The sequence below is a fragment of the Cajanus cajan genome, chromosome 1, assembly GCF_000230855.2.
Source record: "Cajanus cajan strain Asha chromosome 1, NIPB_CcT2T_4, whole genome shotgun sequence".
NCBI classification, from domain to species: Eukaryota; Viridiplantae; Streptophyta; class Magnoliopsida; order Fabales; family Fabaceae; genus Cajanus; species Cajanus cajan.
This window is the reverse complement of record NC_138517.1, coordinates 13,901,491-13,965,997: the sequence shown is the minus strand read 5'-3', so window position 1 is coordinate 13,965,997 and position 64,507 is coordinate 13,901,491. Positions and strand designations below refer to the sequence as shown.

The window sequence follows — 64,507 nt, the reverse complement described above, 5'->3', positions numbered from 1 at the left end:
GAGAAACTAACCATTTTCGAAATGGTCAGTGAATTGCAAGCTCATAAGCAAAGATTCTACATGAGAATGGATGATGTAACTAAAGGTTCATTTCAAGCAAGATATAGGGGGAAGCAACCTAGTTAGAAAAATCAAAAGAAGCGTAACAATAAAGCAAGTGGTGACCAAAAAGGGAAAACTAAGATAGATGGGAGTAGTGAATATATATGTACCAAGCAACCATTTCCTCCTTGTTCTACATGCAAAAGAACAAAGCATTTGTCAAAAGACTATTGGTACAATGGGAAGCCTCAAATCCAATGTAAAATTTACTAGAAGTTGGTACATAGAAAGAGATATTACAAATTCAAGCAAAACTAATCTCAACCACAACATGCACATCAAGTTAACTTCATTGATGAGCAACTCTAAGATGAAGAACAATTATTTATGCCTACTCAAACAAGCAGTTTAGGTTCAAAGGATGTATGGTACATCAATAGTGGGTGCACAAACCACATGGAAAAGGACACAAGTCTCCTTACTTCTTTAGATATGGATATCCAAACCAAAGTTAAGCTTGGAAGTGGAGATATTGTACAAGCTGAAGGGAAAGATATAGCTTAGTTCACACTAGTAAAGGACCTAAATTTATTCGTGATGTTTTATTTATTCCTAATTTGGATCAAAATTTGCTAAGTGTTGCTCAACTAATGAAGAGATGATATTCACTTTCATTTAAAAAGAATGGTTATATCATATTAAAATGTTTAAAGCCATAGTGAAGTCTCAAAGTAACTACAAAATTAAAGTGTTGAGATAGATATGACAATGGGAAGAAGTATACATCTAATGAGTTTAATGTATATTGTGAGGATGTGAGAAATATCCATTAATTGATTGTTAGTTATACTTCTGAACAAAATGGAGTTTTTAAGAGGAAAAATTTAACAGTAATGGAGATGGAAAAATATATAATTATTGAAAAGAAATTTCCTAAATATTTTGGGTTGAAGTTTTTTATATAGTTATGTATCTCTTGAATAGACTCCCAACAAGGGCTATTCAAGAGAAAACATCAATTAAAGCAGGGAATAGAGTGAAGCCCACGTACTGCCAAACACTTCAAGATTTTTGGATCTATTTGTCATACTTATGTTGTAGCAGGATAAAGATCCCAATTAGATGATAAAGCTAAAATGGGGATTTTTTCAAGCTATGTTGCGAACTCCAAAGGTTACATGGTGTGTACAATATGAGGTCAAAACAGATTATGATTAGTAAGGATATTCAAATTGATGACAATGCATATTGGAATTGAAAAAATAATGAAGTTCAATGAACCACAAAGATAGAATAATTGACAATCATTTTTGATACATCAGATGATTGAAAGCAAGTTATTGATGAGAATAAAAATTAGATTGCTAAATTTGATTCTCCAATGCTCAAATCCATGTTTTTCGCTAAAATTTATGAAAAATATAATTTTATTATAAGTACGCCTTCTTGTTTTGAAGAGGTTTCAATGCACAAAGAATGGAAATATGCAATGAAGGAGGAGTTGGCTATGATTTACAAAAAAGGTACTTGGAAACTTACTTCAAGGCTTGTTATGAAGGGGTATTCTCAAATGACTAGAGTTGATCAAAGTGATACATTTGTGTCAGTTGTTAGTTATGAAACAATTAGATTAATTGTTGCATTAGCGACTCAATATGGATGAAATTTTTTCACTTGGATGTTAAATCTACCTTTTCAAATGGAGTATTGCAAGCAAAAATTTATGTTGGACAACCTATTGGGTTTATTGTTGCAGGTCATGAAGAAAAGGTTTATAGGCTTCATAAAGCCTTGTATGGGCTGAAATAGGCTTCGAAAGCTTGGTACATTAGAATTGATTCTCATTTTTTACAAAATGATTTCAAGAGGAGCCAAAATGAACCTACTCTTTATGTGAAAGATTGTAGCAATGGAAATAAAATTGTGGTTTCACTATATATTGATAATTTGTTGGTTATAGGTGATGATGAAATTGATGAATTAAAAAAATAAGGCATGTTACAAGTCTTTGAAATGATAGATCTTGGAATAGTGAGGTATTTTTCGAAAATGGAACTCCATTAAATTGATGATGAAATTTTACTCTCACAAAAAAAGTATGCAAATGACTTGTTAAAAAAAATTAAACTAAAGAGTTGTACTCTTGTTTCAACACCACTTGTTGTTAATGAAAAGCTCTTCAATTTATCAGTCGCTATTTAGCGACTGATTTAGCTACCGATTCTGAATAATCAAATAGTGACTAATTTAGCGACCAAAATAAGTTGTCGCTAGAAAATTGGTCGTTATTTCATGAACTCAAAGGTTGCGACGGAAACAGCGACCAACTAGCTACTAAATTGTAAAAAACGTTGCGATCGAATTAAATTCGGTTGCTAAATAAGAAATTTTGATTTTTTTAGCAATGGAATTGAATTTGATAGCTAAATATTAGTTAAAATTAGCGACGAAATTTAATTCGGTCACTAAATATTAGTTAAAATTAGCAACGAAATTGAATTCGATCGCTAAATATTAGTTAAAATTAGCGAATGAATTGTATTCGGTCGCTAAATATTAGTTAAAATTAGCTACGAAATTGAATTCAGTCGCTAAATAAAACTTAAAATAATATATAAATTGCTTAAAAGCGATGATGATATTGTTGTTGAGTATCAATCCCATTTTCTTTTTTTGTAAGAGCAAGACATTATTTTATAATAAAAAAAGTATTTATATGCACCCCTACATAATTAATGCCAATAGTTATTTATGTGAAAAAATATTTAGAGGTTTTTACGATTGGATTTTTAGGCATTTTTTTTATTAGAGTTATGAATTTTTTAAATTTTCTTATTTATTTTGATCCATATTTATAATATATATTTCTAACTTATGATAAATTTATTTTTAAATAAATTTTTATATTTAAATTTTATTGATAGAAGAGGTGTGATATCTTGAGGAAAAAAAGAATTATAACATCTTCTTTCTTTCTAATAGGAAGAGTACAAATGTATTTTCTTAACTATTGATTATTTTAAATTATTTTAAATTATTTAACTAGAATCTTATTAATAATTTACTATATGAATTTGATATTTTTGTATAACTAATATCTAGTTTAAACTTGATATGAAAATATTATAATATAACTAGATAAGATTTTAAATTAGTATTTTATTAATGGTTGATAATTAGAAAATAAAATAAGGATAAATATATTTTTTAAATTTTATATCTTAGATTTAAGATGAATAAATATATTAAGTTAATTAATAATTTATTTAAAATATTAAAATTTAATTTATAAAAGTAATATTTTAAAAGATAAGGGTTATAATAACATCGGTGTAACTTTTAATAAGTATTACATCACTCAATAACTTTATATTAAATGTGAATTTTATAAATTCGACCGTTAGATTGAAAGTTTTTTACTCTTAGATCATATATACAAAATTTTATATGAATTCAAGATGATTTGATACTTCATTCTTGTAAAAACAAAATTGACGTAATATATACATTTCAAATAAAATATGAACACTTTGATTACTTTCAAGTTGTTGTTCAATTTTAACAAAACTTGATATAAACATATAAAGTGATATGGACTTTCAATCTAATGGTTGGATTTACAAAATTCACATTTAATATAAAGTTATTGAGCGGTGTAATACTTAGTAAATGTTATACTAATATTATTATAACCCTTCTCATTTTAAAATATATAAATTATTACTTAAACTTTTAAATTTATAATAAATAATTTAAATTGTATCATAATATTAATTTTAAATATAAATAAGTTGGTTGTTAATTATAAAATTAAGTATAAATAAATAAAGATTAATTAAATATAATATAATTATTATTATTAGTAATATAATTATTATATATATTATTATATATTTATAACGGTCCAGATACACCAAAATGAGAAGAATCCAAAAATAATATAAGTATGAGATTGGATAGTTGAGGATGACTTAAATGAATTAATTTGTACTACTTATACTAACAACATGCATCTTTTTTTCAGTAGCTTATCTCATCATAACTTCACAATTAAACTTGTTTGACTTGGAGTAATATAGGGACGGGTGTAGGGATGGCAATGGGGCCCCATGGGGGCGGGTAATACTAAATCTGCCCCCGCCCGCTAAATGAAAATTGACCCCATACCCACCCCATATCTGTGTGGGTATCCATTAAGCGGGTATCCATGAATTTCTTGAATACCCACGGATATCCAGGATATACATGGATATTTATAAAATTTTTAAGAAATTAAAAAAGTTATATTACAAATAATTTTAAGTTTATATTTTAGTGTCATTGAAATATTAAAAATAAAAATTTAATATTAATTTTGAACTTTTATTTAATGTTAATTTTGTTGAAATAATAATAAAAATTCAAGATAATCAATAACTTAAAATACATCAATGTCACAAGTAAGTTAAAGTTTCATCACAAAGTTACAATAATTCAATCTCATAATTTCAAATGAAAGTAAACAACTTAAAATACATAAATCTTATTGGTCCAATCAAAGCTAGAAAATTAATCAAATTACATCCAACGTAATTTTATAACATGCTTAACACATGTCGGTAACTTCATCAACCTCACTTTTGTAAGAAATTAAGATGAGAGAGTGTAGTTTTAGGATTATGTGGTACAAGGATAATTAAGATATTTAAGAAATAATATTAAACGGGTACTCGCGGGTATGGACATCATCATACCCGCCCCCGCCCCATTTATAAGCGGGTAAAAAATTATCCGTCCCCATTATCCGTGGGTACCCAATTAGTCTATCCATTTATTATCCGTAACGGATTTTATCCACAGATACCCGCGGGTGGGGGTATTTTTTCCATCCCTAGATGGGTGACCTTCTGTGTAGTCCGACGTAAATTCTTCCATTTTTTTTATTTTTATTGTTTTTGATACACCCAAAACCTGCATACAGTCCAAAATACAAAACCTAACCCAGGCAGTCCAGAATACAAATTCAAATATAATTTATATTTCAAAATTGAATGACAAAAGGAAAATAATATATAAATCTTAAAAAGCATAAATTATGACAATGTAAATCCTATTATCCTAAAAAAGCTATAAAACATATGTTTGTCAATGGTATCAAACTAGAAACATAATATCCTACTAACTAAACTTAGAAATCTAATTATTATATACTTTGAAGAAAAAAAGTTGTCCATTGTTCTCTTATCTTGATGATTTCATCTTCGGGCAATGGAGATGGATCTTGAAAGACCTGAAACATTAATTTAAGTGTCATTAATATGCAATGTTAATTATCGTAAAAGTAAATATACTTAAATAAATTTTGATATGAATTACCTACCCCCAAGAATCAGTAATACCCACAGAAACTATGGCTCTCATCCAATACATGATGTAATAGCCACATTCAAACGAGTCTTGTTGCTTATTACACTAAAATGAGAAAAAAATAATTATTATTTCTAAAGTCGATAAATTTAAATATTATTGCCTCTATTAATTAATTTGCTAACCTTAGGGTATATGAATTGCAATGTCTTTGATCTGGCTCTTCTACTTAAAATATTAGCTCCAGACACGATTCTAATTAATTGAAATAAAAATAGATGTTAGCCAATATATATAATTACAGTTTTAAAACATAATGAAAAATTTTAGTTACCCTTGTAATTGGCATTTAATTTCGTGGCTTAGTTTTCGATGTAGTGAACAAAAACACACCACGGTGTATTCCTTAGGAATGATTACCATTAACTGCTAATGGGACCTATAGTATGGATGACTACGAACTAGAAACTTGCGATGCCTAGTGTACGCAGTCTTTTGCCCATATTTCAATTGGGTATAACTTGTGTTTTCTTCACATATAGAACATGCATAATGACCCTTCACACTATACCCACTCAAGTTACCATATGCTGGAAAATCATTTATTGTGCAAAATAACATTACACGCAAAGTAAATTTTTCTTCACGATATGCATCAAAGACCTCCACTCCTGTCTCCCACAACATTTTCAAGTCATCAATCAAGGGACTAAGATACACATCTATGTCATTTCCTAGTTTTCGAGGTCTTGATATCATCATAGACAACATAATATATTTTCTCTTCATGCATAGCCAAGGAGGCAAATTGTAAATGACTAACAAAACTAGCCATAAACTGTGTGTACTACTTAAGTTCCCATAAGGATTCATGTCATCTGTAGCTAGACCAATTCTCAAGTTTCTTGACTTTGCACCAAATTCTGAAAATGTTTCATCAATCCTCTTCCATTGTGGAGAATCAGCTGGATGTCGAAGAAATTTGTCACATTTTCTACCATTTTCATGCCATGTGAGGTTTTTTGCATCCTCTTTAATGGAAAACAATCTTTTAAACCTAGGTATTATTGGCAAATACCATAAGACCTTAGTAGGGGGAGCCTCTATTTCTTCCTCACCACTACTTCCATCAGTTTTCTTTTTGAACCGCGACAATCCACATGTGGGACACACTTTCAATGTAGCAAAATCATTTGTATACAATACGCAATCATTAGGTCACGCGTGTATCTTCTTATACTCCAAACCCATTGGACATAGTATCTTTTTTGTCTCATAGTTGCGATTAGGTAACGTGTTATCTTCTAGAAGCATCTCCTTCAACAACTCCAACAATTATGTGAAACTTTTATCAGTCCAACCATTTCTTGCTTTTAAACTAAACAATTTTAAAGTTGCTGATAATCTTGTAAACATATTGCATCCTGGGTACAATGGTTGCTCAAAATCAGACTTTAAGGTATCATATACATGTGCTCTTTCAAAATTTTCTTCACCAACATCACGTATCATCTCTTCTAAATTATCGTCCATCCCTTCAAAATTTTCAGTTGCTGACACTGTTGGAATGTCTAATATTTCTTCGTGTCATGTCCAGCTACATTAGTTTTGTATTAATTGTTTATCTAGAGCGACTCGTTCTGATTTCGAAACAGCCTGTTCCAGTTAACAATTAACAAACAATAAATTCAAGTAGAACGGGTCGTTCTAGATGAACAATTAACAGAAAATTATGCAGAGAAGAGAACTTAGAAAGGTGCATTGTGCAGAGACTAACCTCAAACGTGCAGGCCCAACGCAAAACAGCTTAGAAAGGTTCAGAGACTTAGAGAACAGAAGGTGCAGTGGCTTAGAAAGGTGCAGAGACTTAGAAACTTCTGTAAATGTACTGAAGAGGGCGCGGGAAGAGAACGAAAGGGTTGGCATATATTGACTATTTTACGTCGGACTGGGAGGGGTCCGACGTAAATTATACAATCTACGTCGGAGGTGTATTGTAGTTGACGTAGATTGTATAATTTACGTTGGACCCCCCAGTCCGACGTAAAATAGTCAACTTTTAATTACAAAAATGTCACTGCTTATTTTTAACGTCGTGTTTTTGAATTGCTGACGTAAAATAGGTGACGTAGTAACCTAATTTTGCACTAGTTATTTTAAATTTTCAATTATTCATCCTTTCCTTACACTTTCACATCTTGTCTTGCCTCACCTCTATTCTCTAAAAATAAGTTTTTGAAAACTGTTTTATAAAAACTAATAAACAAAAACACATCAAACACACTGTATGCCAATTTTAGTTTGTTTCTGAAAGTTAAAAAATTAAAAGCATTTGAGGTTATATTCTATTTGAAGAAACTACTGTGTGATTTTTGAAATGCTTTGAGCAGCAGTTCTGCACTTGGATCCTAAATCACCTGAAGCTCAAGCTTTTAATAAATTGGGTCAGAACACCAATGGTGGCTCTATCAGTCCTTATCCCACTCCTGGTAGCGATCCTTATTAGAAAATATTAAGTTTTGGATTTTATTTGAGTTTCAATGGTGTAGTATTAAAATTAAAATTTGCGTTTATTTATAATGTGTTATTTGTGTATTTAGCTGAAGGAAGTTCCCAGAATGGTAGAAACCTGGAGACAGATGAAACGGCCACAACGAAGAAAGGTGCATCTTATATGGAAAATAGATTGTTAGAAAGTTTGGTTGCAGTTTCATCAGGTCTTCTAATTTGGCTTTCTTCAGCATAGTTCAAACACTAACAATATATTACCATTTTCATATCACATTGAAATGTAAACCGTTGATGAGTTGATGGTGTAACAAATGTTTACACTCTTAAGTGCATTTCAATTAAATTTTGCATATTCACAATACCTAATAATCTCTGACAAACCCGCAATAGATGCTACTGGGTTGCAAAACCTTGAACCGTTGGTACAAAAATTAACAAACAATTTTTTTTCCGCAAAATCTAAAACTCAATTCGTACAAGAGGAGGATAAGGGCTTATTTAGCCAAGTACAAGGTAATCTAGATTCTATTTGTATCCCCCTAATTAGAGAACCCTATATGTATGTGGAAGAGGGACAATATTCTAAGAATGCATATGGTCATTTGAACATGGGAAAAATATACATTAAGATTTCCTATTTTGCTTTTCCCAGTAACTTTTTTCCCATGATTCAACTTGTTGAATTGAATCTTCCTTCCTCTTTAAGTGCGCTTGCAAAGATGGAGGGTCGTAAGGGGGAGGCATGGTGCAAGGGCTGGTGTTTGAAGGACCCTTCACCAATGATTCCATCATAAATTTCTTTACTGTTCCCTCTGCTCCACAAACCATAGACTCCACACATAGTTCAGTAGCATTAACACCTATAGAGGGTTTGTATTTGAACAGTTTAGCATATGAATTTAAGAGATGAAACATGTAGTCGTACACGTAATCCATCTTTAGCTCTTCTTGAACGAAATCACTTGCTGCCTTGCCAATATTTTGTGCCTGATGAATTAAACACAAACAGCAACGAAATGAAAAAAAGATAAGATAAAGATTGTGCAAGATATTTAATTTATTTCATATCTCTTTCTTCCCAAATGGTTGACATTAATTATTGTTTATTATTTGTCTAAGCACATATGGATTGTGTAATGCTGTATGGGGTGAAACATGCATGCTAAGCTTGTTGACTAAGGATATCATCTAAATCTTAAAATTAAGGTGTTTGAAATTGAATTGATTTTAACTATTTAGTCAGGTTTGACCTCATTATATTTAGTGATTTTCTTTTAACTCTTTTTAAGAAAATTTTTTTCTTTTAATCAAATAAACAATTTTATACATTTTGGATGTGTTTGTCTAATATACTTATTTTAAAAAATATTTCTATTTGGTTCTTAAAAATACTTTTTAAAAAAGCGTACTTTTTATAATTTTATTTTTTGGTAAGTTTAAATAATCTTGAAAATCACATTTTCATAAGTGAGATTTGTATTAAGATTAAAATGGGTAAGGATTATATTATAGAAAATGTGAATTAGTAAAACATCAAGATTACCTCTTGCTTGTGATTGTTACCCCAATCCACAGCAAACTTAATGGACCTGCACTTGTCATCTTCCTTTATGGGCCAATAGTGGTGGGTCGGAATCAGCCCTCTTGTGAAAAAATCATAGTAATGGGGTTTTACAAGTAAAGTGACAGAGTCACATGACAGAATGTATTTTTCACTCACTGACCAAGCAGAACCTTCAATGTACACTTTATATCTGCACAAGTCGTGATTGAATTGAAACATTTAGTTGTTGATAAACTACACATATTCAATAACCAAAATCATATTAATTACTACAGAAAATTTTAACTCAAGCAAGAATTCCAACTTGTCCCTTTCATGTTTCATAAAATGAGTGCAAAGTTTGAATGTTATACCTGTGAGTGCATTGGCTTGCCAAGTCTGATTTCTTGTACCCTTCTTGTGATTCTCGTCCCCAATCCTGGAACGAAATTTTCATTTGTCAATAGGCTTCCTGTAATTTTCATCGTTGTATGAATATTTTATAACTTTTTAACAAGCCATCATATTATATTTGTAAAGAATTTAATGGTCATACACCGTATCAACCAATAAAAATTACTATTGTATGACTTTTAAATTGTAGTCATTCTAAAAGCTAATAAACTTATCATATATATATATATATATATATATAGTAGTTTCGGATTAGATGACACAATATAATTGTTTTACACAGACAGTGCATAATTATTTTTCTCATTGTATTAATGTATTTAGTGATTCTAGAGCAATTATAGGAATCTCTATATATAATTGCTCCTATGTTATGAGAAAAGGGAAAAGAGAGAAAATTCATTTCACAATTGTAGATTATTATGGTAACAAGATCCATATGGCTTTAAAATCCTACCCTGAGTCTATATTTGATGACAGCCATGGAATGATGACAAGAGATGAAGAACCAATAAAACACGGCGGACCAAAACATAACTGTCAGGAAAAAAAAAAAAAAAAAGACACCATCATTTTATTACCTAAATTATGAATAGGCTCGCGCATTATAGATCTTGCTGGAGGCCTGAAGAAAGTGGGGTATTATCGATAGAAAGGTCTTTTAAGTTGGAAAATTAGTGAACTATTCATGTTAATATCTTGAATTCTAAAACACTATTTGACCAAGTCTGCTTTCAACCATGTCATGTATGGAAAATGCAAGAGTTGTGCAAGAACATTAAGAATTTGGTTTTTTAATTGCGAAAGGACCTCAGATTGATTCAACAAGGATATTATGGAGAATGCAAAAGAGCTGTGGAAGGAATTCAAGGAAAAAATATGAAGGGAATCAAGACAACATTGTCCCCCAATCTGTCCCTATAAGGTCCAAAACCGACAAGCAAAAGTAAATAAATAATACATGTGCACTAAAAGTCTATTAACTTTCAATATTTTGGTACAAATCACATTAACATTCCACCAAAAGAAAACTCTTTTAAATCATTTTTTTAATCATGTTATTGGTAGAGGTTATCTATCAACTTCACCAATAACTAATTTTTGTTGAAAAATTTAACTGGTTACCTTTAGTAGAATTTCATTTTAAATTATATAAAACTATTATATGTGACAAAATTTTTCTTTTAAGTATTGAATGCAGTATATTCATAACTCATTCAAATTCGCTAGTCAGGTAAGTCAAACATTCAATATGGGAATTTTCAAATTGGAAAACTTCCATAAATTTGAAAATGGAACAATAAAAAGTTGTTTCTTTTAATATTAAATGTACTTTAAGAAACTTGTATTTGAAAAAAAAAAACTAAAAATAAAAATAATATATGCATATATGATTATGTACAGTATTAAAATTTTGATATTCAAATAATAGAACTATATATTTTCAAATTCGCGATAGAACAAAGCTAAGAAGAGTGATACCTGAGCATACAAACGAGCATTCCATTCTTGTTTGTCAGAAACATTGCATTTCATGAGATCCTGCCTTGTTTCAGCAACTGTTGGATTACCTTTCCAGTAAGCATACGGCTCTCTGTTCAGCCATGGTATCCTCTTGGTGCCTTCTTTCAACTCTCCCAACAAAATCTCCCATGGCTTTATGTTAACCTCAGGCCTACGCAGCATAGATGTACAAATAATTAAACAACAAAATTTAAGTACACTTCCTTATGCATTGTTGATATTGAATTAGAGTTTAGGGTTTAGAATTTAGGATTTAAGTACATTAATGAAACCTACATTAAATATAATAAAGTAAAATTTCAATTCTTACTGGACAAAGTATCCAATGCAAACAAGGAAGTGTACGGATAAGTTTAGTGGAGGACAGAAAAAAGGGTAAAATAATTAACCAACAAAATCTCCCATGGCTTTGTGTTAACCTCAGGCCTATGCAGCTGAGATATACAAATAACCAACAAAAGCTCCCATGGCTTTATGTTAACCTCAGGCCTATGCAGCATAGATATACAAATAATTAAACAATAAAACTTTAGTACACTTCTTTACATGCGGTTGATATTATTTTTTAGTCAAAATTAAAATTTTATCTCAATAATATACACAAAATTAATGAAACTCGCATTAAATATAAATACATAATATATAGTAAAACTTAAATTGATATCAAAGAACAGTACCAATAAACTGTATTAAATATAAATACATAATATTAAAGTAAAATTTGAATTTTGATCAAACAACTGCACGATAAGTATTAGTTTAGGAATTATCAAATAGTAAAAACTTTTTTGATTGGTAGAAAGAATGGAAAGGCAAATTTATATTGATAAACTTAGTTGAAAGGAAAACTAGTTTAGAGAAGTAGAATAGATTTAAGTAAAAATAACTTACTAGTTGCTTGGTTACAAATATGTCAAAATTACCATTTAATTTTATATAAAAGATTCTAGAGATATTTATCTAAGATAAATTTTTATCTATATGTAATTATCTACGTAATTCTAGAATTTGTATCATCCAGTAATTACTAGAATATATTTACTTATTTTTCAAGAATAATCTAACTTATTCAAAGAATTTGTATCACATTTTAACAATAAGTTTAGTGGAGAAGAGAAAAAAGGGTAAAACTTGGGAAGTTACCATCCCCAGTAAGACCAATCAGGGAAGACAATGTCCAATGTGTCATCATTCCCACAGTAGCGGAAGAGAGGGGGCGGGGGCCCGGCATTGGGGCCGGCGTAGCGATCGGCGGAGACGACGGGCCAATCGACGCAATCAAACATGAGCTCGAAATCGGGAAGCATCCCAGGGTACCTTCTGAGCATCTGCAGAATCCCCCAGAGCGTGAAAACGTCCCTCGTCTGAAACGCCTTCTCGTAGGTCTCCAAATACGCCCTCCCGTTCAGGATCACCACCCTGAAGTTCGCCGTCGCCCTCGCCCGCTCCACCATCTCCCGCGTTATTCCGGTACGCGCCCACGCCCGCAGGTCCTCGTCGATCCACCGGAAGTACTCCGGACACGTGGCGCTCGCTCCGACCCTCTCCTCGCTCCCCTTTTCGTGCCCGCCGTTTCTGGGGCATGTTCGGGTGTGGTTGTACGCGCTGCAGTTCACTGGGGTTTCTATTTGCGCGCGGAACACTTGGTATGTGGATGTGCCCAGTGCTGATTTCGTCGATGAACCTCCCGAAATTATGGGCTGCACATCAGTATCATGCATTGTGTTAGAACTTAGAACTCAGAAGGAAGGGTGACACAGTAACACTGCAAGAAAAAAAAAATCTAGATTCCAACACTTTTCTTTTACCATGCATCTTTCGCGTAATTATTAAAATCACTGCATGATATATATTTAATTTAAATCTTGTAAAAGAAAATAAGTACTTAAAACCAGCTAATAATTTTTTAAAAATCAAAGACTAATGTCATTTCTGCTGCTACAACTAATCAATGAATTTGACACACAACATTAATCGAGCGGTTTTCCTAAAGTTAATGCAAATTTAATTTTAAATATTAATTTATTTTACAGTAAAATAAAGCAATGATTAGATTCAAGCGGTTTTCCTAAAAATCCTTGACGACAAAAATCCTCGGGTTAACTAATGCATTGGACAGCAGTAATTACATGCATTAGTTTAATATTGTTTTTCAATATTTGTTTTAATTATAAGCCATAAGTTGGATTTTTTTATCTTAATTTAAAATTTTATTGACTTTCAAAATTACTTAGGAGTAGTTTATTTTATACCCTAGTTAATTGTATAACTCTATTTTTTAATGTATTTACTTATAAATAGTATTGAATGTAACAACCACTTAAAATAAAGAGTAATTTTGGAATAAAATTGAAATTTATGATAAAATTAATAATAAAAAATAACTAAATTAATTTCTTTTTATCTTAATTATTTGTCCATTACTTATAATTAGGACTGGATATAGTAATTAATATTTCCTTTAGTCTTTTATATAAGAAACAGATAGGTACAGTTTTTACCCTAATTATAAGAAACAAGTGACTACTTTAAGATATTTAATTACTAATTTTCTTTTATACCCTCATGTAAGTGGATGTATTTATTAATGCATTAACAATACAAGTTAGATTCATCATTGAAAAAATTTATCTCTTGAATTAAGTGTAGTGTCATTTAATATTATCACTATTTAAACCAATCAATTCAAAGTATCTTTTAGAATAAAATTTAATTCTACGACATTATTAATGAAAAACTAACTATCTTAATTACTTTTGTTGATTTTGATAAATTAGTTACTAGATTCATTCTTATTTATAAGACCCAACTTAGAATGATTATTTATTTTATATATATATATAAGATCCAATTCATAATATTTGGTGTATTAATTATTTTTAGACATAAATAACCATAATTAAAACAAAGATCTCTTAATTTGATAATACATTAATTAGAGATTCTTTAAAAGACATACATTCTAATTGGTTAGAAAAGTGAACAATATTAATTATGAGAAAAAAGAAATATAAAACTTTAATTGGTTAAGAGAGAGGTGAGATTTAATTGAGAGATAAAAGTAGTATAAGGATAATTTTGGAAAAAAAAAAACATTTTGATAAATGTCCCTTCTTTATCAAGAGTTCAATTTTTTTTTATAAGAACAAAACATTTTTTCATGTTGTTACCAAATGTCTTATGAAACTCACACCACTCTAACTTCTCTGACCCTATCTATATATTATTAGTTGTGGTAAAAAAAAAAGTAAATAGGTTAGCATTTTTTATTCCCTAAGAATATGTCACTTAGGAACATTCAAAGAGATTCAATGTTTTGTCTGCATTTCATCCTTACCACATCCATCCCTTCTTTGTGTTCCATACTCTATTTTCATATCTCCCTTATCTCATCTTAGAGCATAGTTGTCTCGCCTTTTGGTCAAGATTAGACTTGCGAATTAGATGGTCTTGACTTGTTATCCCCTTCATCACAAGACCTAAACACTTCTCCTCCTCACCACTTTTACTAACATCCTTTTCTAATTCGATGTAGCACAAGGCATACAACCTGACCTCGACCATGGTTTAAGGTCTTATCCTTCTAGTGATTCCTAAAAATCGCCTGACAATATCCCCTTTTGGAAGGTAGTAGTCGACATCATCTCGTCTGTAGTTGTTATTCTCACACCATCTCATTAAATCTCAAGAGGGATTCCTTCAAGGATTTGCTAGATTACTACTTCAAATCGAAGAGGTCAATAGTCGTTAAAGGCTTGAGCTTATTTGCAGTGAACTAGGCTACAAACAAATGGGAAAGCTCATTAAAGTTGGTGATCGATCAATATGACAAACTACTAAACCAATATAGTGTCCCTTTCTTCAAGGTTCTCGTAAGCATCTTCCACCTAACTCGACTACCATTACTGATCACCATCTTAGCATAAAAGTTTATCAAGTGTTGACTTGGATTATTTGTCCCTTTGAATGGGGTCCACCTTGGGCACCATATAATTCTGCAAGATAATACCCCCCTAGAAAATGGCTAGAAATTTTTGGCAACTTCGTCGTCATCTCCTTGTCTATCCTCCTTATGTTTGCTTACATCGTCGTCTACATTTCCTCCACCTTCTAATGAGATTTCTTCATTCTTTTTCCTTATCTCCTCTTCCCTCTTTTTGGCCTGAACATTCTCCTCCCTCAAGCCATTAACCATGGCCACGAGTTCTTCCATCATTGGATTATATTGTGATTCCTAGTTCACCTTCACCATCTCCTCCAAAACCTCCCAACTCTTGTTAAAAAGATCATTTTGGGGCATAGGAAAGGTTTTACCATAGTCTCATAGTAAGCGTCAAAATGTTCCAATCTAAAAAATATACTAGAGATAACCTAGTAGTTATCTATGACTAGAGCATTCAAAAGTGTGTCATGTTTATCCTTTGCCTTATAGTGGGGGTTTTATACTCACTTATTATGCCTTCATGGTCCCTAAGATTTATGGGATTTTGTGTGGATTTGGGAACCATATTTTGGTGCCCAGTCATAGCTATTAATGGTTGGATTTTGTGCCAAATATTGCCAAGCCATTAGGTTAAAATCAAGGCCCTACATGGTGTAATGGTTAGTTGCTCGACCACGTATAAGTGGTGAAGAAAGAGAAAGGGCTTAAGTGATACTATCTACAAAATATTGAGAGGGTCAGAACACACTATCCATGAAATATTGAGAGGGTCAGAACATATTCTCAACAAAATATTGAAAGGATCGGAACACACTCTCATCTTAATGTTGAGATGGTACATTTGTCCACCAGCCTCGAGTGTGGAAGGTGTAGAGGCTAAGTTAGGACATCCTCTCGATGAGATGTCTAGAGGGTACACTTGCTAACCAACTTTGAGTGTGAAAAAGAGCATAGGCTTGGTCATAACACTTTCTAAACAGGATGCTGGGAAGGTATACTTACGCACTAGTCTCGAATGTGAAAGGCATGGAGACTTAGTAGGAACATTATCTCGACTAGATGTTGAGAGGGTACAAGTAAGGATGGGAATGAAGCCTTAAATTGTAGTCTATGGTATAACTTATTTAAAGTCTAACCTGACCTATTTAATAAAAAAGTTAAGCTTAGACTTTTACAAAAGTCTATTTATTTAAAAATATTGAGCTTAAGCTTATAAAAAAATCTTGTTAGACTTAATAGATTAACCTATTTAACTGCATAATATAATTAAAAAAATAATAATTTACATTTATAATACAAAAATCAAATTGTCTATATTGTTTGCCTTTCTACTACACTTAAACATTTTAAATTTTCTATTTATACAAAATCAAGAAATAGAAAATAGAAACTCAAACAATAGCATCTTTGCTTGTGTTTTCTTTCCTTTATTTTCATAGCTTATTATTTAGAATATTTCAAATGAGATGTAAAAAAATATTAAGAACGCTTATTTTATATATGAAATCAACTTCTTTCATCACAACTTATTCGTGAGTATAATTAATATACATAAGTATAAATGAGTTATCCCTTTTATGTTAGTTTTTTTTTTTTTTTTTGTTCTTTTAAAATCTAAATTTTTAAAACAAATATAAATTTATTAATAATAGAATAAACTATTTTTTTCTTGCAAATTAAAAAAAGACTCGCACACATGTTTAAAAATATATTTTTTAACTTATTTAAAATTAAATTTATTTATTTGTTAATGTAAAATAAATTTTTAAATAAATTAATAAATTACATCATACTTTTAAAAAAAATCTATAATAGATAATAAGTGAAATTTTAAATTTTAATTTTATCACACATATTCATCTTATGTATTAAAGGACTAACCTAACTTGTCATATTCTCATTTGTAAGGAAGTATAAATTAAGAGTCCTAGTTATATGACAATTACAAATAGTCAAACAAACTTCCAAAATAAAACAACTACGTATAACCCACGTAGCTTTGAGCGTGCTGAACTAGAAAAACGTAAATAAACTACAGTAAGTTGCATGAGAATGAAATCGTAAGACTTACTTCAAAGATTTGAATCCTTTAGAAAAGATAGATAATGAGAATGAAACACGCGTCCTAGTTTGGTGCAGTGCGATTCTAGTCCTAGCCTTCTAGGTCTTTAAACTATCCTTTAAATTGCATAATTTAGTAATGCAAGTGTACAACAACGTCAAAGTTATGGGTCTAAACTAAACAAATTTACGTGCAAGAATCGGGTGGCGCAAAATTACAAGGCTCGTGATCCCTAAGTCAATAGTTGGTCCCTCTTTTTCGGTGTGTCGGAAAATTTTAAGAACACGTGTGACCTACACAGCCTTCATTACAACTCAATCTTTGAATTTCTCCATGTCTGGTTAACCGACACTCGCGGCGCATGTTAGGCCAGGGAATTTTTTAGCAAAAATTAATTAAATAAAAGTTATTATATGTTTAAATTTTAAAGAATTATTATAGGTTTAATATTTTTAATTATAAAGTATTCATGATTGATTGAATAATAATGTAACAATGTACTGTACTGTTAATATATATTTTTTGAATTCTATATTATAATTTATATATATTATTTTAATCGCTTTCTATGCTCTCCAACTTCACCACGTTGTGTTCCCTTCAACAACAGTGTGTCTGTTTTGTTTTTTATACTTCAGTTTTTCGATAGTACTTATCTTTCAATTGATGATCATATATTCTGCACAATGTTCAAGGCTTTTTTTTTTATAATTATTTTAAAGTTAATTACTTTAATACTCAAATGCTAAATTAACCTAAGACTTTTTGATATATGTATTTCAAAATAAATTATATTAACCCAAAAATATTATTACTTTATAAAAATATTAACTAAAATAAAAAGTCTTATAATTGAATACTAATTTTCAAATATATAAAAAAAAAATTTAAAATGTAACATTGAATTTGTGTAAGTGGTCTGCCAAACCAAAATGTGGCACAAGTTTAATGCATATTAGGTTTCATTTTCAAAACTTGAACACCTGTTCAATTGTCTTCCTCGAGTTAGTCAAATTGTTTGGTCAAGTAAGATATTGAGCTCCCCTAACTATAAGCTACCCCGAGTGTTTTCACCTTTGTTTTTATGTTTCCCACTTAATTTTTGACTTTGGTAGAAAGGGTTAAACCTACCACATTTATATCTGACTTTCCAATGAGTTACACCTAAATAGCTAACATATTCCTCTTCCTCTCATCCACACACACTATCTTTCATACAACTTTTATGTCATCTTTATACTACTATTAAACTAGTTTAATCAATAGACAAGTATCTAAAATATTTAAACAAGTTATGTATAGTCTAGTCTAGTGTTTCTAAATGGAATGAGCTTAAACCAACTTCTAAAAAAAGGTTAGAAATACTTTTTGCACAATAACACATGATGGTTAAATAATTGGACCTCTAGTGCCATACTATATTACATTCTTTGTGCATTTAATATATTTATAAGTAGCAAATTACCACATTAACATGCAAATATGTAATTAATGGGTAGAAGATTAAGTGAGACATGTTTCACCCACACCGATATAACGGGGTAACTGAAGAAACGACAATGTCATTTCTTCAGCCATGCATAAGGAATTCCCATGCGTGTCTCTGTTTCATACAACCGCAACTCACGAAACAAACATGTAATCAACTAACGTTAAAAATTGCACACACATTGAGCCAATCAACGTTGGATGCAAAAAAGGTTAATAAGAATAGTAATGATATACTCACATGCGTGTCGAGCGTGCGCGTGTAAACCAACGCGCCGACGATGAGCACGACGGAGAAGGCGATAACCGCGGTGGATCTCGACAGCGATTTCATGAACGGCCACCAGATTGCGTCCTTGTAATGACGAGAATGCCCCGATCCGTAATTCTCTTGCCTCGTGATCACAACGTTGTTCTCTCTCATGCTCTGTTTTTTTTCGACCGTTTTAATGCTTTTTGTGCCCTTTTGAGGTTTTGAGCTTCTTGTTAATGTTGATGCTCAAAGAAGCAAACTTTGGAATGGGTCTTCAATTGGGTCGGTGAGTTTCGCCCAATTGGATGTATTGCAAAAATTGAAGACCAAGGCCTTTTCTTTTAAATGGTGGCTGAGGAAGAAGAAAGAAGAAGAACAGAGAAAATTGGGTGAGTACATGATGCATAAATATATTATTATAAATATAATGGGTGTTTGGAAATTGATTCAAAAGCCAGAAATTACGTCAATTGTGCTTTAAAACGTGAATTGAAATCTATAACTACTAGCTTTGGAATAAACTATAAGAATCACATACAGAGTATGCTGCAAAATGTGTGAAACTATAACTTATGAATAAATGTAAAAAATTACATCTGGGATGAACATATGTAGAACCAAACGCGGTTACATAAGATCTAAGAACCGAAACAAAGTTAAAAAATTAAAAAAAAATTAACAAAAAAAAAAAGAAAGAGATAACGAACCTGTGGATTTTTCTTGGGTTGTATGGTGGATTGGAGTTGAGAAGAACGCGAATGAGTCTAAGAATCTAAAAAAGATTTCTAACCTTGTTGCACACATGTAGATAGATCACAGATTTAAATGTACGGAAAACAAAAAAGGATAATTAAAAATGCGAGAAAGGTGAGAGTCAATTCAAAACGGAGACAAGGAAAAGTTTTGAGGTTGAATCTCGTGAGTGATAGAACTGTGAGACTTATCTCACTGATTGTTTATGTATATGGAGTGATATATGAATTATATGAATTATATGAAATGGTACGAAGAAAAAGGGTCCCCATATGTCTTTGATGATGTAGGAAATTGATGGCCACAATTTGGAAAAAATACCCAAGTTGGAGAAGTAATCGGTGAAGTGATGATTTTTGCCGATCTTGGGAATTTAATTACTTATTAATTGCCTCTAACTTTTATTTTTTCTTAATCTGATAAATTTTCTGTACCACTTTTGGTCTTATGTTATTCATCACTTAAGGAACATTGTGTTATATTTTGGGAAGTGTTTTCCATTCTTAGAATTGCCCAAATTCTTTTAAGCGTTGAACTCATTTAATTTGCCTACTGCATTTAACTATTATTGTGAAATACTAAAATGTTAAATATCTTGGGTTGAAATCTACAGATTAATAAGCGATTAGTTAATGTCAAATTTTAGTCCCAAGATAAAATTAATTAAAAATAAATATCTGACATTAATTAATTATCATGGCTAATATATGACATAAAATTAATTGGTAACCCGATTTATTAATTTTACATCTTATTTCATAGAAAACTTGTGTCATACAAACATGTGATGTTTACTTAATTATTTTTAAATTAAATTATATAATATAAATATTTAATTATTTCATTAAATATTAAATATTTAATTACTTCAAAGAGTGCTATTTAATGATTTGTAATAGTCATCTTCAAATATCACATATATATATATATATATATATATATATATATATATATATATAAAGGAGCTTGAACCTTAGCGAAATTTTCTCATTCATTTTATTCTTCATTTCTTTATAAATTATTGTACTTAAAAGTTTATTATGTCTCGCGTGTAAGATGAACTCATTTGTTATTTTACCTTGCTTAAATCATGTGTTTTAGCTTGAAGCCTAAAGATATTTTGTTATTTAAAGAATACTTGATTTTAAAACCTAGAGAAGTTTTGTTATTCAAAGAATACTTTATAAGTTTACTTGAAGAGACATTAGGTTGAGTTAACAGTAGTTTGTGAAAAAATACTTACATTCTTATGAAAGATATTAAGACTTGATCAAGTTATCAAGAATTGGATGTAATATCGGTGATCAAGACTAATTAATAAAATTAAAAAAAAACTTTTATTTTTTCTTTACTTCTTCTACATTCCTTTGACTTAAGTGTCCACTTTGCTATTTTGAAAAAGTGTTATGTTTTTTTACTTTTCTAATGTTTGTTTTACACATATTTCAAAACATTATTTTAACATGAAAGTAATAAATTTTAAAAGATAAGTCTTGAGAAATCTAAAATAATTTTGAAGAATGTAATGAATTTTGAGAAATTTAAAAAAAAATAATCAAAATTTGTAATTTAAATTTAAATAAATTTATATAAAAAAAATATAAGATTTAAAAAATTTTATAAACTTACAAGATTTTAAATATATTTGATGTTACAAAAATTAATAATTAATTAAAAAAGATAACATAAATAATGAAAAGTAAAATTAATACAAAACTTTTAATTTTTTAATTAATATTTGATCTTAAGTTCATGTCTTAAGTTAATATTTGATATTAACTTCATGTCTTTTGATTAATATAAGATTTAAAAGATTTTATGAATTTAACATATTTCAAAAGATTTTAAAACATATTTGATGTTACAAAAATTAATAATTAATTAAAAAAATAACATAAATAATAAAGTTTAAATAATAAAAAGTAAAATTAATATAAAATTTTTAATCTTTTATTTAATATTTTATCTTCTTAAGTAACGTTTTTTCATATATACTAACTCTTCATGAATTATTATCTCCTTGTTCATTCATCTGATTTTGTAGAATATGTTAATTAAACAATATGATATTTATTAATTGATAATAATAAGGATAAAGATTCATCTTCTAGTTCAATCTTTGGTTGTATATAGATGATGAATTTTAAAATTTAAAATGCTAAAAATTTGAATTGTTTTGATTTAAAATTTCTTCATTTTATAATTATTTTGATTAGATAAATTAATTTAAATTTCTTAAAGTTTAAAATTTTAATTTAGATAAGATAATTTAATTTTACCTTTGAAAAAAAATTGATATGTTTAAAATTTTGAAATGTTAATATTAAATTTTATTGAAAATAAACTTTAATCAAATTTTAAATATTTATAACAATAATCTTAAATATTTAATATAACACTGTGTGTTTTAGATTTTGTAAATTAATTATATGATTAATTGTTGATTTTTGTTAGTATTATTGTTTTAGAATGGAGTCAAGGGACTTTGTGGGTTAAGTTGTCTATGGGATAGTTGAGTTAGAGTTAAGTTGGTTCAAATTAATAAAAGGTATGTAAGATTTTTCTTAAGACATGAATCTTAAAGAGAAGTTAGTGAGAAAGTAGTCTGAAACTTGAGAGAATTTTCTCCTCTTTTTCTACTAAAACCATTCTCTTATCCTCCTTGTAGCTGATTAAGACTTGTTGATTAGGTGATTTGAAAGTTGTATGGAGTTGATTTTTCTCCTCTCCTCTTCTTGGTTCGGATCAACAAAAGGTAAGGAATAGGTCACTACATTAACTATAATTCAGTCATTACACAAACGAAATAGACAACAATTTTCCTAGGGTTATCATGTAACAGCTATATAGACAACCATATAAACTATCCATGTATAAGATAAAAAATAAATTGCTAAAAATAAAAACAGTTTTATGGTTATATATATGTCCTATACACATATACAATTTACTTCACAACATAACTATACGCAAAATAAGCTCTACTTGTCAATCAAGTTATTGATCAAGCTCAAGTAGAAGAAAAAATTTGTAAATATTTTGATGATTACTAATTTATTTTTTATATCCTTTTAAGTGATAAGAGTGCAAGTTATAATTTGTTATATGTTTTACCTTGTGCATGTTTTGCTTTGTGCATTAGCTAGGTGCTAAATCATTCTTAGTTTATGATTCTTCATTTAGAGTGATGATTTATGATATTTGTGAGGTTTAAAATTGGTTTAAAGAGAATCTAGTATGAAAAATTGAAGTATTGAGTTTTTACTCAAAATAATTGATTATCTCTAGTAATAATTGATTATTTGCTTTGTTTTTCAGTAACTTGTAAAACCTTGTTGTAATAATCAATTATATATCCAAATAATCAAATTATTTTAAAAGTGAACCTCTAGAATAATCGATTATCTTAAGAAATAATTGATTAAAGTGTTCTTTATGGATTTTCAGATTTGAGAAGAACAAAATAATCAATTATTTATAACAATAATGAATTATTTCAATCAGAAAACTCTATACAACATTTTTAATTCATTCTCAAAACTTAAAGGAGAATCGATGCTTTACAAAATTTGATCATTAAGTAAGCTTTAAGAAAAGTGTTTTCTTGAATGGAGGTTTGAAACCCTTTGTGGGAACCTCTAGCATGATCAATCGAGAGAGTGAATTGTCATCATCATCATCATCATCATCTACTTGAAGGATTGTGAATAAGTGGTTTAGGCTTGATACACCTATTCATTATTTTTCTATATTTCAGGTGATATTTTTCCTTAATCTTTTTGATTACTTGAGTAGGTTTCTCAAGAAAGACAGGTATCTTGTAGTGAGGTGCTAAAAGGGTGCTTTTGGGGTTCAAGAAGTTGCATCTTTAATTTGCTAAAGTGTTTTGCATGTGGTTGTGTGATTATAAAACTTTTTGAAATTAAAGAATACTGAAAATACTCAATCGAGTTAAGGATTAGATGTAGGTCACTAATGGAAGAGGTTGAACTAGTATAAATTGTTGTGCAAGTTTCTCTTACCCTTTAACTTGAGTTTACTTTCTTGTTAATCTAACTACAGGCTCATTAATATGTTTACTGTATCTTGAACATTGCATGTAGGGTAGTTAAAATCTTACTTGCATTAATAAGTGCTTTCAGCAATCCATTTCACTTTGGTTGAAAATCAATTGGTTCAATTGGAAAGTCACTAGGAAAGCTTTTATCTAAGAAAGTTAAAAAGAATTTTTAAAATCCAATTCACTTCTTATTGGATCAACCATCTTTTCTTAAAAAATGACTATATAAGACCTAGCTACTAATGAGTAACCTCAACAAAATAAGCCATCACTAGTATGGCTCGCCACCAAAGCAACCAACAAATCATGCTAATCCTGACCTACTCCCATACCAATGTATGATCATAGTAGTTTCCACCACAAGAAAAATACAAGGTAAGCTTGTGAAATGAAAATATCATACAATCACAACATCCATATCAACATGAATAACATAATAACAACATTGATTTCATCATACAACTTCAACATATCACCAATACTACTCACACGACTTACAACATATAAAAAATAACCCATCAATTGTAACTTAACAACATGTCATCACGCAATAATATACAACTAATTCGTCATCACGCATGTTAACTATGGAGATATCTTATAATAGAGGTGAATATTTTAAGTAGTTTGATCCTACCGAATTACAATGGTTGGTATAAAATCACAAACAACGATTGGCATGATGCTAGAAACAACAACTAGTATAAAACTAGAAACAACAATCAGATTGATTTATCATGTTTTTCCACTTAAACTATGAAGTCTAGTACTATTGTCAAGGTAGAATAGTTTAGATATGAGTTTACCACAACATTAGCTTCTAACACTAAGCCGCCGATGGGATTAGCCCACTGACTAGCCTTTAAATACTATGTTCTTCTAATACTTAGTTAAGGACTAAGTCCCCAACTTTGTATTTTACTCAATTGGTTGTCATTTTATACATGAATATTTTGACCTTACCCACAAACGGATACCACATAAAACCTAAAGGAGACAACTTAAAACAACCACCCTTTAGAATCTAGTGCACTTATTAAAGGGTTTCAATTGGATTCTCAAAGCACCGCAATGTATATTCACACAATGAGATATTTAAATTTCTAAATCCACTTTTAAGTTTTCTCTAATTTTTATGTATCTTAGCAAAGACATGTATCAATACTACATGCCTAACACAACTTAGCAACTTAATCAGATTAATGTCATATAACTTATACAACATCATCGTTTATTAACTTACCACTTTACAACATAAATATCATTATACAACATATCAACTTCCAACATAATAAACCATCATCATGTCATCTTAACCATATAACTTAATCAACATTTTTCATCATAACTAACTTAAAACATCATATTAATAACTGGCAATCCATGCCCAACATCATCCCCAAGATGTCTGGTGCCATTGAGATAGGGGGTTCCCTTGTCTCACCCACGTCCGACACTAAACTACCCATGCCTAGCATGGGTGAGGCAAAAAGTCTCCTCCTCTGTCATGCTTGACGTTACTAAACCTGTGCCCAATGTTAATTAGGTAGTGATCCATTGACTTGATCATGCTGAGCACCTAACCTTAGGGCTCAATGTCACCAAGTCACAGAATTCTCGAGTTCTCATGCTCGACACCACTTATTCCACACTCGATGTTACTAAGTCAAATGACTTCTCACTAATCCATGCCTAACGCTACCAATCTTGCACCCAATGTGATCAAGGTAAAGAGCCCCCTAACTTGAGCCATGTTTGACGTAATAAAGGCAGCTTGGCGTTATGCTCGTTTCTATACATAGCATAACCACCAAATGACTCAAAACCTGAAATCCAACCATCCAAAACAATATACAACACCACCTACAACATATATATACCATAAAAAACACCAAACCAACTAAAAAATACAACATGCATTTATTTATAATCCAAAATCATCACACTCAACTCATGAACAACTTCATGAACAACCAAAGAAAATCCAACCATTCATCAACTCATTTTTTCTAGTCAAAGAAAATCAACATTTGGATGGAATCCAACAACAAAATTAATACACAATCCAACAAATATGACAAGGCGTTTAAAAATGTAAAAGTTAAGTTTTGATAAAAATAAACTTGATGCTTAATTAACAATAAACTTCACCTCCCTTTCTCACACACATTAGTATCTAAAGTAAGACCTGTTTTTTTTTTTTACTTTTTTGTTGTTTGTTGTGTTCTATGTGTATTTTATAGGTGAGGATCATCTTGATGATGATGTCAGTCATAAGGTTTAGGTCTTGTGATATGCTTGTAGGTTGTGCTCTGATAGGACGTGACATAGCAATTATAGTTAGGATTTCCTATTTTGCTAGTTTCTTCATGTTTAAGACTTATGTCAGTTTCCTTAGTTGTAATGTCTTATTTACTTTCCTTCGTTAAAAGTGATGTTTTAAGATGTGATGATACCTTTATTTGAGAGGCTTTATGAATAATTTTCTTTTTGTTTAAAGTTATTTTGAACTCTTTTATCATCTCTTTTGTTATATGTATATATATTAGCATGTGGGGTAAAGAGTGCACATTATTCATTTTTGTCTTTAGATGCTTTTAATTAATTTTTTTCTCCTGAATTAATATACATTACTTTTTTAATAAAATAGTAGAGAGGAGATGACTCCTCCATAATTACTAGGTAAGGAGTCAATGACATGTTAAAATCTTTAGACCAAATACTATTGTTCACTTTTTATGGATATTCAAAATCACAGAAAGTGTCCAGTTTGATATAAGATTTAACATACTGGATTGAAAGTCGACTAAAGTTCATTAGAGGACTTAGTTTATGTCTTCCACCAACAAATCTTTTTGAAGAAATATGTCTACCAAGTAGAATTTTGATACTCTCAAAAAAATGTCAGACCCACGTCATGAAAGACACAAATTCAAAATCTCATATTTGACTATTTTGGTAACCAACCTGGATAATGTACATAACTTTTACATTTGGTTGCAAATTTCATATAAAATTAAAATTTACTATAAACTTAAAGAAATAAGTTTCAACTTTCAACCATAAATTACTTTGCCTTAAAAAAATGTAACTTAATTTATTTCTGAAAATTGAAATTAATTTTATAAAATCAACATCATCTAAAATGGAGTTTATAAAATTCTTATTTAAACTAAGACTAAAATTAACATAGATGTTCCAATTTCTCATTATTTCAAGACTAGAATTAAAAATATTTATTTTTCTCGGTGATATATATTTGGAGCCCATTAAATGATATCAGGACACGAGTGACATTCTTTGCACTTGATATTATTATTGACTAAAGTTAATACTATTTCATATGATGTTTTTACATAAAAGTCTTAAGATATTTATTCAACTTAAATAAGCTTGGAAAGCATAAATAGTTAAAAATTATTTATATTATAAATGTTCTTGATGCAAAAGTAAAAAAAAAATCAAATTAAAATTAAAATTAAAATTTTTATGAAAGAAAATAAAATCCTGTTTTGAATATAATTCACAAGTAAATATATTTGTCGAAATACCTATTGATTAAATGGTTCATCTTCAAATCATAAACTATTTGATTAATAGTAAACGAAAAAGAATATTTTTTCATATCTTTTATATTCGTATTTTCATTGGATAATTTATTGTCTTTTATCTACTTAAATTCATTTGATATAAAATTCTGAATTTTCTACTAATATAATTGTATAATTATTATTTATTTTACATTAATAGGAGGTTATTTTTTTATACTTTTAATTAATTAAAGAAATTTTAAAAAATATTTTAGAGACGTTCCATGATTATGAATGTTTTTAATTAAATAATAAATATTTTTAAAAATTATTTTGTATAATATTTATTAAAAATATATATATTTTTATCATATTTTGTTATAATAAGTATTTGGAAAAAAAATAAATATTTTATTACAATTGTTTATATATTTTATTTTAATTATAATTATGTTGAAAAAATATATTTATTATATATATAATAATTATTAATTATTTTATTTTTTTATAATTATTTGAGTTGATTTTAATATTTATTTTTATTTGTATATGTATGTGTGCATGTTTAGGGTTTAAGGTTTTAATTAATTAAAGAAATTTTATAAAATATTTTAGATACGTTTCATGATTATTAACGTTTTTAATTAAATAATAAATATTTGTAAAAAAATATTTTGTATAATATTTATAAAAAATATATATTTTATGATATTTTGTTATAATAAGTATTTAGAAAAAAATAGATGTTTTATTATAATTGTTTATATATTTTATTTTAATTATAATTATGTTAGGAAAATATATTTATTATATATATATATATATATATTAATTATTATATTTTGTTATAATTATTTGAGTTGGTTTTAATATTTGTTTTTATTTGTATATGTATGTGCGTGTGTGTGTTTAGGGTTTATATATATATATATATATATATATATATATATAATAAGGTTTTATAATTAAGCATTTTATTTGTTGATTGATTTATTAAGGAGAAGGGAATTTGGAACTATAGTCAAGTGTTTTAACTAAAAGGTTAAATAGGGGTTAAGTTTTTAAAAGGAAAATTTTTTTATTAGACTCTTTTCATGTTTTCTTTTCACGTACGTTTTTATGTTTCAAAGCTTAGAGAATCGGAGAGTGAAGGAAACCACTCTAGAGTTGTAAGATTGTCTTCTTCTACTCATTAAGGTAAAGGGAGAGTGAGAAAACTCGTTCTAGTGTAGAATTGGCCCCCAATCTTGTCTTTGTTATATGTCTATGTATAAGCAATTTTTTTTCAAATGTGTCTTTATCTTCTTTGTTTCTCTTTATATGTTCTTATTGAAGTAATTAGTGTGTGTGTTGCTAACTTTTGAGTTTGACTTATAATTGTATATTTTGGTGTTCAGGGGTTCCTATGAAAAATCCTAAGAGAATGCATTAGTGGTTGTATGAGGAGATGACTTGAGTATGTATTTATGTGTAAATTGTACCTTTTAGAAGAGTAACGTAACCTCTAGAGTGTTTTTACCAGTTGGATTTGGGTTAAAGGTGTTTAGGAATGGTGTAGGGAAGGTTAAAGATCCATAAACAATATATTTTCACGTTTGGGACTATCGTATTTCGCTTCAAGCGACCATAGTCTTGCTCTAAGAGAATTGATTTTGTTTCAAGTGACCTTATAGTGTATTTGGATGAGGAATTTTACAAATTTAAGGAATTTTAAATTCTTGGTATTTAAATTACTTTGATTTCAATTTCTATCATTCTTAAAATATTTTGTTTGGATAAGTCAATTCAAATTTATCAAATTTTAAATTATTGGGTTGGATATGATAATTTAATTTCACCATGGTAAAATTAATTTTACAAATATACTTATATGTTGAGATTTTTAAATTAAATTTTATAAAAGTAAACATTAGCTAATTTTTAAATATTTAATAAGTTTAACAATTAATATTAGATAATATTTAATAATTTTAAAAATATTTTTGACTATTCAATAATTAAAAATATGAAGAGATAAGAGATAAGATAAAATATATAAGTGAAATAAGAAGAAGAAAAAAATATGAGAAATTTCAAATTCTCACTTTTTTTGGAGAATTTAAAATTCTACTATTTCAAATAATTTCACAAATGCTTGAATTTCAAATTTCTTATAAATTCTCCATCCAAACAAGGTATTTTACCTCAAAGAATTTGAAATTCTTCAAATAAATGAATTACTTCATTTAAATTCCTCATCCAAACACACTATTAGGCTTGCTCAAACGAATCCTGACAAAGAGTTTCGAGTAACACTCACTTTGGGTGCATTTTACCTTACTCCAAGTGAGCTAATCTTGCTTAAGCAATATATTGGCTTGCTTAGACAAGTAAATGGCACAATTGGATTTTGTGATTTTCATAAAAGTTGTAGCCCTAGATGTTAGCTTTTAAATGTCGTTAGAATCACCTAAAAAAGAGGTTTATAACTAAAATTATGATCAAATTAGTGAGTAAAAGATAGATTGTCAAAATTAGGCTGAAATGTTGCAATTTTGTATTTTTAAAAAATAGTAGATGGAAGAATTAGATCTTGTGGTAAATATATAAGTTATAGATAATTGTCTTAGCTTTATAAGAAAATTAAGATCAATTTGAAATCATATACATAACTCTAGATAAGGTGTTTGGACTACACAATGTCTTAGAAGATTAAGTAATAAAAATGTAGTTTGTGAATGGTGATAATCAATATTTAAGTTTTGGATCCTATGAATGGTTTGAGGTACTTATATCAATGTTTAAGAAGGATAAATCATGATAAAAAACAATTGTTAAAAAGTTATGATGTAAGTTGATTGTTAATGACTTGAGGTGTTTTGATGATAGTGATGTTCAAGAGCTTGATGTGAGTTATGATGTAAGTTGATCATTAATGACTTGAAGTGTTTTGTTGATAACGATGTCTATGGACTTAATGTGTGATATTGATAAGGTTGCTAGTCTAGTTAAGCTATTGATTTAAATACTAAGTGACATTGATCTCTTAGTGACTATGGTCAAGGTGTTAACGTATGATTAAACAATCTCATAATGATTCTACCTTGAGGTGTATAAGATGATGTTGTGTAATCATTGTACTATTTAATGTTGATAATTGGTTGTAGTGTGCTAGTATGCTATTGATATGATATATTATGAGTTATGTGCGAATTGATTGATGTGCTTTGGCATTAATATAAATGATATGTATGGATCTTGTGAGGGTCATATGATGAGAAGTCTAAGCGAGGTTTAACCATGATATGATATGATAAGACATGTGATGTGTGAAATGTTACGTGCAGAGCTTATTTGACATGCATCATATGCATAAAAATATTTTTAAGGATAGGATATAGAATACATTATCAGGAAAAGCCCCTTATGTAAAACCTTGGGGATTAGTCATTGGGGATGGCGTGGTTTAAAAGTCTTAGTATCGTATTTTGTATGCATGAAATGTATCTTGCACAGCTTAACTATCCCGACTAGGCCCTAGTAGTATGTCCTCCTAATATCTCATGTTTTGCTAACAGCAATGCACAAGTAATGTGTGATACTTTTATTAGTGTCACATGCATCATAATATGTATTATGTATTCATTGCATAATGTATTATAATGTTATGTGTTATTATTTATTATGCTATGAATGAACCAAGTGTGATAATGACATTTATCTATGTATGTTATGTCTTGTTGTACGCTTGTTTGTGTTTGGTTATCCGATGACATTCTTACACTGTGAGCTAGAGTGAAATTTTTCTCACTCTCTTGCTTGTTTGTTGTTGTTCTTGTGAGTTTTGCAAGTGGCATTAACATGGTGATGAATATGTTGGCGATGAGCTTAGGTTTTATGAGGGGTGCTCTAATAGGACATATAACATCAGGACATAGTTAGGATTAAATTAGGAGTCTATTTCGTATTATTAAAATTGAAAGGGTGGGTTTTAATTCCTTTGTAATTTCATTATTTTCATTAAATTAGTTTATGTTAACAATGTGATTCTCTCTACTTAGATGGATTTTAAATTCATTATTTTACAGGAAGTATTTCAGTTTCATATTATTTATGTTTTATGGTATGTAGGATAGAGGGTGTCACATTAAATATAGGTTCGTTTGTTTAAACTTAAAAATAAGTGTTTCTTAACAAATACTTCTAAAAAAAATAACTCTTTAAAAATAAGAGTTGTTTTTTGAAAAAAAGCAAAAAATTATTTATTTTTAAAAAGTTTAGACAATATATCAAAAAATAATTAAAAAATGTGTTTGTTTTATTAAAAAAAATTTATAAGAAAAAAGTTTAAATAAACAGACTATTTATATGAATAAGATTATACACAATAAAGAAATAAAAAAAAGAATAAAATTGTTTGAAAATGAAAACAAGAGCAAAGATAAAATGAAAGGAAAAAAAAAAACTACAAATCTTAATGATTTGCAAAAATAACTATTCTTAGAAGATCTCATGTTTGTAGATTGCCCTAAATATTACTGTTAATAAATAAGTTTGAACAATTCTTTCAAAATGATTTTTTGATAAACTAAATGTAGCCCTTATATCACTTTTAATAAATAGATTTAAATGATAGCATTGACTTATTAATAAATCATTCGTCCCATTTGTTTTGAAATTGGATAAACTTAATTTAATAACTAATTTAATCCATTGAATGTAATTAAAATATGTTAAAATTAATACCAATCTCCATCATATATTTTATATTATAGGTGTTTTTCAAAGAGATCTCTTGTCAAACCATTATATATCTTTAAAAAAGAAGGTAGCCTTTGACCCCGAAAAGAAAAGATGACACCCTACCAAAAGATAAGTGAGGAAGAAAGTAAATGCCTGAAAAGTAGCCCCGCTAAGTGCAGTTACTTTTTGAGTTTGGCTCCCTCAATTTTTTCCATTAATAGTTTTCGCATTAATAAGGTTCCAAGCTTGGACATGAATTATCACTGAAAATACCACTTTATTTTTGTAAGGACATCTCCGATGAAAGCAACTCATTTGAGTTACTTCATGTATTGGAAAATAAAAAAAATGGTCTCTAGTGTGCCATATCAGCATTAAGCAATTCAAATCATTTGAGTTACTTCATGTATTGGAAAATAAAAAAAATGGTCTCTAGTGTGCCATATCAGCATTAAGCAATTCAAATAGAAATTTACTACAATGGTAAAAAATTTTAAGAAATTTAACTTTTATAATTTTTTTTAAATCATTTATGAACCAAATTAAATTTTTTATTAAAAAGAACAGTTACACTACAATAAAAGAAAATAAATTATGAGAAAAAATACACAATACAATCAATGGATAATTTTTTAATTTTTTATTTCTTGTTTCTTTAAAACGTCTCTTTTTCTTCTTCTTCCTGAGAGGTTCTTTTCATTTTTCTTCCTCCTTCCTTTTCTTCCAACTCCTCCTTCAAACTCCTTCTGCCACCGTCGCCGCCGGCGGGCGCACCAGGTCAGCCAGAATGTCTACCCGCGGCTAAACGTCCACCTGCGCGCCTCCGTTGTCCAACCGCGCGCCTCCGCCGTACAACCACCGCCTCACCACCGCGCCTCCTTCAGTTCACAAAAGTAAGGAACGGTTACTTCAATAAGCAACCCTCTCTCCTTTGCAAGAAATTCTTGCTGCCACGTCACACATCTCCAATAGTAAGAAACTGAGGTCGGAAGCAACTCCCATTGGAGTTGCTTTAAGTGTCGACTTGATAAAAAAAATTATACTTTCTTATTAAACAAAAAAAAAAAAAAAAAAAGCCACTCAATTTCCCAAATGATGCGCAGCCATCCTTAGTGCATGTTTCTCGTAGATATTTATCTCAGGATGACAAAAAAATGGCTTTTGAGCACACACATGATAGATTTATATATTATCATGCTCACACTATAATGACAGTTATTGATTGCTATACTTTTGAATATCATAAGCATAAGTGACTCAAGCTTATCTCAATGAATATGAATTTCTTTTACTTGGTATATTTAACATTTCCATAACTAACAAATGAGGCAAAACAACAGGAGATAAATGAAAAAGCAAAACTGAAATCCCCCATCACTTCTTCTTTCCTGCTTTTCCTTCCTTTCTCCTTACAACTTCATCAGCATATTTGACACCCTTTCCTTTGTATGGCTCTGGGGGTCTCCACTTCCTAATAGAAGCAGCAAACTGGCCAACCTCAGATTTGTCATATCCACTAACTGTGATTCTGGTGTTTTCTTCCACCTTCACTTTGAGGCCATTAGGGATTGTCATCTTAACAGGATGGGAAAATCCGAGATTCAGCACGATATCGTTTCCTTCTACCGTTGCACGATAACCAACGCCAACAAGTTGAAGTTTCTTTTCAAAACCTTTAGATACTCCAACCACAAGGTTGTCTGTAAGCGTCCTGAAAACATTTGTTTGCAAACCACACGAGTCAAGTATGAATATATAGACAACTGAAATGTTATTAGAATTGAGATGATGAGCACTGCTTAAGCTTTCAAAGGTTAAATTAATGATTCTACTCACACATGAAATGATGAATTGATGATGATGATAATGATCACTATACAACAACAAAACTAACAACAATTATAGCACTATGTCAAGCCAAAAGATAACAAGTGTTCTTTTGCCCCAACAAACAAAAAAGTGAATGATGAGCATCTGCAAAATGTATTGCACAAATTTGATTAGTTTCAAGATTATTCACAAATGCAGGCATAAATCTAATTTAAACCGTTTGGGGCACTTTTATATCTCAAGCTCAATAACAAGAAATAACGCAATCTCTGAACTACCAGGTTAATTGTAAAAGTTAATTGCACTGAGAGTGGGATCAATGTTCTCACCACCAGCTATAAAAAGCTGCAAATAACACAAGCTTTTCATCAAATTACAGAAATGACAAGAAAAAGGAAGGGGGATGGAGAGTGAGGGACCATCAAAATGGAAATTTTCAAACGAACATAATGGAACCTTATCCCGAACATGATTAGTTAATGCTTGTTGTAGAAGGGTCTAGTAAAAGAACAAGAACCATAAAGGTTCCAAAACCCAAGATATTCTCTGAATTTATAAACATTGAATATTCTAAACAGAATATCATTTTAATTGGTATCAACTGGAGAGTTTATTTCCAGGATTTGAAACTACGACTTTCAGGTCACAAGGCAACAAGCCAACAACTTTCTGTTGTATCATTGCTCGCCCTTGCAACACAAAAAATCTAATCAGATAATAAATTTTAATAAAATAGTTTCTTGAAAACAAATAAGTTATCAAAGATATATTGAAGATCACAATATTCCCAAATAATATAATTAACATAAACCACTAAATTATCATGATGAAAAAGAATACTGCCTAATTGACAAGCTCGTCCATCATGCATCACTACTTTCCTGTCTTATCTCTTAAGTAATTAACATCATACTAACTACCAACATCTAGCTCAAATAATTTATTGCCATGACTCACGAAGCAACACCAACAAATGAATAATAAGCTATAAATTTACAACTATCATTATGCTACAAACATTGGCACGTATTCCTCAGACAATGGCAACATCTCCTATTTCCTATAATCAAATAATGTTTTCTTCCAATTTCTTTTGAGTTTGTTAAGAAAATAGTTTTGAAATAATCCAACGTTCAAATTCCATTAGCATGTATTAAGACAAAATGGAAATGTAATACTCCCAAATCCTAATTTTTAAAAGGAAAAAGAAAAGGTCAATAAATGAAGTACCTAAAAAGCCCATGCATTTGATTGGCCCTTCTGGTTTCAACTGCCTTTCTTACTCTTAGAGTCCCTGAATCTTCCCTCTCAACCAGCACTTCTCGAGGATATGTTAATGCAAGTTCCCCCAAAGGACCTTTCACTTGTATATCCTGTCCTTCCAATTTGACTGTAACATTGGATGGCACAGCAATTGGTTGCTTCCCAATTCGTGATTCCTTACATTCCACAGTCTTTCTAATCAAACCAACATGAGCACCAGGAACACTTGAAACTCTAAGCTTATTTGTCTCACCCACAAAAACAGACTTCAAATTGCTGAAATAGGATGGTAAATGGCTAGTGAGATTTCTCAAACTAATAGAACATTTATTTTGAGTTAAAGGAGCTTTCCATTAACCAAGAAGTTATATTAATAATATGAACACTTTAAAAGAAAAATAGATATAAACCAAAAAAATAAAATAAAATCAAGAGTCCTTTAAATAGACATAGCCCATTTAACTCGATTTTCTCCTTAAATTTGGAACTTATATTCCACTTCATAGCCTTGTAATCAATGTTAAAATACAATTTTGAGGAAATGTAAAGCGCGACATTCAACTAGAACATAAGGCATGTCTCACATCAAGATGTTTGTATAAAAGCAATCAATGAAGTGGCCGCAAACAATAATCTCTCAAAATCCTTTCGGTCAACAGCAAAAGCATGAATACATTCCTATGAATAATTTCATCAAGAATTCCCTGTTGGACTACTAAGCAAGCATGCTCATTAAACTTCTCTTCAAACCTACACATGCCACTTGCAATATAAAAACCAAATTCACAATCATTATTCTTCAAAGACTCACTATACCACTAACAAGCATTTCATCAAATACCCTCACTGCAACACCCACTTCATTGAATTCCAAGCACATAATAACAAAATTATCATTATTATCATCATCCACTAGCAAACCATTTTGAAAACCAGATTCAATCAAAGACCCACAAATTGCTTGAGCCAGCAAACAATTCTTCAGACCCAATTAATACTTGAAGGACTCAGCTCCACTCATGTGGAAGAAAACCACATTTACATGGTGAAAAAATGAGAGAGTCCAGAACAGTGGGGTTTCTCAAAGTTTGAAACTTTGTGAGCTCTTATGATAAAGGGAGCTGAATCCCGTAATGGGTGTTTTTACTTTGATGTGATGCAACATTTGAAACCCATATAACCATTACTGAAGAGTGCAATGTAACACTGGTGGAGCTCCAAAACACGGGGAATTAAGAAAGTGAAGTAGCCTAAGTGAAGCAAAGAAGAGAAAGAGTAAGATTTAAGAGCTTGACCTGATACGAAAAGAGGAGGTAACCGAGGAAGCCATTGTTACAAGGTTGTTCCAACAAGAACAAAAGAAGAAAGCCTTATCCAAGGAGGAACCTCAGCACCTGTTATCTGCTACGGTGGCTTGATCGGAATTTTTTTTTTTTTTTTTAATAAAAACGTTATCGGTTATTGTTGGAATTTAAGGTTGTGGTCCAAGAAATGTTGATGGGGGTAACGCTTATTGGGTATTGGATAATACCTTTTGGGCCCCAAAGCCCAATATCAGTTTAAGCTTGAGCGATCCTTCCAATGAAACAATGGGGTCATTTGTATTGTGTATGTCAATTTTTTTTTTAATTGAGTAATAACTCTACTTGATTGTCAGAAAGATTAGAACATCACACGTTTGTATTTTTTCGAAAATTATAATCTAAAATAATTTATAGAAAAATATAACATTTATTATTCATCTTTGTGGAAGAACATATATTTTATATGTATACGAGTATGATATAATAACATTTATTTTAAAAGAGTATATTGAGAGTGTAAATATTTTTTTCTTTATCAAAAATAACTATGTTCAAAAATGTAATATCATTATAAGAAATTAAATTCTTCTTCCAAATATATGATGGAACTGTATATCTAAAACTCAAATTCAAGATATTAATTAAATTTAAAAAAAAATCACATCAGTTGATTTACATGTGTGATCATAAAATATAAATGTTATTTTATATTATCATTTTGCCATAAAATATATGTATAATAAAATTATTAACGTACTGTAATAATTAATTTAAAACTCGTGCTTATAGTAATTTCTAATTAATTATTGTATAAAAATCTTTATAATGATTATGTATCAAAATTAAACTTGCAAAACTAGTGTAGTATAATGGCTCAATGTTGGAAGAATCAAATAGACTTACTTTTTAAAGGATCAAGAGAATGGTACGTTTCCCAATGAAGATTAAGAAGCTTCTCTAACCTTTTATAAGCGTAGTCTACACATTGAGCAATCCAATGAGAGTATACACTATCCTAAGGCCTATGTGGAGTAGTAGAGTCCATTGTGGACGTGATGGATCATACTTTGTGATTCAATTTTGAACTTCTCCATATCCTAATAAACGGAGAGATCCTATTAATTAGGATATGTGAACTTAGATAGGGGTTATAGATTTTTCATGATAACACGTATGGTAAGTGCGTGTATAAAAGAAAAGTTATGGAAAGATATAAAAAATGAGATAATAGATTATGCTTTTGTAAGAGCTAATTAAGAAGACACTTTTTGAGTTGCTTCTTGAATGAATGTTAAGTAATAAAGTAGATTTTGCCAAGTTGGCTAGGTTCTTGGTTTGAGAGTAACTAGCAGAGCTATTGCTGGATACTACCCAACTTTATACTTTAAAAAATATGCCAAGTCCCTCCCTCCTTCAATACACATACTTTTCTCTGCTTTGTTAACTTCTTTATGCTCATAAAATTTGTTTCTACATGATGATAGTCTTCAACTGTATCGTGTGTACTTGGCTCCTTTCATCACATGCAGAAATATGGTTTTACAGAGAAAATGGTCTGTGAACACAGAAAGGTAACAACAAAGTGTTGTTCCTTTAATTTGAAAGTGTATTTTTAAGATATGCCTTTATAAAGAAAGATATAATAAAAATAGTGGGAGGATTGAATTACCTTTATACAATATCATAACAGTTGAATTTTTTAAGTTCCTGAGCAAATAAAAAATTATGATATCCTCTATTATTTAAGTATTTTTTTTAATCTTTTATTCTAAAATTATTAGGATATCAAAAATATTTTTAAGATCATTCATAGTAAATGTATCTCATTTAGTATATCATTTTTTTAGTAATTCATCTTGTAATCACTTCTTAGGTTATTTCATGTTTTTAGAACATAAATATCTAATGAACTATATATATTATGTTGTCCAACACGAATATGTTAATTTTTATCATTAAAATTTAATACATTCAATTTTATTATGATAATTATTTTCATATTCACCATTTCCAACTAAAATATTAAATTTTTCATCATTTTTATACAATTCATCATTCTTAAAAGTTTTAGCTTTAGAATCTAGATTATCTAAATTTGCATCATTTTGAAGAAAAATTATAGGATGTTTAACAAAAAATTATCAAAAACACCCTTTTGAGAATCAATATCAATTTCAATTATTTTTTTTTTCATTTTAGATAACCAGAATGTTATTTTCTATGCAATATGTTCAAACTCAAATAATTAGAAAAGTATATAAAAAAAACTAAATTATAATATATGATTCAAATTATGGGTCTTTAATGAGTAAATGTCAATGAAATGAAACAATAATAGCTAATTATATATTTTTAAACCTTTATCTTGAACTCTCAATTTGTTATTATGGAAGAAAAAAATTAACAATTATCAAGAAATTTGTGGTGGCTAACAGATAGAGATTTTTAATCTGATTCTGAGATTCTAATATAGCATAAGAGATAACAATTAAGAGAATAAAAAAAAAAAAAATATATATATATATATATATATATATAAAAGGAAAGATCATCCTTATTTATTAATAATAAAAGAAATATAGGATATGAAAATTAAAAAAATAATTCAATAATACATATAATATTATATAGCACACTTTCCTTTTTATATTTAACATCATCAATTTATTTCCTAAATTACAAGTACATTTTTATTGTAAAATAAAATAATTGCATACCAATTTTATTTTATATTTATATAAATTAAAAATAAGAATTGGTGTCCTCTGAAAATGAAACTCTACGCAGTTGTCCATCCAGACCGTGCTCAAATAAGTATATTACGTCACCCCCTTTTACTAGTAGAAAATAAGTATATTACGTCACCCCTTTTACGTCGGAAATACGAAAATCCGACGTAAAAAAAATGCGGTGGCATTTTTGTAATTTTTGCGAACTTTTTTACGTCGCACCTGGTAAGGTCCGACGTAAAAAGTCCAATCTACGTCGCACCTTCCCAGGTGCGACGTAAAAAGTCCAATCTACGTCGCACCTTCCCAGGTGCGACGTAAAATTTACGTCGCACCCTACCAGGTCCGACGTAAAAAAGACGCAAATTTGAATAAGAGAGCGCGAGGCACACCGCGCGCATTCACTTTTCATTTTTTTCTCTGTAAACCCTCTTCCTCTTCGTTGTGTAAATCCCTCCGCCTCCTACTCCTTCGGTCCTTCCTTCCTTATAATTTTTCTATCATTCAGTCTCCGTTCATACGACAAAAACAAGCAGTTTGCGTTCATACGACTAAATGTGTATTTTGAACTTATTATGTGTGTTTCTTTATATATTTTGAGTAGGAACAACCAGTGGCTGAAGCCAAGCCTGAGGAGAACAGAGAAGAGAAGCGATTCTGGGAAGAAAAGCGATTTCTGGGAGGAAAACGCAGAAGAAAAGCGATTTCTGGGAAGCAGAACGGGCCGTTCTGCAAGGAGAACGGCCCGTTCTGCAAGGAGAACGGCCCGTTCTGCAAGGAGAACGGCCCGTTCTGCAAGGAGAACGGCCCGTTCTCCAAGCAGTATGGGCCGTTCTCCAAACAGAATGCCCCGTTCTGCAAGTAGAACGGGCCGTTCTCCAAGCAGAACGGGCCGTTCTGCTGCATTATTTTTCTTTTTTTTTTTAAAATTTTTACGATTTTTTACGTCGGACCTGGGTATGTCCGACGTAAATTTACGTCGGTTTTTTACCCCCGACGTAAATTTTACGTCTCCCGCTTCTACGTCGCACGTTTCCCTGACGTAAAAACCCCTAAATAACCGACGTAAAAAGGGTATTTTGTACTAGAATTATAATGCAAATTCAAACACTAGTAGTGAGAATTAGAGTAATATAAACAACATTTTAAATTTGAACTTTGTTACAGTGAATATAATTTTTATAATAAGAAAAATATAATGTAAAAATTTTATATTGTTAATCAGTCAGAAATAACTGATACTATATATGAATATTAATATAATTATCGTAAAAGATAAGAAATTTATAATATATGATAGTTTTAAGGTGCATATATAACCTTTTTCTTTTTTTCTTTTTTCTTTTTTTATATTTAAATAATAGAATTTGGTGTTCATTTGATGAAGCTTTATGTATGCAGTATGCAGAATTTAAACACAGCGCTTTAATGGTTTGATTTTAATATATTTTCGTTTTGTTCGCATGAATTGTACTTTTTGTGAAAGAAGCTCTTATGAAGAATATCTAAAATCAGCTTTACTCCATAAGATTGTTACCTGCCTTTTTCGTTTTGATTTCGAAAGTGCATTTTAACAAGTGGTCCAACGACAAATAGCAACTATTAATCACTTTAATTTTTTTAAAAAAATTGATGTTAAATATTAATATGTTTTGAATAATGTTTCAGAATTAACGAGTTAGAAGATTTTATTCTATTTATTTAATAAATAATTATAACCATTTCAAACTATAATTATAATTAAACATACCTTCAAAAATTTGATGAATCACAACCAAAATTTTTGTAATGAGTAACATAAAATCAATGAGATATTTGGAAAATAAGTTTTTCAAAATAAATAATTAATTTGAAAAAAATACAAAATATATTCAAAATAAAAGAATACAAAGAGGTACTAGACCGTTAAAAGAATTTTTTTTTTCTGAAAGTAGCGAAACATAGGAGCTGTCACCTTGCTTTTAGTTGCAATCTAAACAAGCAATCAATTTTTTTTCTTTTCTTTTATTACTTTTTGACAGATTTGTTTAATTATGTCTTGGAAACACTCCTTAAATAGAATTTATGGTCTAATTTTTTAAAATTTGACATAACCTATTTAATAAAAAGTTAGATTTAATTTTTTTAAAATTTATTTATTTAAAAAGATTGGATTTAAACTTTAAAAAAGTCTATTTAATCTGATAAATTAACTTATTTATTTATATAATATAATAAAAAAAATTAATATATGTTATATTATTAATAATATAATTAAATAAATAAATTTATCACATAAAAATAAATTATCAATAGTTTTAACATTTTATTGTACACACCACACCTTATTTAATTATAAGAAATCAAGAAATTGAAAATAAAAATATTATAGTAATTACATATTTGTTTGTTCTTTTTCTTCATCTTCATAATTAGTTATTTAAAATATTCAAGATAAGATACAGGAAATATTTAGAAATTTTTTTTATAGATAAGATTATTTCCTTTCATCACAACCTGAGCATGAGGTATATGTCATTTTACATTGGGTATATATAAATTGTCCTTCTTATATTAATTTTATTTTTAATTTAAATTTTAAAATTTTAATAATAATGAAGCAAACTATTTTTTATCATGCAAATAAATAAATAAAAAGAGTCGTACATATATTTTAAAATAGATTTATTAATTTATTTAAAATTAATTTTATGAACTTATTTAGTATTATTAATATAAAATAAATTTTAAATAATTGGACATACCAAACTTTAGGTCAAATTAAGTCTGGAAAAAAAGCATATAATATATAATACCTTCATTTATAAGACATATATATATTCAAAATATGATGAAATATAATCTCATCCCTGAGCACATCATATTATTTCATAAATAAGTAGAAATCGTTACATTAACAACTCATCGGAGAATAACAGTAACTTCACATTAAATTTATAATTCACCCAAAAAAGATATTAAATTTAAGCAGTTGAAATCAAACTGTTTTTTTTTTTTTTTGGGTGTTTAACCTTTTGATGAACATATATTGCTATAGCCACCTAACTATAAGGTTTAACAATAACCACTTGTAACTAAGAAGTTAAAGAAAAATAAATCAAGTTGTATTTAACTTACAAATTATTCATTGTGCATTGATGCGAATATATGCGATAGCAGGAATTATGTAATATCATTAACTTAGATCATGATGTTACATGTCTAGCACGCACCAACATTGTCCCTTTTAAAATTAAGAAGAAAAAAAATGGTTCGTTATATCATTTTTGGCACCCCTAAAAACATACATAAATTGTTGAATGATGTCTAACATAAATTTAGAAATGAGTCATATGATCGCTTTAAAAGCGAGGACAGGTTGCTGAAAGATTGTTCTGACCGTTCTGTCGACGGATCTTCTGAAAGTTGCTTGATCCGTTTGAATTGGCTTGTCATAGTGTTTGTGGAGATTCTCATAATTTGTCACCCATTGTAATGGGATGAGCTCCTTCAGCTGTTCCCTAAACCTAGAATATGCACATATTCTAGGTTGGAACCATATTGATACTTTTGTAATTTTTTATGAATAAAAAAATAAATAAACATTAGAAAAGAAATATCAAGTGAAATCGGTAAAAGAAAATTTTCATTTTTATATTTTTAGATAGTAAAAATTGAACTAAAATTTCATTTACCTACTCTAATCTTTCACCATTAAACCAAATTTAAATATGATATATTTTTTTAACAAATCACTTGTATTTTTCACTTGAGATAATCATATTTAAGTAGGATTAGAATCTTTATGGATAATAAAACTCTCCTTTAAAGTATATAACACATTTATACAAGATAAACTAATTGAGTAACATGCTTATTGCTAAATATGATAGGTGATATAATGTGATAGTAAAAGAATAATAGAGAAAAATAAGGAGTGGTAGTTAGATATTAAAAAAATAATAATAAAAGTAGTGTCGACTAAAATTTATTTCTCTTACATATGTTAATTACATGGCACCCACCATGCACCCTTGGTTGGTTTACAAATTACAAGCAAGATCCTACACTACACTACAAGATATGCATGTAGGCATCATAATGTTGTGTGTCCAGCAAAGAAAAGAGAAAAGAGAAGGAATCGATCAGTGATGTCTACCATTTCGATCATTGCACTCAGAAATGTTCAAATGTGTTGGCATGAGTGGTCCATGGGGGTGGCAAGTCAATGGAGACAGCCTTAGGGAGAGAGAGGGAGTGTGCCTCAAAATTGGGGAGCGCAAGAGAAACTCACGCTTTTGCCACATACCACGCGCGAATATACTCTACTGTGCACCCTTTTTAGATTTCAAAACCCAATGAACCCCTTTTTCAGCCTAACTGTTTAAAAGAGACCCTTCACATAGTTTAGCAAACCAACAACAACAGCATCACTTTGATCGAAGCCAAAGGCTAAGGCCAAGGCTGAGTGAACCACACCACACCACCCTCTTCTTTTTCTTTCATAAAAGGGCTTTCATTGCTCCAAACTAGAAGAATCATCTCCTTCTTTCGGTCTAAGCTAAACAAACAATGTCTGTAAGTCCCTTTTCTATTCTCTCTCCTAGGTACACAAATAATGAATGGTTTGCTTCATTGTTAGTGAGTTTCCAATTCTATATACTAAAAATTATGGTGATACTATAAGAAAGTAGGAGTAACTATTTGTTATTTTATCTTCAGTGTGTAAAAATAATTGGTTATTTCTCATCATCAAACTTATTCAGACAGGTTTAGTTCAATAGTTTAAGTTTAAGTAGAGTGAATGGTCAGTTATTATAAACTCCTTTTATATGGAGTTGAATTTTGATAAATAAAAATAAATCCAGACACACTGTTTGTGTGTTTGAAGAGAAATTAATTAGAAGTTAATGGGTTATGACTGAGATTGGTGTAATGTGTGGGACATTGCAGAATTAGTCATGTCATGCTATAATGCTTATGCACAAGGTCATTGGGAGGCGGTGTTTATTTATTATACATTATTGTATATATTAAATTAAAAAATAAAAAATTACTGACAAGTATTTTCCTTGCAGAATATGATAGAGGTGAGAGTTCCAAATCTTGATTGTGAAGGATGTGCTTCAAAATTAAAGAAAGCTCTCTTCAAGCTCAAAGGTACACTTTGCATATAAGCAATTTTTTTTGCCTTTTTATTATTATTATTATTATTATTTTTGTTGGTCTCTTTTCTAGTAGTTGTTATGTGTTGAGCTTGGTACACATGGGCCATTAAACGGCGTGTGGCTGATCTTAGCATTTTATTTTGGGCTTTGATTTCCAAAATTCCATGTGCATTCCTCTTTTGCTTTTCTAAGTGGGAACCATAAGTCAAGAACTTGGTACACTGCATCATTCTGGGGTCCATGTAGACCTACCTGTTGCATGTTGGGCTCCATATTTATTCATGCTGTGTTTTTCAAATCCAACAAGTTAGCATGGCTCCTCTGTCCTCACACCTTAACCCAAAGAAATTAATTGTCAGAAATAATGCTTACAATAAATTTATTATTATTATTTTTAATTGGTCTTTCACATTATTATTATTTAGTAATGTCATCATTATTATTATTATTATTACTTTTTATAATGTGTAATGTGTAAATGCATAGATGATGTGTTAAAATGTACAACTTTTGTTTTGGTTATATATAGAGTGAACAAAAGAGAAAAGCATGACATGATGGGTTCTCATTCAGCATCAAAATAAGCATGCTCAAAAGCAAGCAAAAGTACTATAAAGTGACTTTTACTTGATCTAAGTTGGGTCACCATTGAGCCAAATGCATGATTGAGTTAGTTGTATTTCTCTTAACCACCTTAATAAGGGCATTTGACTCTAGTAGAATTTTGAATTATCCCTAAAGCTTCCACCCTTTTGAACTAGCTACAAAATTAATTCTTGGTATGAGATTCAGGCCAACTCAAGCGAGTTCTAGAGTAAATTTTAAGAATTTATTTTACTGTATAATAACTAATAGTAAATATTTTTTGTTGATGGTATTAAAGTTTAAAATTTAACATGTCTAATCCTTAAACCGACCTTATTAGGATTTAGCCATTCTTAAAATTCTTCTTTTAAGGATGTGTTATCCGAGAATCAAACTCAAGTTCTCAACAAACACAACGTGTGTTGCTAACTGAGTCACACTAATTGGACAACCCAATTAGTTGTATATTTGTATTATGCATGATGTTGAATTATGATCAATGTGTGATGTGCAGGAGTAGATGAGGTAGAAGTTGAAATGGAAGCACAAAAAATAACAGTGAGAGGTTATGGATTGGAGGAAAAGAAAGTTCTTAAGGCAATCAAACGTGCAGGGAAAGTAGCAGAGCCATGGCCATTTCCAGGGCATGCACATTATGCTTCATTCTACAAGTACCCTAGTTACATTGTTAACCATTACTATGATGCATACAAAAGTGAAGCAACAAGTGGGGTCCACACTTTCTTCCACACCCCTGCAGTGTATTCAGTTGCTGTGGCATCTGATGAGGCCTTTGCTTCTCTCTTTAGTGATGATAACCCTCATGCTTGCTCTATAATGTAATGTAATTAAATATTAAACCATGTTCATGTACTTGTTTTCCTCCACTTTAGGTTAGTTTCTCTTTGAAGAGAAGGTGAAGAAGCAAAAGGTGAGTGAACTAGGCATGTTTTCGTAGGGAATTTAGTGTTTGTGTATTGGTTAATTTTTTTTGACAATTTTCTTGAGTGTGTTATCATGTGCCTACTTTTAATATCCATTGCGTTTTTCTGGATCCTTTCTTTTTCCAATTTTGGTTATAATTTATATACAGGAGTATAAATATTTATAAGTGGCTTTTGAGCACGGACTCATATTTTGAGGGCCACCAAAAAAATATGATTAAGTCTATATACTATAAAAATAAAATTTTACGTGATTAAATTATATTAAAAAAAATTAAGTGTGAATAATTAATCAATTAATAGATGTTTTCACTTCTCAACAAAAAATTATCCACAATTTTAAGAAAATAAATTAACAGTGTTAAATATAAAGAGAAAAATGTGATGATGTACTATGAATTTATTTCCTTTTTTCTCTAGACGTGAACTTATATAAATGTTAACTTAAATTTATCAATAAAAGTTGTCTTAAGCTTTCAATTTTTCTTTTTATCTCTCTAATTTCTTCTATTGTCTTCCTATTATTTGAATAGTGATCTCTTTTACTCCTTTTAAATCTTGAAATTAAATCGCAAGTATCCACTTCTTAGTCATAATAAAGATTTTGAGACGCATCACTATTGTTGATCCTTCATTATGTAATAGTCTCTAAGGATAATTTATATTTTCATAGGGTATTTTTTAAACAAATGTTTATTTAATTGTTTGTTGTTTAAACCTTTAATTGGATTTTAATGTAAATTAGGAGTTATCGAGTGAAACATAATAGAACATCATTTTAAACATAATATTCAGCCAAGAATATGAAGAAAAAAAACCATTTTTTTGCAGACAAAAATAGGGTAAAACTATCCGAGATCAATACTATATGGTTCAAGAAGCAATCCTTCAACAAAATCACTCTTCCACAAGAGTTCACCAACATATTTCTCAACATCAACAGAAAATAAAATGAACTACAAGCCTCCAAGACTTTTGTCCAAAACCTTTTGTCAAAAAGCTTGTTTTTATGAGTCCTTTTGCCAAGCTTTTGCAAGCATAGTGTTCCAAACTTTCTATTCGAAAAAAAAATTCAAGTCTCACATCAACTAAAAGATAGGACAATTAAAGAGTATACAAGTGAGTTTGAGTTTAACTCAACCTATATATAAAACTAAAATAAGTCTTACATTATTAGAACAAAAATATAAATAAGAGTTTATAACACATACATACTCCATTGGTTGAGAAACCTTTAAGGTGATGACCAAAAGTAAAACTGTGAGAGTTTAATTTCAAAGTGGATAATATCTTGCCATTGTGGAGTTGTGTGTGCAAACACCCCAATAAAAAAATATAAACCCTCCTCTTAATAAATATTTCCTTTAAAAAAAGTTCAATAACATAACCTAATGGTGGTATCAGAGCTAGTGGTTTAATTTAGTGGTAACCAATATATTCATAACCAATAGATACAAATAATAAAAATAATGATATACAAAAATAGATTCCACTAAATGGGAGGTTAGGTCCTTTGTTTGAAAGAAGGATTATTAGGATACAAACCAAGTTTCACATCATTAGAACAAGAAAAGAAATAAGAGCTTATAAAACACATACATACTTTATTGGTTAAGAGAGACCTTTTGGGTGATAACCAAAAGTACATCTATGATGTTAAGCCAAAAAAAGATATTAGATTCCTCAAACTCTCAAACTTTAATGATAACAAACATAACGTTTTTTTAAGAAATTTTTATTTTTTGTGAAATGTTTATCAAACGAAACATTAGATACAATTCGTTAGAGAAACAATGTGTCATCAAACGAAACATAAGGCCTATCTTTATAAAGTCTTATATGCCTATTATATATTTATAATGACTAACAACTAAATTTTTCATGTTTATAAACATATCAAACTAAGAAAACTCTTTATAACTTACAAATTTGTTAAAGAGAATAAAGTCATGCTTTACGCTAGAACCAAGGACAAATAGATCCTTGAAATCACGAACCAAGTCAACAAAAGTTGATGTAGAACCCATTCCTCACTAACACACGCTATAGATAGTTTGTTTAGTATTCTAAAGATGATAAATAACCTCCTTGATCAGATAAAAAGTGACAATTTGGTGAAACACATTTAATGCATCAATGAAAATTTCTCACCTCAAGGAACCTATAACAAAAGCAGAAGAAGCAAGCCTATGAGGAACCCTCAAGGTTTTGCAATGGTCATATTCATCCACACTACTATATAAGAAGCCTCATGATTAGAATGAAAAGAAGAGAAGACGAGAACCTTTTTGCAAGCATTTATACTGAATATATTATTCTTTCAATAAAGCTCTTTATACTTAATTTAGTATTGTATCACGACTTGATAGGAAAATGAAACAACTTTGTAAACCTTAGTAACATTAAGTTATTGGGTTTGAAACTAGAGATGCTTCTATAAAAAAAATATTTGTTGTTTGAACATGGAGAGACCTGTCTTTAAAAGAATACTTGTTGTAACACCTATTTTATAATTCTAAGTTTTATAATGTCTCTTTTATAAATTATTAATTCAATTACAAAAATAATATTTATAAAATGGTGATTTTTATTTTCCTAAAAAAAATAACTTTGTAATTATGTAAAAATAAAATTTATATACATATATACAAATATTTAACATATGAATAAAAGTAAATTACACACGCAAATATACATATATGGAGATTATTAATACATCATATAATATTTGAAAGTACATATAACAATGTAATTATATTAGTTTTATCGTTTACGTGAAGGAAAGGTATCTTATTTTTGTAATCTTTCCTTCATACTCTCATTATAAAGTTTAAATTGGAGGTTGAAATAAATTTATAATAGGATTTGTATAGTTAGCAGGTAGTAGAAAGAAGGTAACTATAATAGGACCACTGATGACTGTAAGGACTTCTTGTTCTAGAGAAAATGTAAAGGTTGATAAACCTATTCATTGAAAAGTGATGGAATTAGATATAGTGTCTATATTCTAACTTCCTCTAGGAGAAAAAGTAGAAATAACAACTGTGAAAGGGTTAGGAATTGCTGGAAGATCCATCTATTTTACATTATATTTAATTTAATATTTTGAAACATGAGGAATAAGGAGTGAAAATAATTATCTAATAATATAAATAAATAAATAGAACGTACATAAATATTTGTAGCTAATATTAATTATATATTTTAGATTTTTATGTTATAATGAAATTTGAATTATTCTTGTAGTGACTAGTTGAAATAAATGAGCTTTATCATAATCTCAAATAACATAAGGATATTTCATCTTAAATTTTTACTCATTTAAATCTTCAAGATCAAACTTTCAACTACAAATTAATTCAAACCTTTTTTTATGAACATAGATTAATAGTTATGTTTATAAAGTCAAAATAAAAAAGAATGATGAAATAATAATAAAATGAGTTTAGGAAAGTTAACTAAACTAGATTATAGTTAAAAATAATATAAAATAATTAAACTAAATGATTTAGAAACATTCATTAATATTTAATTAGAATTAAATATAACATAGTTTACACAAGTGAGATGAGGTTGAGAATATTAAAATAATTACACAATAGTTATAAATATCATAAAATAATTATACAAAATAAATTAGGAATACATCATTGACTATTTAGAGTTAAAAGTATCATAGATTAAACAAGTAATAAGATGAGGTTAGGGATATCTCACTAATTAAATATAGACAAACATAAAAATAAATATAACCATATAGAAAATAAAAATTTTAAAAAGAGATAAAAGTCTCCTCCCCTTTACCTATATTGTTCTTTTAACCGAACTTGATCTCCTTAAGTGACTTACAAAACGTAAAGAAAGAAAAGTTCAAAACAAGAGGAAGAGTGTTTCTCTCTGTGTTGAGTTCTTCACTTGAATCTCTCTTTATACTAATTGAGGAGGTTAAATTGGTAAAACCCATTAATGTATATGTGGCATACCCAATTACTGAAGAAGTAACAAGTTTTTCAAACTTTAGCTACTTTATGACTAATCCAATTTACAGATATTTGTTTGTTTGCATAATGATAGACTTGCAACATGTACTTAATTCTTGTTTCTATATATCTTTTTTTCTTCATTATCTCTGTAACACCCCAGTTTTCAAAAAGATTATTATTATTATTATTATTATTATTATTATTATATGGTATTTGGTCATAATTATTTTAATAATTATAGAGAAATATTATTTTGTACGTTTTAAATAATTATTGTTTTGGACAATTATTTTGTACGTATTAAATAAGTATTTTTATTAGCATTTTTAAATAAATATTTATATGTTTTAAGAGAAGGTTGATTTTATATGATATTTTGTTATTAAAATTATATTATTACATTTTGGGTCAAAAATTATTATTATTATAGAGGAAAATTATTTTATAATATACATGTATTTATTTTATTTAATTATTTTGAGGAAAAAGAGAAGTGGGTTAGAAGAGAAGGAAAATGGGTTGGGTTGACCCAGCCCAATGGATTAATTTTAAAAAAGGAGTCAGGTAGCGTTAACCTTATCAGCCTCATTTGCGTTCTGAAGGGTTAGGGAAAAAAAGAGGAGAAACAAAGAGCTATAAGGAAGAGTACTCAAGAACAATCTTAGATCATACCAAGACCATTCGTCTTCTGCTCATCCAGGTAAGGGGGAGTGAGAAACCTCACTCAGGGTGTGGGAATAATTGTTGGGTAGTCGGATTGGTCCTCAATCCTTTGGCTGATGCATGCTTCTAGGAACATGCAAAGTATGAATATTTCTGTTTTGCCTTCTGATTGCTTTGTTGTGTTCCTTGTTGGATGTGATTCATGAGTATGTGGTTAATTTTGAAAATGAATATGTTTTTATATGAATTAGAGTGTTCTGTGTTCCTACGGGAAATCCTATGAGAAAAAGGGCAAAATATGAATGTTTTTTGTTTTGCCTTCTGATTGTTCTGTTGTGTTCCTTGTTGGATGTGATGTATGAGTATGTGATTAATTTTGAAAATGAACATGTTTTGATATGAATTAGAGTGCTCTGTGGGTTCTTTTGGAAAACCCTATGAGATAAAATTAGGGATATGATCTATGGATGATTTGAGGCATTATATGTTGATGATAGCTTCATGTTTTAGATAAGTTCTTGGTATGATTTATGTATTATTTTGATGTATATGATGACGAGAAGTTTCTTTATGAGACTATGGGAATATGATGTGAGAATGTGAAAGGTGAACATATGATCTGTGATATGACATTGTGACATAATGTGACATGAGATATGATGAGATGTGAAATGTGAAGTGAAATGTGAAGTGTTGAGTCAATGTAATTGTGAATGTGAGACATGCATCATATGCATATATGACTTATTCCAGCTGTGCCGCTTAGGTCGCATACTAGTGATGTAACAAGTTATGTGATGAAATGACTTATGTCAGGTGTGTTGCTTAGACCGCATACCAGTGATGTAACAGGCAATGTGATGAAATGACTTATGCTAGGTGTGCAGCTTAGGCTGCATACCGGTGATGTAACAGGCTATGTGATGAAATGACTTATTCTAGGTCTGCCGCTTAGGTTGCATACCAGTGATGTAACAAGCTATTCTAGGTGTACCTTGGGTCACTAGTGATGAAAAATGTGAAACTTTCATATGGCGCCACATGCATGCATTTATGAGTCAAGTCCATGACATCATTACATGATAAATGAGTGTGCAAGTGATATTGATTGTGTATGTGTATTGTTTACATGTGATTTGTACTTGTGACTCATGTTTGTTGTGTGTGTGTGCTATCTAACCTTTATTTCTGCACTTGAACCTGAGTGAGATGTTTCTCACTCCCTTGTTGTTCTTTGTACATGTTTAAATTGTGTTGCAAATGATCATCAGCACGTGGATGTTGGTGACGAGGCTTAAGCTTCAATTGGGCATGCTCTGATAGAATATATGACATTCGGGCATAACTAGATTTAGTTTAGGATTCCTTATTGTTATTCTGTTTTGGGAAAGATTCATTTTGCTATAAATTCCGCATTTGACTATATTTGAAGTATACGAATGTGAATCCTCTACTCTTATGTTAATGGATTTATTGTTTTAATTATAAAGATTTTATTTAAACCAAGAATATGTTTCATATATATGTTGGGTAGAGGGTGTCACAATCTCGAGCACGTTATGCTTACCTTACTTGACCAATATTTAAGGTAAAATTTTGCAAAAGCTCCTCAGATACGAGCTTCTTGTAAAATTTGTTGATTATGTGAATCTTACGTCTTTTTTTTTCCTATAGTACTCATATATAAGTACATCACTATTTAATTATATATATAATATGTTTATCATATTACATGTATAATAAGTTGTTATATATATATAGATATAGATTCAACTGAATATTAATACTATTACTATGAAAAATTTCATCTTATAATATATTTAACTTATGTTACTATTATTTATGAAGAGTAAAAGTTTGAAATTGAAATTTTAGAATATTACAATTGTCTATAAAAGAATACTTGTTGTTTGAGTTTGGATAGGCTTGATTGTAAAAGAATATTCAGTGTTGAAGTCTGGATAGGCTTTGTGTGAAAATATTACTTGGGTAAATTATTTTTAAGACAATTCAAAGAATACTCTGGTTTGAGCCAAAAGTGGCTTGTTGAAAAAATAATTATATCTTGTTTAAGATAGTAGAACTCAATCTGTTTAGATTGAGAACTAGATGTAGTCTTGGTGGTTGAGACAAAATCAGTATAAAAACATTATGTATTATGTCTACTTTCTCTTCAACACTCTTAACTATTAGCATTACTACTTGAAAAAGTGCAAGTTTTCGATTAATACTATTCCACCTCTCTTTTAGTGTCTATCTTTTCTTCATAATGAAAGTTTAGACCCAAAGTGGACAATATCTTACCATTATGAAGTTGTGTATGGAAATAATCGATAAATAACAATATATAAACTCCTCTTGATAAAAAAAAATATTTATAACCCAAAAACAATGACCAAATAATCATAATAGATGGTATCAAGGTTATCTAAATCCACTCTAAAAGAATCATCCACTATTTGACACAAGCATCAAGCCCAATAGTGTTGAGCGTGAAAAGATGTATCGAAAAAAATCTTATTTCTACCTATCATAAATCATTAACAAGAATTATTTACCATTTATCCACGTATCAAGTCCAACGTGATGGAGTGTATATTGCGAAAACCTATCCCTTACCTTACAATTTTGTAATGTTGAGTTAGGTTCAAACTTGTTATTCTTAAATGTGTTATTTATGGTTATTTTGTCTATTTTTTTTAAGGAATATATATTTTTCAAGAGGAGGGGATTATATGTTATTTATCAATTATTTGCACACACAACTTCACAATAGTAAGATATTGTCCACTTTAAATCTAAGGGGGTGTATTTGTTTAGGATTTCATAGGATTTTAAAAGACTTTTTTTGAGTAAAAAAGTTCGTTGGTATTCAATCAAGACTTTATGTCACTTAAAAACAATTCAGTGATATTCAATCAAGATTTTAAAGATTTTTTAAAGAGTCCATTAAAATCCATTGGTATTCATTTAAGACTTTTTACAACTTAAAAACAATCCATTGGTATTCAAAAATATAGGATTTTTAAAGGATTGTTGTAATAGAGAGATTTTGATGGACTTTTTAGTGGTATTATAAATACCAAATTCATAAAAAATCTCATCCAAACCCATAAGATTTTGGAGGATTGTTTGAAGTGACTTTTCAAGTACTTCAAGAATTTTCAAGTGGTTTTTTCATCTTTCTTTTTTTCTATGCTCATGTCTTCTCCATTTTTTTTCTCTTGTTAATAATACTGCACTACTACTTATATATAATGTTGTATTATTGTTCTCATTCTATTCTCCTATTTGGTGAAACTTCTATACGTAAATGATAGTGCCATTAGCTTGCTCTATTTTTCTCTCCGTTCTCTTTAATTGACTTGCTCTATTTTGATCTATTTAATTGAGATTGTTCCTCATTTATATAACACAAAAAACACTTGAAATTTTAACTTTTAAGTAGTAATTTTTTTTATAACACGCTTCAAGAAAAGGGAAAGGTGAAAGCTAAAATTGATATCATTATCTCTATAATCAACTATAGATCTTCAAGACATTGTAATCAATTTAGATTTATTAGAACAATATATATATATATATATATATATATATATATATATATATATGTAAAAGATGAATTTGAGTTAGGGTTTCTGACTTTCTGTAAATAAAATGAGATAAGAATGGATCTTAGTTGGGAGAAGAACCATCTCAACATAAAAACTGTGATCTCTCTCCCTCTCTTGAATTTGTTATTGTTATCATTCCCCTTTTATGACTCAACAATTATTATTATTTTTTTACTATGAATTTTATTTTTTTTAATTTTTATATTATGAAATTAAGATTTTTATATTTAAAAAAGAAAATTAACATAAGACATTGCAGTATCTTAGAATTCAATACTAAAAATATTTCTTCACGAGTGAATAATTGAAAGCAATTAAAAATTAAAAAAATTATTTTGTACCTGTAACAAATTTCAGATATTTTTTTTTCTCCCAATTGATGTTTGTAAATTTCTACTTTAGTACCGATATAAAATGAAGGGACATATTTAGTTATAAGAGAGTAGGGTAGTTGTCCCACTATTTTTTTTAATCATTTATAAAATTATAAATAAAATATTTTAAATCACAAATTATAAAAAATTTGAAATGTTGTTTAGAATAATTTTTAGCATGTGTGGGACCACATAACTTTCTTCGTAAAGAATGTCATTTTGATGAATTTCCAATTGAAGTGATGGACGAATCTTCATCTTCAACATTACTGGTTAATGAAAATCATAATTTTGAGCCTATTATTAAAACACAGGAGTAAGAGCGAAAAGATACTAATGTTTGGAAGACTAATATAGCTATGAATATGTAAGTGAATTCTATTTAGAACGACATGATGTTACAAAAAATTATTATTATTTATCCATACATTATTGTTTTTTTTATTATTTTTATATTTGACTCTTTTTAAATTTGAATGTATGAAAAAAATCTTGAATTCTTATCTTATGTAAAAAATTTATGAAATTCTCAAAGTTCACAAAGTCCCGCAGAATCCATTAAAATCCTAATTTAAAAGTCTTGCATAATCCAATACACCCCCTAAATTTTATAAATTTATTTTTAATCATCACCTAAAAAATCTCTTGACTAATGGAGTATTCCTCTTATTGTTCAAATGATATAAGACTTGGTTTCTATACTTCCAACCGTAAACTAGTCTACTATTTAGACGATGGAAAGGAGGGGAAAGAATATGGTAAGACGGACATTTGTGCAACTCAACTAAGAGAGAGAAAAAAATTGCATTTTCTTGTAGGAGATGAATAGAACCGAGGCTTGAAGTTGAACTAGTGTAAAAGCATGGAACGCTTTGACTTTATGGAGCAAAGATAGAAGATAAGTTTGAAGTGCGAGATAAACGTGTGAGAATGACTAAAAAATCAGTTTTGGGGTCTTAAACATGAATGTATTCCAAAGATAATTAAACAAACATTGCAAGTGAATAAACATTAAATCCTCCCTCTGTAGCATTATAGTTGTTCGGCCAGACTATGAGCACTAATGAGACTGCATTATTTATATTTTTGGTCAAAAGGAGTAAGAGAAAAAGGGTTGACTATTGTTGTAAGAATTTGGTTTAGCCATTTTTCTGAAAAACTTGTATAAGTGAGGATTCGGGTACATATTAGTTTATTATGACAATAATGCAAGAATAAAATGATAATTTACGATGTATAGCGATTGATTTTATGTATAAAGATCTCAACGTTAGTTTAATAAAGTAGTTTAGGTTAACTCAATACTATAAAATTGATTTATAAATGTTGGGTATCAGAAAGAATGAGCGGAATGCGGAAGCACCGGATCAAGTTAATTAGAGATAGAGAGAAGTAAGTAGAGAGACAAGAAAAATAAATACACACCAAGTTTACGTGGAAACTCCAAAGACGGAGAAAAAACCACGAGCGATCAAGAGCAAGATAATTCCACTATGTAGAAATAGGAGAGTACAAGAAGTTCTCTAATATCATGAGAACAAAGAGATAATCTCTCAAATATAGACTAAAAATACTCTCTTGAATCTTTCCTCTCTATGTATGATTTTTCTCAAGTGTGTAGATTGCTGAAACAATTGCAATTTGCTCCAAATGCTTGATGCCTTATATAGGCATTGAGAAGAAGCGTATGCACCCAGAATAAGGAAACCTGGAACAAAACAAGGAGCGAAAAAGAGGAAACCATGCATAGAATCATGGCCTAAAATCAAGGAAACGTGTTTTCCTTAAAACAGGAAATATGGAAGAAATTTGTGCCATAACTTTACAATCTCCACCTTGGCTCAAATTTAATAAGTTGCTCATCGCCAGATAAAGCCCCAGAGGGGCAATCATTTGTTGTAGAGACCAACCAAGCCCAAACAATGCTGAAACTTGGCATTCGGAAGTGGCTTAGTAAGCATATCTGCTGGATTCTCAGATGTATGTACCTTTTGTAGTAGAACTTCACCAATAGTAACAATATCTCGGATAAAGTGATGTTTAACATCTATGTGTTTGGTCTTGTCGTGGTAACGACTATTCTTAGTCAAATGAATGGCACTCTGACTATCACAAAATACAGTAAGAACATCTTGTGTGAGACCAAGTTCTTTGACCAAACCTCGGATCCAGAGAGCCTCTTTCACACCCTCTGTTGCTGAAACATATTCTGCTTCTGTTGTAGATAATGCTGCAATAGATTGAAGTGAAGCTTTCCAACTGATAGCAGAATTACAGAGAGTAAAAATGTAGCCAGAAAGAGATCTTCTTCTATCAAGATCACCACCATAATCCGAATCAACAAAACCTGCAACATTATTAGTTGTAGCTTTGTTTCTGTCAAACACCAAGCCAATATTACTAGTACCTTTAAGATACCGAAAAATCCATTTTACAGCACTCCAGTGATCCTTTCCAGGATTATGCATGTATCGGCTCACCATGCTAACAGCATATGCTAAATCAGGTCTAGTGCACACCATAGCATACATTAAACTGCCAACTGCACTAGCATATGGAACGTGTGACATACGCTCCATCTCTTCTTTTGTTTGTGGGCAAAGGTCTGAAGATAACTTGAAATGTGCAGCAAGTGGAGTAGAAACAGGTTTACAATTATTCATATTAAATCTGTCAAGTAATCTCTCAATATATTTTTGTTGAGATAAGAATAATTTACCAACTTGTCGATCTCTATGAATCTCCATGCCAAGAATTTTCTTAGCTGCACCTAATTCCTTCATCTCAAACTCATTATTGAGTTGAGCTTTCAATTTGCTGATCAAAGACTTGTCACGTGATGCAATCAACATATCATCAACATAAAGTAACAAGTATATGAAAGTTCCATCAGGAAATTGTTGAAAATAAATACAATCATCATATTTACTCCTGGAATAACCTTGCCCAATCATAAAGGAATCAAATTTTTTATACCATTGTCTGGGTGTTTGCTTGAGGCCATATAAAGATTTCTTTAATTGACAAACAAGATGCTCCTTACTAGGAACAACAAATCCCTCAGGCTGATCCATATAAATTTCTTCTTCCAGCTCTCCATGTAGAAAAGCTGTCTTTACATCAAGTTGCTCTAATTCTAAATCAAACAGAGCAACAAAAGCAAGCAAAATACGAATGGAAGTATGACGAACAACAGGTGAGAAAATCTCATTAAAGTCAATACCTTCCTTTTGATAAAAGCCTTTAACGACTAATCGCGCCTTGCATCTAGGATCTTCAACCCCTGAAATGCCATCTTTCTTCTTATAGATCAATTTACACCTTAGAGGTCGTTTGCCTTTGGGGAGCTTTGTCAAATTCCAAGTGTTGTTCTTGTGAAGACTTTCAATTTCTTCATTCATAGCCACTAGCCACTTAGCAGAATCAACACAAGAAACAGCTTCACTATAGCTGGCAGGTTCAACATCATCATTTACCTCTTGTGCAATTGACAATGCATAAGCAGTCAAATTGTCATCAGTGTATCTAGCTGGCAATTTTATCTGTCTTCTTGTCCTATCTCGTGCAATATTATATTCTTCCTGTTGCTGAATAGGATGATCATCACCATGATCATCAATGCTAGACTCAGTGGTAGAGGAAGATGGAACATCAACATTAGGAGCTACAGATTTTAACTCTAACTCCACCTTCTCGCTAGTACCTTGCAGATTATTAGTACTGGAAGAAGACACAGATGATTGTTTTCCAGAAGATAATAATGCATCCTCATTAAAAGTCACATCTCTACTAAGAATTAATCTTCGTGACTTAGACTCAGAACACCATAAACGATAACCTTTAGATTCATATGCATAACCAAGAAATATGCACTTAATAGCTCTAGGAGCTAATTTTCCATCATTAACATGTGCATATGCAGGACATCCAAAAATTCTTAAATTAGAATAATCAATAGGATTACCTGACCAAATTTCTTCTGGAATCTTGAAATTAAGTGAAGAGTGTGGAGATCGGTTGATCAAGTAGCAAGCTGTAGATGCTGCCTCGACCCACAACTCACGTTGATGCCATAACCCAGCATTTGAGAGCATACAACGAGCTCTCTCAAGGATAGTTCTGTTTAAACGTTCTGCAACACCATTCTGCTGGGGTTTACCTGGAATGGTTTTGTGTCTAGCAATACCATGATTTGCGCAGAACTCATTAAAGTCACCTTCACAGAACTCCAATCCATTATCCGTTCTGAGCTTCTTGACTTTCTTTCCTGTCTGAGTTTCAACAAGAATTTTCCACTTCTTAAAAGTGGGGAATGTTTCATTTTTGTGCCTTAGAAAATAGACCCAGACTTTACGAGAAAAATCATCAATAATAGTCATCATATAACGGCATCCTCCATAAGATGGAACTTTAGAAGGACCCCAAAGATCAGAATGAATGTAATCAAGGGTACCTTTTGTGCGGTGAGTTGCAGTGGAGAAGCTAACTCTTTTCTGCTTCCCAAAGACACAATGTTCACAAAACTCCAACTTACCGATGCCTTGATTACCAAGGAGACCTTGCTTGCTCAGAAGGTGCATGCCTTTTTCACTCATATGGCCCAGGCGCATGTGCCATAATTTGGTGGCATCTTTATCAGACATAGAAGATGAGACAGCTGCTGATCCTGTCACTATAGATCCTTGCAAGATATACAAACTACCAATACGGTTAGCTTTTAATAAAACAATAGCACCTTTTGATACCTTTAGAACTCCACCTTCAGCTGAATACTTGCACCCAAGAGACTCTAGGGTGCCAAGAGAAATTAGATTTCGCTTCAAGTCAGGAATAAAGCGAACATTGGAAAGAGTCTTGATAGTGCCATCATGAGTCTTGATCTGAATAGTACCTATTCCTGCAATCTTGCATTGGGTGTCATTACCCATCAAGACAACACCACTATCAACAGGTTCAAGAGTGGTGAATAAGTCCTTATAAGGACACATATGAAATGTACATCCAGAATCAAGAATCCATTCAGTTTTGCTCCTCTTATCAGAAGAGACAGATATCATAACATCACCATCAGAATCAGTTTCAACATTAGCAGCTTCAGCAGGATTTTTACCTTTTTCCTGCCTTTCTTGTTTCTTTTTCAAGATAAAGCAGTCGGAGATATCATGCCCAAATTTCTTGCAATAACGACAGGTTTTGTTGGATTTACGCCCTCTGGATTTGGATCTACTTTTCTTGTTACTGGTACTCCCTTTTTCTTGAGTTCTACCCCTAACACTTAAACCCTCACCCTTGTCCTCAAAGTGGATATCAAGATCAAACTTTTCTTTGGACAACAAATTAGATTTAACATCTTCAAAGGATAAGGTATCATTGTTGCTATACAACATAATTTCTTTAAAGTGTTTATAGGTAGAAGGTAATGAGACAATCAACAAAACAGCTTTATCTTCATCATCAATTTTAATTTCAATATTTTCCAAATCCATGATAATAGAATTAAACTCATTAAGATGAGATTGAATAGGAGTACCTTCGACCATACGAATCGTATATAGTCTTTCTTTGAGACGAAGCTTGTTTGCGAGACTTTTGGTCATATAAAGAGATTCCAATTTCAGCCACAAAGCAGCAGCGGTTGTTTCATTTGCTACTTCACGAAGAACCTCCTTGGACAAGCATAGTTGGATTGCTGAAAGCGCCTTTTCATCCAACTCGTCCCATTGCTCATCAGTCATGTTGACCGGCTTTTTGGCTTTTCCATCTAAAGCTTTCTTCAATCCATTCTGTGTAAGAACGGCTTTCATTTGGACTTTCCAAATAGAAAAACAAATCTTGCCATCAAACTTCTCAATGTCAAATTTAGTGACGGTAGACATATTGAATCTCTAATTAAACAAGTAGCTCTGATACCACTTGTTGGGTATCAGAAAGAATGAGCGGAATGCGGAAGCACCGGATCAAGTTAATTAGAGATAGAGAGAAGTAAGTAGAGAGACAAGAAAAATAAATACACACCAAGTTTACGTGGAAACTCCAAAGACGGAGAAAAAACCACGAGCGATCAAGAGCAAGATAATTCCACTATGTAGAAATAGGAGAGTACAAGAAGTTCTCTAATATCATGAGAACAAAGAGATAATCTCTCAAATATAGACTAAAAATACTCTCTTGAATCTTTCCTCTCTATGTATGATTTTTCTCAAGTGTGTAGATTGCTGAAACAATTGCAATTTGCTCCAAATGCTTGATGCCTTATATAGGCATTGAGAAGAAGCGTATGCACCCAGAATAAGGAAACCTGGAACAAAACAAGGAGCGAAAAAGAGGAAACCATGCATAGAATCATGGCCTAAAATCAAGGAAACGTGTTTTCCTTAAAACAGGAAATATGGAAGAAATTTGTGCCATAACTTTACAATAAAGTAAAAGTTGTTTTTAATTTATATATTTTAGAGTTAATGCTAAAATAAATATATAATTAGGAGACAATTTTCGTGTTAGAAGTCGATTTTGTAAAGTTGACTAAAGTTTAAACCTATTTTTTAAAATAGTATCATAATTATCTTAAATAAGCTCAAAGATCCATTAACATTTATACACATATCAAATTTAATAATTTTATATATAAAAATATTTAAGTCACATCAAATATATATAAAACTAAAATAACAATTCTCACCTTAAAAGATAATTTTATAAGGTGTATTTTTTTTATATTTATACTAAACATTTGGGACTGGTCTAACAATAACTCAATAGTCATATCGTGATGGTGAATATCCAAAATTTAAAATTATTATTCGTGAAGCACATATATAACACTAGATAAAATAATAACAATGTTCTAAAAGGAAGTGTCATAAGCACTTCAAATTTTTATAGACAATTAATTATAATTAACAATACAAATCATTATTAATTTCATAAAATATTTAATTGTCTGCTCACAAAAATCAGTAAAAACTTCCGATAAAAAATCGGTAGAAACTTTATGGTATAATCCACTACATAATATAAGTCTTAGTTGAATTAATTAATAAAACTTACACAAACACCCACATAAAATTTAATTAATTAACTTTTATTTCACTTATAAATTATGTTAATCAAGTTAACCAAAATATTAGTAGAAATACAAGTATTACACGAAGCATTCACTTAGTGTTGGTATATATACATCTCATAAATTATGAAACAAAATAAAGGTAGCTCCAGTTAATAAAGAATAGATTTATATTCCAAAAATAAAAGTTGATCCGGTTGATAAAAATTAAAAATTTATATTTCAAAAAGATGTATATTTACTTTCTATTAATATTAAGATTTTATTGATAAATAATATATATGTATATTGATAAGAATGATAAGTAAATCTATATATTTGACAGAAAATACCTGATTTGACGTGAGTATATGTAATATCTAGTATTTATATTGAATTAAAATTTTATAAATATTTAATTTATATTTTTAAAATTTATTTAAAATGTATGTAACTTCTTATTTTATTTTTAATTTATATCAAATAAAATTTAATTAATATTATTTTGTAATTATTTTATTTTAAAATTATTATTTTTTATGTTTTTTTTTTAATAATATTTAATTAATTTTTAAATGGATATGAGATAAATATGAATATATCGATATCCAACAAAGATGACAATCAGAACACAAATTTCATTTCCTCCAACTATAAAAACAAGAATAAATATAAAATACACAAACGAGAACGGGACGGGTAGAAAAAAAAAATCTACACTCACGTGGTCCATTATTATCCCTATAAAATGATAATTCTCGGAAACCTAACTCAACTTTTAAGCAGGAAAAAAGATACTTATTGTACAACATACCTTAATTTTCTTGATCCAAAATAAATGTGACTCTTTTTCTTCCCAATGTTGTTTAAATATTACATTACTAAATTCATAAACAAACTCTAGTTTACATTTTAAGTAAATTATAAATATTTTATATGAAATACTTCACTACACTTGAACAGAGTACTGACTCTGACAACGTGAGTGAAGGCCATCCATTAAATCATCATGTTGCGTACCAATTGTTACTGTAGTACTATTATTAACACGAGGGACAGCTTTTATGTAGTACTTTATTTACCACTTTGTAAATAGAGAAATCTCAACACATTCTCTAATATACTTTTTTAATAATTTTTTAATTGATCAAAATTTATTAAAATTTATAAAATTAAAAAATATTAAATAGAGTATGAAATTTACTAATTATATATATATTTTAATAATTTCTAACTAATTAAAAAAACTATTCTGACATTTTCTCATCTACATGTAAAGATTATTGAATAGAATGGTCCGGCCAAATTGAGCCACCATGTAATTTCTACTTTCAACCATTCAATTTGAATCTGCCATAATTGTTCAACTATTTGACCCCACCATCGTCCTTGCATGACTAGTGAATTTAAATATTGTGTTTACTAAGATGGATGGAATGAGTTTGGTGGAAAAGACACAACTTTAATTTTTACAACTCGATGGCGACGTTAAAGAAATTTACAATACCATGTCTACAATTGTTATATGAATCTTGTGAATATATAATAACAACTTAGTTTTATATGGATTGTTCATGTGAAATGTTTTTATACAATTATTAATCACGTAATATTGTGTAGATAATTTATAAAATATTTAACATAAATTACACTTTAGTCTCTTATAATATTTAATTTGTAATTTTATTATTTCAATTTATAATTTCATAATTTTAATATATTATTTTTATAAAATCTACAATTTTTCTTACTATTAAATGTTTATTTATTAATTATTAAAAGTACAATATTAATTATGACTTGATATTAAATAAATAATATAAAAATTAATATTTACTATATAAAAATGATAATAAGAGATGAAAATAAAATAAAAATTATAATTTAATTTAAATATTATTAAATATTAATTATTACGTTCGTCATGTGCTTGATACCAGATCTGTAATATCCCAAATTTTATTAAATAAAACAAGTTATTTTGATTTTAAATATTTATTGAGATTATTAGAAGGTTTATTATATTTTTTATTTACGTATTTTACTATTTATATATACGTATTTTACTATTCACATATACGTATTTATGTATTTATGAATAGTAAATATATTATTATTTTAATGAATAGTAAAAATAATAATATTTTAATAAAAAGTATATATGATTAGAATGCCAATCATTCGAATGAAATACGTAAGCCCTTACGTAAGTTTTCAAATAATTATATTAATATTAAATTATATTATATAATATTATGAATAGTAACTTAAGAATTGTTATAAATAAGAGACGGAGGTTTTGAAAAATGATACAATCGAAGTGGAAATTTAGAGAGAAAGATAGAGGGAGAGAGAGAAAATCCAAAAGAGGAGGTTCTGCTCAAGTTGTAACTCTTGTTTATCTAGGTAAGGGGGAGGAGAACCTTATCTTTTTAAAATTTTATATACTATTATGTATATTTATTTATGTCATTTACTTGATTATATTTATTTAGTGGGGTGCCCCTAACCTCATTATTGTTATATTTATTCAGTGAGGTGTTACTAACTTCATCTAACTCCTTAACTTTTAATTACCCTGTTTATTTATTTATGTTATTTCTATTATTTAGTGGGGTGACCCTAACCTCACTATATTTATATATTTATTCAGTGAGGTGTTCCTAACCTCATCTAACTACTTAACTTTTAATTACTATATTTATATATTTATTCAGTGAGGTGTTCTTAACCTCATCTAACTACTTAACTTTTAATTACTATGTTATTGTTATATTTATTCAGTGAGGTGTTCCTAACCTCATATAACTATTTAACTTTTAATTATTATTTGTTTAT

General features: G+C 29.5%; 3 protein-coding genes across 3 annotated transcripts; 1 reads left to right on the top strand and 2 right to left on the bottom strand.

Moving 5' to 3' along the window:
• Positions 1 to 8,327: 8,327 nt before the first annotated feature.
• On the bottom strand, positions 8,328 to 20,169 carry LOC109789968 (uncharacterized). The gene is made up of 7 exons (XM_020349040.3): positions 19,834 to 20,169; positions 19,115 to 19,478; positions 12,524 to 13,080; positions 11,339 to 11,531; positions 9,817 to 9,881; positions 9,443 to 9,653; positions 8,328 to 8,886 (listed from the first exon to the last, which is right to left on the bottom strand). The coding sequence occupies exons 2-7, from the start codon at positions 19,295 to 19,297 to the stop codon at positions 8,524 to 8,526; spliced, it is 1,572 nt and encodes a 523-aa protein (XP_020204629.2). The 5' UTR covers positions 19,298 to 19,478; positions 19,834 to 20,169; the 3' UTR covers positions 8,328 to 8,523.
• A 13,285-nt stretch (positions 20,170 to 33,454) lies between these two features.
• EMB2394 (Ribosomal protein L6 family) lies at positions 33,455 to 36,720 on the bottom strand. The gene is made up of 3 exons (XM_020349043.3): positions 36,580 to 36,720; positions 35,252 to 35,560; positions 33,455 to 33,902 (listed from the first exon to the last, which is right to left on the bottom strand). Exons 1-3 carry the CDS (start codon positions 36,612 to 36,614, stop codon positions 33,566 to 33,568), a joined length of 681 nt encoding a protein of 226 aa, XP_020204632.1. The 5' UTR covers positions 36,615 to 36,720; the 3' UTR covers positions 33,455 to 33,565.
• A 6,734-nt stretch (positions 36,721 to 43,454) lies between these two features.
• On the top strand, positions 43,455 to 46,106 carry LOC109789972 (Heavy metal transport/detoxification superfamily protein). The gene is made up of 3 exons (XM_020349045.3): positions 43,455 to 43,874; positions 44,375 to 44,456; positions 45,564 to 46,106. The coding sequence occupies exons 1-3, from the start codon at positions 43,869 to 43,871 to the stop codon at positions 45,890 to 45,892; spliced, it is 417 nt and encodes a 138-aa protein (XP_020204634.1). The 5' UTR covers positions 43,455 to 43,868; the 3' UTR covers positions 45,893 to 46,106.
• The last annotated feature ends 18,401 nt before the right edge of the window (positions 46,107 to 64,507 follow it).

Coding starts and splice junctions, on each gene's coding strand:
- LOC109789968 (XM_020349040.3), bottom strand. CDS start 19,297: ATGAGAGAGAACAACGTTGTGATCACGAGGCAAGAGAATTACGGATCG. Junction 11,532..12,523: donor GATTGGTCTTACTGGGGATG/GTAACTTCCCAA, acceptor TATGCTGCGTAG/GCCTGAGGTTAACATAAAGC. Junction 9,654..9,816: donor GCAAGCCAATGCACTCACAG/GTATAACATTCA, acceptor CGACTTGTGCAG/ATATAAAGTGTACATTGAAG.
- EMB2394 (XM_020349043.3), bottom strand. CDS start 36,614: ATGGCTTCCTCGGTTACCTCCTCTTTTCGTATCAG. Junction 35,561..36,579: donor ACCTCCTCTTTTCGTATCAG/GTCAAGCTCTTA, acceptor ATCCTATTTCAG/CAATTTGAAGTCTGTTTTTG. Junction 33,903..35,251: donor CAAATGCATGGGCTTTTTAG/GTACTTCATTTA, acceptor AAATGTTTTCAG/GACGCTTACAGACAACCTTG.
- LOC109789972 (XM_020349045.3), top strand. Junction 44,457..45,563: donor AGCTCTCTTCAAGCTCAAAG/GTACACTTTGCA, acceptor TGTGATGTGCAG/GAGTAGATGAGGTAGAAGTT.